Source organism: Zootermopsis nevadensis, unplaced genomic scaffold, assembly GCF_977971745.1.
Source record: "Zootermopsis nevadensis isolate Lab colony 2312 unplaced genomic scaffold, Znev_1.0 Znev_ptg000021l, whole genome shotgun sequence".
NCBI classification, from domain to species: domain Eukaryota; kingdom Metazoa; phylum Arthropoda; class Insecta; order Blattodea; family Termopsidae; genus Zootermopsis; species Zootermopsis nevadensis.
In genome coordinates, this window is record NW_028259153.1 from 3,590,727 (window position 1) to 3,662,815 (window position 72,089).

The 72,089-nt window shown below is 36.0% G+C and overlaps 1 long non-coding RNA gene across 1 annotated transcript; it reads left to right on the forward strand.

The window, feature by feature from the left end:
• The first annotated feature begins 29,546 nt into the window (after window positions 1-29,546).
• Window positions 29,547-38,521, forward strand: LOC110836518 (uncharacterized). The gene is made up of 3 exons (XR_002545329.2): window positions 29,547-29,587; window positions 30,183-30,474; window positions 38,400-38,521. It is a non-coding gene; the product is annotated as an uncharacterized LOC110836518 (long non-coding RNA).
• Window positions 38,522-72,089: the final 33,568 nt, after the last annotated feature.

The following is a 72,089-nucleotide window of genomic DNA, read 5'->3' on the forward strand; positions in this document are numbered from 1 at the left end:
TCGGCTAGTAGCCGGCTGGCCTCACATTATGTTAAAAAAAAATTGATGGAGAAATGGGAAATAAAGATTTCAGATATCAAAATATGCGTGACCTCCTGTAGTTTAACTGCCTGTGGTTAATAATAAAAGTTGGTATTAGAATTTGTTAGTTTTGGGGTATAGCACAGAAGCTTATTTTAGCTAGCATATGGTACGGTCTCACGCAAAACCTCATCATATGAACAACCCCTCGTTCAAAAATAAGGGGTTCTTTGTGCAGCGTATAAAGTTTTATGTTGAAAACAAATGTGTAAGGGTCATACGACAGAGTAGTTCCATAAATATTTCGAAAATATCGTAGCTGAGGACGTTCCAGAAAGTTGGGGGATATTTTTAGAGGTTTTACTTTTTTGATAAATTTAAAATATATTGTTATTTTAAAAGCGTAGAGTCAGCGGAATTAAGATCTGATATATTAAGATCTTAGTAACTGAGAACCATGTTTCATTTTTCTTAGTTTTGAATTTAACACCTTTTACGTTTTTACGAAATGTATTATGTAATTTCATAATGAAACATTTATATTCAAAAATATATATTTTTATTTAGTGGTTGGTTTATTGATATGACGAATCCGTTATAATGACAATGTTTTATTCTGGGTTGTTGCGCTGTGAAGTCTGCTAGAAGTTTACCGACGTTTCAGAGGTTCTTGCTGGCTCAAAAATTAAGAAGACAGTCATCTTCAGGATCACCGTCGTGAATACCTCAAATATTACATGTTTTTCTTTGCAACACTGGTCCAATGCCCATTCAGAATCCTGTCAAATATTTACGGGGAAACTGAATTATCACACTTTAAACTGCTGGCCAAATGAAGAATATGTGGTATTTTGCATCTACACTCCTTCCATGCGATTTCAAGCTAATGTACGTAAACACAGGGACAATTTTAATTGCCGCCGTGTTGAAAATCTATTAGATTTCTAAGTAGTTATTTGCTGTGTTTACTCTATGGAGTGAGTTAACACCTTCAAGCCCGAAAAGGGGGAGAGAGAAAATGTAGTAAAAGGGAAGGTGTAAAGTTTGAATTATGGGAGAAGTGGAAGAAACTTTCGTTCGATGGGAGAAAGAACACTATTTCATTAGAAGTTTCCTAGACTTCCATAGGAGTAGTGGGAAAGCGAAGACTTTAGAGTTGCAAGGAGTAAAAGCTTGAGACATAGACAGAAATATTTTTAGTCTTTGATTAATTTATGGTGACGTAGATACTTTGGGGAGATAAGCAGTTTAGGTGGCATTCGTAGCATCTGGACAACTGCGGTGAATTCAAATCGGGAACTCTGCGTGGAGATAACCAAACTCATCTAAATAATATTGTATAAAGATGTATTTCCTCCAAGTAAACACTCATATAATATAAATAACCTTTAGAAACATATTTTCTCTTTATTCTTGAAGCAAATTAAATAGGTTGATTTGAGTTTCTCACTATGACGAGTGTAAATTTGGCTCTTTTCTGAGTAGCTAGGCCGTATAGTCTACCAGAAGTTTACCGACGTAGCAGACTACACGGCGCTACAACACAGAAGATCTTAAAATCTGAACAAGACACTTGAATATGCCTTCATACCGTGCAGTGTATTGGAATATACATCATGTATACATACTAAACTGTTTACAAGGACAATGCAAGAGTTGGCCACCCTGATTTCAGATTTAATGTGTACTCTACACATTTTTAAAACCGACAGTAACGCCCACGCATCGTTGAAGTTCACAGGCACAAACGACATAACCGCGGCTCGCCGTTGACCAACCATGGTGGACATTAAAGCTAAGTGCCCAATTTCATACACCAACTCCTGTGAAATCAACGTCCAGTGAGATGTTATATATATAAGTGTGGTTTTGTAAAGTACATACCTTTCATACCCTGTTAAATACCATAATCTTTTTGATTTGTATTATATGACTTAACATTTTATCCCACTGATGATGACCTCTTGAGGCCGAAACGCATTTGACATTATTGTTCTTCAAAATGTAAACAGTTTTGTTTGTATGCATGATTTATATTAGAATTTTATAAATAATAATTGTAAAAATCCGACAGTCATGTAACAAGAAGAATTAGCGGCGGTCAAATTAGTTAATTAGTATTAGAAAATCTTTTTTCAAAGACAAAGTAATATTAGCATGAAATAAATACGATATTTCGATATAAGTTACTAGAATCGATTATAAAAAATTTACTTACGGATATTATGATATCTTGTACATTTTGTTTCGGGCCTCACCACTTTAAATTCCTTATTTGTTTTAGGTACTAGTGAAATCATGCATTTCGACATAAAAGCACATATACATCATCGTGTCACCTGTTAGACCATATGGCCGATTACGGGATTTTACCATCTCTTCATCCGCCTTTTTAAACTATGAAATCCCAAAGCGCGATACGTCTGGATTTCGAAAAGAAACAGCCGGTCACAATCAGGTAGACGAATTAAGGTAGCGGTTTTACCAATATGGTGAATTGGTAATGCATGTTTTATCGTAGATTTTCTGCAGAGTGTCGTGAGTTGAAAAAAAACGTATACAATGCAATTTATATAAAACTGGATAGAATTTATATAAATAAAGATTTTAAACTTGAGCATAACGAATTTAATTCGACTACGTAACGCATACAAACGTCTTAAGTGACATTCGAAGTCATGATCCCAGTTTTCAGTTTACTGCAATTATAAATTATCTTTTACTAGGCCTATATATATACAGAAATTTTATATATTAACGATATTTTAGCGAAATGTTTGGGAAAACGTACCCAATAAACGTCAAACTTAGTACCTCTCTTCTACCACGTTTAACGTACTATATCGTTTTTAACTGTCATGCCTGCATAAATAGTAATTTTTAATAAACATTTAATATTTCGGTGAGGTTCTTATGAATTGCTGCTAATGTTCAGTACAAACTGTAATAGCATCCAATTTGCTAATATAAACACTTAAAGCTCAATGCAGAAATGTCAATAACTAATTAGAATATACAAAGCTTGAGTGACCTTGAAATGTGTATTTGTTAAAATAACACATTTTTAAGATATTTTTAACTTTTTAATTTTTGCAGATTTTATTTCTAATGTTTCTAATTGTAATATTTGGACACATTGCAAGACATAGTAAGCCTCGGAAGAGAGGCAGGATACTACAAAGAACAGAGTCACGTATCCGATCACGCATCTAAATTACAGACAATTCTGTAGAAATGCACTGTTCAAGGTTAACAAGCTGTCATTTCGTAATATCACAAGGTACAGTGACGTTACTATAGCTTTCTATTCAAGAAAGGTTATATAATTAAATGATCAACGCCCATTTCCCAAATTCATAATCAACATCCGATATAACTAAAAGAACCAAATTGTCCCCGTTCCTACTCCTAAATGACAGCTTGTATACGCACCGAAACATATGCACATCACGCAGACTTCCGTAGAGGCTAGGAACTACGTTCCATCCATAAGATTGCATCAGTAACCATATAATATAATGGATTTAGCAGGCGATAAGCTCGTAAATAATATCTGAAACTTAATTAAATACAATTTGTATCTTATATGCGTCATGTTTATGTTTGGTTAAATATATTTATTTTGTACAGTCTATACACAAACGTTTGAAGTTTATTGGTGTTGTAAAAATTAAATAATATTAAAACATTTTATTGTGTAAAATATTATATTAGCGCTCTTAATCGTAAATACGATTTTACATTTATATATATATTTTTATATTTTTTATATTTTTTAGCGATAAAAAATATAAATATAAAATCGTATTTACGATTAAGAGCGCTAATATAATATTTTACACAATAAAATGTTTTAATATTATATAATTTTTACAACACCAATAAACTTCAAACGTTTGTGTATGGACTGTACAAAATAAATATATTTAATTAAATACACTGAAACGATGGTAAAATCTCACTGAACGAGTAAGTGGAAAGTTTTGAAGCTTTGTAACTGAACTTCACAGTATTGACTAACCTTATATGACTACCTCTTATTACGAGAAATCAGTTAGATGGCATTACAGTTGAAGGATAGGACGAACTACTTGAACTTGTGGTAAGAACACAAAAGAAGTTTTTTTTTCGTAAAAGAAGCATGTGATACCTGCTATAAATTTCAGATCGACAAGCGAGCTTTCGAAAGTTAAGGAAATCCTAAGTAATAAAGAACCAGTTCTTAGAGAATTGCAGTCACGAAAAAAGAAAATTGGAAAGGACTTAAAACGATTATTTCAAAACTATGGAACTTTTCTTTTCTGAGAGAATCATGTATGTTATAAAAAGAAAATATTTGTACGTGTATCTCTTTGCAGATGCTGAACCGAGCATTATAAATATAAAGAAATAACGCGTTTGAAGCCAATACATTTTACACTAACATCGATGAATATCAAATAACTAAATAATTGGCTGATATACACGAAATTAACACCGGATCAATACAGGCTTTGATATTGTAACATAATCGAGGATTACACAATGAGGTCTTTGTTTAAAACACAATGTGAATTTATTCCACACTTTATCTTATTGGTTTAATATCTGTCGTTTCACAAATTACATTCGTAATTATCTCGAAATAAATGTTACATTCTACTTTGTAATATTGTTACTCTTACCTACTGATGTCAATCGGTACGACACAAGCTTGAAGAATACTTTACTGCCCACTTGCTAGGTCCTTCCGAGTAGGAGGGACCTTGCGACAATATGTAGATCGATCAGAATGCCATGTGTGATTATAAATGCAGCCAGTGGTCAACAGAGGTGAGAGAAATGTTGTGTAAGAATTAATATATTGTTTTAGAAAAGGTCGATTCGTCTTGGGCAAGGCCGTGGTCTAGGCAACACGGAGTTTTCCTCCGGGGGCTTCCCCGGTTTCTCCGTGGCATCCCAACAATTACTTCATTCACACACAGAAGAAGGCAATGGCAAACCACTTCTGGATAATCTGCCAAGAACGTATATGAACAAGTCCCAGTCCGAGAAAAGGATGGAAGGATCCTGTTCATATGGACCTGTCGTCAGACAGAACACTAAATAATAATAAAAAGTATAATAAATAAATAAATAAATGACTACCCAAGTGACCAACAACGATGTAGCAGATTTCTTGATCAGTCGCTAAATAAGTTATTAAAAAATTATCTCTCGTCATTAATGAAACACTAAGGCCCAATATTTGTAAGAGATCGTAAATGGTCACTTCACCTAGGGATTTTTTAAACCACTTTTGCATTGAGAGTAAGATGAAATAATCATTCCTATCTACATCAGACATTAGTTTCCTAATCCAATAACTTGGTGGAGAAAAGGGGTTGTGTCGATGTTTTAGAAAAAGCTTTAAGCAGATGCACGCCTACTGTTGAAACCTGAGCATCCACTGTGGAGAAAAAATTATTTCGAAAGAATAAAATAGAAGAACAGGTCTCATTGCCAGAGGACGGGCTTTAGAACTTCAATATCAAAATACTCTAATTGTTGGTGAGTGTGGTATATATGAGGAAAGATCTGTAGACGGGAAAAATAAATGAAAGGAATTAAGAACATATTGTAACTAAATTGTGTTTACGAAAATATATATTAATATAATATATATTTTATATAAATATAATATATATTTTATATAAATTAATTTCTTGTGCCATTATTAGTGATACAAGCGTTTTCTCTTGTTCGCGTTAACATGGCAAAGGTTGTCTATGATGTTGAGAATACCTCACTAATTCTCTCGTCCTTCACTGTGTAACGGAAAATTGGCACATCTCACATTGTTTACTGGGAAGAATGTTACTGTAGGTAATACCGATTTTTATTAACATTTATCGTAAAACGATTTTTATAAAACATATTCTCTTTTCCTTTCCGGAAGTTTCTAGAACTCTGTGCTGCTTTCGAGGGTTTATACACCCTTCATGTATTTTCATTCATAGTGAAATGCAAAATTTGTTTCAATGAGAATTTCATACTACTTATGTGTAATTATATGGAACCATATATAATTAAAGGTAAAATAATTTGAAATGTTTTTTAAAATATGCATACAAACAAAACTAATTTCTGTGCAACCAACATTCAGTCAAGTGTTACTAAATGCGGTTTTGTAAAGAACTTACGTTTATGCTCTGTTAAAGAAAACCATTACCTTTTGATTTATATTATATGATTTGACTTATTATTTGCCACAAATGATGACCTCATGAGGTCGAAACGCGTTTGGTGTTAATGTCCTTCATAGTGTAAACAATTTTGTTTTTATGCATATTTTATATTCCAATACACTAAACGGTACGCAAGGTTTTAAGTGAAACATTTGCGTGTTTTATAATATATTGTAATATATTACATTATATTATGATACATTATGAACATAATTATGATTGGTAATAAAATTTAGGCGTGGGTTGAAAATAATATTTAAGTGGACTTTAAAGACGGTAACAGGTTGTAGACTGGATTATCTAGTTTAAAACAATGTGCATCGGCGGGCTATTGTGAACACTGTAATGAATTCCCGGCATTTAATCAAGATAGGGAATTACCTGAGCATTCGGAAGACCGAATGCTTTTATGGACTCTGCTCTATGCTCTTAGGGAGTTAGTCCAAAATTATAAAATTAACTATGATATTACCAATCAAATGTTTTACAAGAAAAGGATAAGTGCTTTTATGATGTTTGTTAGACACCGCGCAATGTGTGTTTTATACGTGTTTGTACGAGGATAATATTAAAATGTGTATTAGAGAAATAGAGCATGCTGTGAAACGTTAGTAAATGGATTTAATAGCTCAGGATAATGTAAAATAACGTCATTTTCTGAACCCTGTAGTGAACCTTGCAATACCGGTAATTGGTCGAAGCAAAACCCTTGAAGTTTTGTAGTTACCTATCATTAAAAATTGGAAATTACTTACAATATTAACAAAGTATTATGAATACACATAGGCTTTTTAAAATATATGTAAACACCAAAAAATACTGCGAGCTACGCTATAAAGAGAATTCAACGATATTAGACTGTTGGATTCGGCACAATCTGAATTCGCGATAAGCCCTTTTGGTTCTAATCGTTATACCTTCATAGAACAGAACATGTCCTTACCCACATAAATTAACGATCTGAAATTCCCGTGTAGAACAGATTCTATGTAGCCGATCTATAAACGCGCTGCAACACTCTTACAGAGGTCTTCGTCGGTTACGCTGGTAGTTTTGTTCTGATGTCTTCCACGTAATTAATACTAATTAATCATCCTACAAATTAAATGTCCCCTTGGTCGCACCCTCTTGGAATTCGTAAGGGCTGTTTTCCCTTGTATCAAATGATCGTTCCAATTTCGTGAACCGGTATCTGTATTATGATAGGGGTTCTTTAGGTTATGCGAGGGATGTAGAATTCTAAAGGTGGAAAGGGTGTAATTATTCTCGATAGCATTCAGAACGGAGAACTCCAGGAGCTGAACGCGTAGACGATTTCCAGAAGCTGATAAAACTGAACGTGAGACGAGATACTAAGAAAACGACTGTCTAATGAAATATTTAATATATTTAGAGTAATGTTAATTACATAATAGTATATTGTATTAAATAAAATTATACACATGCTCATAGGAAATTTATTTTTGTATTAAACTATTTTTAATGGAACAAAACTTCATCTGAAATTTGCACTTAACTTTTCATCCACTTTGGATTACTTGAAAATACTAATTATATTGAATAAAAATTTCCTTGGATATTATCCATCGTCTAGTAAATATAAAACGTAAAACGACGTTTCGGAGATGGGACTCTATCTCCGTCTTCAGGTTCCTACACAGTTGGGCCCACTAGATAGAGCTAATCCCTATCTCCGAAACTTCGTTTTACGTTTTATATTTACTAGACGATGGATAATATCCAAGGAAATTTTTATTCAATTGACTCTTCACCATCGTCAAGAAGTTTTAGATTTGTTATACTAATTATATTACTAACATATTGCTATAAAGTATTTTAATAGGCAAACAAAAGTATGATCGATCTAGTCCTCCTAAAGAGAGGTTTTAAATTATAGAATTATAGCTATTTAGAATTAAACACGAAAGAAAAGTGAAAGCTTTAACAACAGTAAGAAGAAGCAATATAACGGAATTCTAGAAAGAATTAATCGGTGAAAAACAGAATTATTTCGTACAGTGAATGAAAATTGTAACAAAATAACATTTTTTGTTAAAGACTCGAAACAAAAATTTTAGAACGTTATGAAGGTGACTGTCTTCTGGGAATGTTCAGCTGTGTAGTCTGTTGAAAGCCAGCCGATGTTTCGGAGGTGTTTACTGCCTCCATTAATATACCTAAAGTGTCGGTTAATTTCTACCAGACTGCACGGCGAAACATCTCAGAAGAGAGCCATCTTTTTACTCATAGTCGTGACAACCCTGAAAACCACCATTTTTGTTATAACATTCTTACACCAATTTGTAACAAAGAATAAAATAGTTAATTTTACTCTTCGAGTTGTTTGAACATGTTAATGAACCACTCGGTTACACAAAATAACCGGATAAATTTTGACAAGCTAGCGAGTATCTGCTTCTTGGAGGTCATCATTTTGAAAGCTTATATTTTCTATGTAATGGCCGGTCATAGTGGCCACGCGGTCTGAGGCATGGACTTCGTGCACTTCGCCACTGGGACCATGGGTTTAAGTCCCACTCAAGGCATGGATGCTTGTCAGCGTCTTTCTGTGTTTGTATAGATAGAGGCCTTGCGTCGGGCTGATCACTCATCCATGGAGTCGTACCATTATCCAAAACAAATCAATTAAACGAATAAATAAAACCTCGACATCTACTGATAAAAGAGGATAAAACAGAAAGAAAGAAAGAAATATTTTCTGTGTAATTAAGATTAATAATAAGTGGACGAATGCCTATTATTTCATATTATATGTTTTAGCTTCAGAAACGTATAATATATTTTAAAATGTCAGTCCGTAACAACTAATCCACTTATTTTCAAGGTTTATGAACAAGATAACACAATTATTGTTGCACAAGAGAATGTGGGAACTACAGACTGCAAATATGTAATAAAATAAATGGGAAAAATGAAAATAAACTTCAGTTAAAGATTGACAAATAAACAAAAATTAAGAATGAACACAGAAGGCAACAGTCCGGAGGAAGATGTGCGTTTTGAATATTGTAATAGAGAGAAGCAAAGGTGCGAAGTCGAAAGTATGACCTTTTTTTTAGACTACGGCTGGAGGTCAGTTAATGTAACTACAAAGAAAATATGAAAGTTGGCGGGTCCCGAAAGAATACCACGTTACACAGTTGTAGACGAGTTGACAATGTGACCTTCGCCCACTCCAGATCGTGAAGGAATATAAAAATTATCGTAAAAAAGAGAAATAATTTACCAATGTGTACTTTAATGTGCTCGCCACGGTGGTCTAGCGGTCAGAACACTAGCCTTGTAAGCCTGGGGTCCCGGGTTCAATTCCCGGTGGTGCCCGAATTTATAACTTGTGTTGGGCAAGGCCGTGGTCTAGGCAACACGGAGTTTTCCTGCGGGGGCTTCCCTGGTTTCTCCGTGGCATCCCAACAATTACTCCACTCACACACAGAAGAAGGCAATGGCAAACCACTTCTGATCATCTCTGCCAAGAATGTATATATGTATGAGCAGGTCCCTGACAACCTGAAGAGGTTGGAAGGATCCTGTTCATGATATATGGACCTGTCGTCAGACAGAACACTACAAATAAAAATAAAATAAACTTTAATGTAAATAATGTAGATAAAAGAAAATGAAATCGTCTTAGAAATAGATGGAAACGCATTCTTAAATGAGAGTTCTTGTAACAGGTTTCATTAGCCGAATTTCCAACTAGTTCAAGAAGAATCAGAAGAAATATAAGTAAAGAAACAATTAATATTGGAAAGAGAATGTCGGGACTCACTTCAACGCACACAGACTAAAGAAATCTAAAAGAACAGGCGTGAGAAAATGAAGTGTTAGTCGGGGCCTTACGAATCCATTTTATTGTCGAAAGAACGGATAATTCAATTACGATTACAATTGAAAAAAGAATTAAATTAAAAAAAGAAGGGGGGACTAAGGGACAAGGTAAATAGATGATTGTGTAGGACAAGAGTAGAAAATTAGACGATAGAATAAGGACGGAAAAAATAAAATAAAAAAGATGGATTTAGAAAAAACAAACAAAGAAGACTGAAGGAACGGCGAATAGAGTGAGATCAGACAGAAATGTATGAATAAGGGACGAAGAATGAAAATGTGAAAAATAAATATAAGAATCGAGATGAAATGACGAGCAGAAATTTCTGTCGGGCAGATTGACTTTGTCAGCCCCGCTGCTGGGCATCGCAAGATTGATCAACAAAATCTTGTCGACTGCGGTCTTCTGGGTTTGCAACGTAGCAGGTAGTGGCGACAGATTCCTACGATATGTTGGTTACTCCCTGCATGACTACACGAAGTCACAACTCAGAAGACCTCAGTCGACACATTCGCAGTGGAAACGTCGAATGTCAGAACAAACTGTTGTTAGAAATTAACTGGCATTCAAAATGTAAACATAAAAATGAATATCTGCGTCCAGAGTTAGAAACTGAGTCAGCTCCTTTTACCGAGATGAAATGTTTTCTGACATGTACTTTGATTCAGAGTTCGCCTTAAGGATGATTAGAGATAATACAAGAATTGTCTTCTATAATTCATACGAATATTTCAGTAAGGTAAGATAAGATATTGTAGGTGCGTCATATTGTGATTTTATTTAAAAATAGTATTAAAATATATTAAAATTGTCCGTCAATCACAATAAAGTAATATAAGATAATTAGATGGTTAAAATATTATCCTTTGTTCCGTATCGAGTACTCGATTTACATATGGAACATTCTCGACATGTTTCGGCTTTCATAGAGCCGTCATCAGGTGTATGTTATAAACTCTTAATTCAATTACTAATTTTTAATTTTCTTATCATTTCTTCATTTTTCACATTGTATCAACATTTGTTGTTGTATTATATATCATTGATACAATCGTATTGTCGGAGTGATGTTAATGCTGCGTATATTGGTCGGAGAAGTAATATCGAAGTTGTAAGAGGAGAGATCAGAAGTACATCGTATCGGAGCGAGGTTGGTTATAGTACTCGATACGGAACAAAGGATAATATTTTAACCATTTAATTATCTTATATTACTTTATTGTGATTGACGGACAATTTTAATATATTTTAAAACTATTTTTAAGGTAAGATAAATTAAATCGGCCATTTACAAAACCACATGAGTCTACAAAATTTCCTTTCGAGAAAACAAATAATAACATGCTAGAAAATAAATTATTTATTCTACGCTGCATTTTTTTCCAATAGTAATTGTCATTTTTCCCCCAAATGTTAATATTTCATTTTATTTTGATTTATAAATGCCTCAATAAAATACTGAACATACATTGCATGACTTAGGACTCATGTGTTTGTGTCTTATGTCACTGGTGGCGTGACCTGTTTAAGTTACTATGGAATTCAGTGGTTTTGTTATGAACTAAACCAAAATCTAATAGTAAAACAACATAAGTATAAGGCTGTTGTAATTTTCGTGGTACACAGTCTCATCATCATATATGCTCCCTGTCATTTCAAAGCATGCTAATAACACGTAATCGATTATGGTCTGTTTTCATCATCAACGTCTATTGGACTAAGAAATAGAAATGCACTGAAAAAGATCTTCCATCTTCACGAAATGGGCTCTTAGATAAATTTTAAACTATGAATCGATACTGTTAATTAAGAAAGTGTTTGGTGGTTAGCGGATATAATTTTGGGGCATAAAATTCCTTTATTAATTCAGTAAATATAATAAACAACGTACAGACTCTTAGCCATATTGTCTGTAAGTAGAAAGTTTGTCTGAAACGGGAACGGTTTGACAGCCTAAATATGAATGATTTAATTCGACGTTTGTGGTAATAGCCGTAGAAATTTTCCTGTCTCGGCTATATCAGTGGCTGTCAACGTGACAGTTCTCATGGTTTCTTATCAAGTCGCCGACCGCCATGGACAATGCAGTGAAATTACATGGCAGTTTAATATAAATATTAGGCAAAGAAATTGACATATTACTCAATTATAGGCGTATTTAAAATTTTAAAATATTTGTTCACTATGCAGTGTAATACAGCTTTACAAAAACTAATTCGTGCATCCCAAAGCCTTTCAGCGAACAGCAGACTCTGAAAACCTAGACTATATGATTTCATTATCAGTTTCATTAATCTTAATGAGATACATCTTTATCAGGCAAATATTAATATTTTATTTTCCTTCGTTTATAAATGTCCGTTCCCAAACAATTTGTAAAACATAACAGTCAGCAGCCATAAATTCGCTGACTATTGAATGAAGATTATTGTCTTCTACAGCTCCGTGATTATGATCATAATTTCCTAATCGATAGCACCTGTTTTCGATGCCTGAATCTGACGTTTATGAAAGATTTCTTTCATTGCTACAACAGACAAACTGTGCTACAATAATTTCAATGTGCATTGCCGATACGTTCATATTAGTAAACAATTAGTAAGATTAATATTGTTAAGCAGGACGACGTGGGCAGGACATTCTGGTAGGACAAGCTAAACGTAGCCACGGTGGTCTAGCGGTTAGAACGCTGGCCTTGTAATCCTGGGGTCTCGGGTTCGATTCCCGGCGGTGCCCGAATTTATAACTTGTGTTGGGCAAGGCCGTGGTCTAGGCAACACGGAGTTTTCCTCCGGGGGCTTCCCCGGGTTCTCCGTGGCATCCCAACAGTTACTCCATTCACACACAGAAGAAGGCACTGGCAAACCACTTCTGGATCATCTACCAAGAACGTATATGAACAGGTCCCAGTCCGAGAAAAGGATGGAAGGATCCTGTTCATATGGACCTGTCGTTAGACAGAACACTAAATAAAAAAAATAAGCTAAACGTAAGAGACCACTTAGAAAGTTCAGGTGCAGATGGGAGGATAATATTAAAATGGGCAAAACTACATCGGAGATTTTGGATTCGTTTCAACAGACAAAAGATAGGGTAATGTGGCGGATATTCTTTTAAACGGCAAAGAGCTTTCTTTTTTTAAAAAAAAGACACGTAATATCTGGGCCAGCTTAGAGCCTATTGGTTTCACAAAGAAGAACTTTGCTCCGCGGACGAAAGTTTCATGTATTTTTGCCTGCATAAGTCTGCTACAAACGTGGCCTCAGCTTAACAGGCCACCAGAAGGGGTAGTCTATCATGACGTAGTGTAATTCGCCAGCTCCATTGGCTGTCTTTGCAGAAGCTGATGCTGCTCTATACCGACGGCGGTCAATACTTTGAGGAAAGCAAGAAAAAGTAAGCAAGCAGAAGAGATATCGGAAATGAACAGAGCCAAACACATAAATTGTTCCATCCCAAGCAATCCTTCTTTCTCTTCTACCCACTAGCGCCACCAAAGTATAAAAGCCAACACTAATCCATTTTCCAATTCCTATGGTATGCTATATAACTTCAACCCAACTTCCGAAAAATACCTGCCTGCAACACTTTCTTCTTAGCTTAGAAGTTGAAAAAAAGAAATAAGCTCCACTGCTGAAGTCAGCAATTCCTGGAAATAAAATTATACCGGGGAATCTTCAACGCGAGAGTGTTTAAGTTTGACCTGGCATTTTTATTTACATTAAACACACGAATATCAGAAATACTAAACTATTACTCCTTTTTATTATATTATTCCTATGCACTGGCATTTTTGCCATCGTCATGGTAAGGCATTGATACCAGCAGAAAGAATTCATGACACCGCAACTCATTTCGTCATCGCAACTCAAGTTATTTGATTCTGGAGTGAAGTAGTGTCACCACGCCTCGTCACAAGTACCATCCGCTTCAGAAACGAGTTACCCTCTAGTTGAGTCCGATTCGGATGGTCTGGAGACACAGATTCACGTTGTGTCTTCTGGTCGAACTCCAGAATCTTTACTACCTACCGAGCACACACTTACTTGAACAATAAATATTCAAGAATAATTGCCTTTATATTCCCAACACTTATGCTCACTGTGGATTCAATAACGCGCACTTTAATACGTCTGTCTTCCAAGGTAACTTTTTCAGCGCGAACAATGTTCACATGTCTGACAGCTCTCGGCTGGACGTGATCTCGTGGTCGGTCAGAGACCTGTTCAGGGTCTTCAGAAATTTTTTTGGAGTAATGATATACACTTGAGCGTGATAAGGTATCTCCCACGTATGTGCACTTAACCAGTGGAGAATTTCAGCTAGGTTATTATTTTTTTTCAACAGAAATTTGAAGATACAGCGCTGTCATGAGATAGGACGCCATTTTGTGATGTGTGTGTGATAATGAGAGAAATGTTATCACGAATGGTATTTTGTCACGCATATATTTTCTAAAAAACAGGTTCAAGCCAACCTTGAATAACCCTCGTACGATGTGTGAATTTTATTTCAGCTTCAAATATTATAACTGCACGGAGCAGAGCCCTTTCTAAGAAACTGACAGTCGCATAGCTACTCAAAAATTTGATTTTTATGGAACTCTAAGAATATTCTCGATTCCAGAACATCTAGTAAATGGATTTTATTATAAAGATGTTGAATTCATTCACACTATCACAACTTTGTAACCAAAGTCCTTTTTAAAATTACTTACCACCTTATATTTACAATTTACGATCAGTAATTTTGCAGAATATCTGACTGAAATTTTGTATGTCTTATCACCTGTTCTGCACGTCCTACTCATTTTGTTTTGTAATAAAATATATTCTAATATATGATATAATATAATATGTATACAATATATTATATGAGACATGATATGATTAAATATGATTTAGGCCTACAATGCGATATAATACAACATATAAAGTGATTTAATAAATACAAAATTAAAATCATAGGCATCAGTGAGTAATAGTATAAAGGCATACTACAAAACATGGTAATGAAATCTTTGAGGATACAAAAATTAGACCATTTTTCACAACTTATACCAATCAACCATTCTTCATCTCCAACTAGTAATATTTGCTGTCTTTCTGATAGTGTGGTAGTGATGAATGAGAAATACGGGGGACTCCGAAATAAGAGAGGAATGTATACGACTAACCTCTCTGATGTATTACGGGTAAACCTGCAGTTAAAGATCATATAAGTTACAGGACCGCCATTTATTTCACTCCCTCCGGCTTCCCCCCCCCCTCAACCCGTTTTAAACCTGAAAGTAGAAAATAAAATCGATAAACGCAGATGCTTCTGTGTAGGAGACAAAGATCACGTCGAATGAGAGCGAAATTCAAGTATCGAAAATTTGCGTACCATTTGCTCCATTTGACTGAGAAATTACTTCGTCAAATCAATGAATTTGATAGCCGGCGCTACTCAGGACAATGTACGATTTCGTGAACTCATTATAAAGCAATGTGATGGAAGTAATATCTCAGATTTCTTATGTTATAATGCTTACTATATAATTCCTACAGATTTCCAAAGACTAATGGTACGGAAGTGGGTTATTGCACCGTATAGTCTGATAGACACTTGATGATGGAGGCAGCACGTACCTCTGAAACGTGTTCAGACTTCACCACGTTGCACGACGTAACATGCAAAAAGACATTCATCATTATACTCGCCGACATGAGAACCAAAAATATCAAGCTACTGATATTATTGGTTTGGGCAAAGAATTACAGTATTCCAGCGCCTGCATCATGAGACGGAGGATTTAACGTAAATGACTGTACGTGTGCAGGGTTTTGGGTAAGTGTCATAATACCAATGAAATGTAAACACAAGCATTCTCTAGTAGCAACATTTACATGATCGTCAAATGAGGCAAATATATTTCTCGGACTATAGGAGGACACTGGCCTTGTAATCCTGGGGGTCTCGGGTTCAATTCCCGGCGGTGCCCGAATTTATAACTTGTGTTGGGCAAGGCCGTGGTCTAGGCAACACGGAGTTTTCCTCCGCGGGCTTCCCCGGTTTCTCCGTGGCATCCCAACAATTACTCCATTCACACACAGAAGAAGGCAATGGCAAACTACATCTGGATCATCTGCCAAGAACGTATATGAACAGGTCCCAGTCCGAGAAAAGGATGGAAGGATCCTGTCCATATGGACCTGTCGTCAGACAGAACACTAAATAAATAAATAGTCTAGCGGTTAGAACGCTGGCCTTGTAATCCTGGGGTCTCGGGTTCGATTCCCGGCGGTGCCCGAATTTATAACTTGTGTTGGGCAAGGCCGTGGTCTAGGCAACACGGAGTTTTCCTCCGCGGGCTTCCCCGGTTTCTCCGTGGCATCCCAACAATTACTCCATTCACACACAGAAGAAGGCAATGGCAAACCACTTCTGGATCATCTGCCAAGAACGTATATGAACAGGTCCCAGTCCGAGAAAAGGATGGAAGGATCTTGTTCATATGGACCTGTCGTCAGACAGAACACTAAATAATAAGAGGAGGATCGATGGATATAGAACGTGACTTATAACACAGGATATACGAAGATACCTGCCTCCAATACCGCGGTCGAGAGTTTGCAACACTCAGCACAAAGTTGTAATCCTGCTATTGTATGAAGTCGTCCCACGACAGCAAGACATCGGCAACAACGGACGAAGTGAATTTACGTCCGATTTCACGAATTCTATGATGTATTTGATTCTTGGTGCTAGTGGTAATCGGGCATACGCCGCACCAAGGCTTTAGGCAGAAAGGTATCCAGCACGCCGCATTCCAGCCGGATCATGGAGAACGTTAAAGTCGTACCAGCACCATTGGGCAAGGGTTTACCACGTATTCTCTGGACATCACCACTCGATGACATGTTTTTGAATATGGTGACACTGAATCCATGTGTGAGTACACGAAAAATTGCTCGAGAATTAGGTCTAATTAATCCTTCAAATTGAAGACCTGTATCCGTACCACTACTCACGAGTTGAAAGTCTTGTGCCTCGCAATACTTGTCGAATACTCGTTTAATAATGTGTACGAATAGTATAAATTACCCTGTTTACAACAGGACAGAAAATATTTCTTCAAGATCCACTTACTACTATGTTCCAATAAATTCCTGGATATTGTTGTTATTATCATCATCAAAATCTCACCTCCTTTTGACCTCTGGTTGCGTCTCTGTGGTTTAGTTTTTAAAGCTCTGTTCGTTATTAGTGTAGTATTTTTATATTGTGCTCATTTTATAATAGACCTTACAGCTGTTGAGCGAAATTTTCGAATAATTTGATTCTGAATGGCAACACTGAAATGGTGTCCCTCTTTCAAATGTCCCTGAACTCACGGTAACCGCCACTCCTTAAGAGTACTATGCACTAGACCCCGTCCTTCTACTGTGGCTGCAGCTGTCCGAGCAATCGAGAACAAAAAATGTCTCAGGTAGTCTTCAACTGCTAATTGTCTTCTGGGTTCAGAGAACTAAGAGGTCCCCTTTGACACGAACTGCCTTTTGCCATCACCTGCTTAGACAAAAAACCCTGTCGGCAACACAAACTATAAGGTGGCCAAGAACATCGCTTCTGCTTAAAAATAATTTTGCCTACGGTAAAATATTTACTTTAATCAAGATCAGAATCTCAAATGTATAGGAAGAGTCAGAAGTATGTTTACAAACTTCGCGTGATGTTCCAGGATCAAAAATAAGAAAAAATGTTCCTATTAACATGGGGTAGCAAACGTTTCATTTTCGAAATAATATCCAAAAATAATTTTAAATGTATGCCTTGCATAAACGACGGACTTCAAGTGACCCCACAGATGAAAGTCCAATAGAGTCAGGTCCGGTGACCTCGGTGGCTGTGCACCTGGGCCACCACGCTATGCTATTATTTCGAAAATGAAACATTTGCGTTCCGATGTTCAGAGGAACATTTTTCTTATTTTTGATTCTGGAACACGCACACGAAGTTTGCAAACATACTTCTGACTCATCCCGTATAATTTACAATTCTGTGTACTACCATGTACAACCGCGTCCAGATAACAATATCATACAGTTCAGTGCATTGAAAAATGCCTTCCAAAGCCGAAAGCTAGTTTTCAGATACTCTTACCTGGGTTTGTTCTTAGCAGTCACCGATTATTTGGAGAATGGTAACCGAAACAGAATTATTTCTTTACATTTTTCAATTTTTTTTAAGTCGTTTAAATAAAATGACAGAATCGCACCTCAAAATGTGCCAGCATTAGTCCTACTCTCAAACTTAGTTAAAAATCGTGCATACATTTTTCAAGTCACATTCGACGTTAAACAACTCTTGTATTTGATACTGGATCGTTATACAACCAACGAATCAACAGAACGTTTGAAAAATATAAAAAAGTCTCCATTAAACTGGCAAGTAAGTAGGCATTGCTATAAGAAAAATTTAGTGGATGTTAAAATAATGTACGCTATTACTCCATGGAGCATCGTCTTTCATAAACTGAAAGTCAATCAGCTTTTTAAGGAATTCTCCGAATTTTATGAAACAACAAAATTCACAGTCTTGTTCATAAGAATCAGCCAATTTTTCCTATCGTAAATCACATTAATTTAGTACACACAGTCTCATCCTCCTTGCTTACAGCCAATTTTAAAATTACTTTAAAGTCTAAGAATAATGTACAAGGTTTCTAAATTAAAATGGTGGGTACCTTAAATTATTTATGCGGACAGGAAATAGTCTTATTATTCTTAGCATTAGTAATCCTACATATGCCACTTTTGCACAACACGGCAGGGGGAGGCGTGGTTGGCTGTCAGTTGTTAGCAGCCGGCAGGTGTCGGGTGTTCAACCTTTGAAACTGTCTCATTCTTATTCCATCAAAACGAAAATACATTTAAGAAATATGTAATGAACATGCATTATGTATCGGTTTAAGTGCAAATGGGCCAGTTTAAATATCAGAAAAATATTCGACCACTTATCATTAAGTTATACCGAGAAATTGAATACAAATTTTCGATGACTTTTAATCTGTTCTCGAAACGAAAACTTTGATGTTTCACTAAAGCGTTACTGATTTTTCGACAGTTAAAATAAAATTCAGGGAATAAACGTCATTTTGTATTCTTCTACGCAAGACAGATTTCAGGCTTTGATCTGAGTATAGACTCGTAGTCTAATGGAAGTTGTCAGCACACGCCTACCGTGATACGTACTTGCATTAATGGAAATAATAGCAGTTATAATGACTGAATAATATGACTTAAACGGGGTATTGATTATGTTTTCCTGCATATTAACATACTTTGCTACACCGCGCAAAAACCCAGAAGACAGTCATCTTTGCGTAATATATACATTGTTTGGAGAAGCCATAAACTATATTAAAATAATATCGATACTATTTTAAAACTGTAATAGAAATTTTTTGTAGAAAACATTCAATATAAGTTTATGCCTTCAATAATTAATGTGAATTATAAGGGGATTATTTCTAACGTTGTTCACACAGACGAAGGAGATGAAGATTATTTCTTTAGGTAGTAAACGAGAAACCATACAGCGATATGATGTCTGTGAGTAACTCAGCTTGTGGTCCATACTTGCCAACTTATTTTATTGAGCAGAAACTTAATACTATAGAAACAGCACAGGAGGTTTGTTACATGCTGAGAGGAAGTTGGAGAACCTAGATAGACGATGGTATAACATTAAAACTGATCTGTGTAAAAGAGAGTGTGTGAAATAGATTCATATGTTTCGAGGTAGAAACAGATGATTGCAAACCTGGAAATGAGCCTTGGAATTCAATAGAAGATGATGAATTTATTGACTATCTGAACGACTATTAGCTTTTCAAAAATAAGTGATTTGTTCCATTTACTTAGTTATGTAATGTAATACTAGAAAATTTTCAGCCTAGTTGACAGAGAAATCTATAGTACTTGAAACTTATTTTTATTTAAGGTGTAAGAAAGCAGCGTTTAAAATTAAAATAAATACTTTTATTAGATTAATTACCAACGTTGTGGAGCGTTAACACATAAATATCTGTATCGGTACGTTTTTTTACAAAGGGCGTATAAGTGCGTAGGCTGTGGTAGGATAGAATGGTATTTTAATTCAGTTCATTATTTACACAAAGCAGCAGGGAAAAGTTAAAATTAAGTAATACTGTGTAACAAACAAAAAATACTCGTTACTTAAATTTGCTCAATTAAAGAATATAATACGATTTAATTTAATATGGTGTAATCTCAAACATGACATTATATCGAGGTTATAATAAGTGTGTTGTGTAAAAGTGCATTTATATATATATATATATATATATATATATATATATATATATATATAAAATGATGAATGCTCACCAATCGTCATTTGCCTATTTACAAAATATACGACGTAAGAAATCTTGGGGGTTGCGCCGAAAATCATCTAGGCTCTACCAAAACCTCTGAGAGGAGATTTGGGATGCTGCGTTGGTGAAGTCTGAAACAAGTGATCTTATTCAGGATTTTTACTACGCTCTCTGTTAAAAATTAGGAAAATGATCGGTTTTTCCCACGATAAAGCCTGGAGATTGCCGACATATGAGCATTTTGAAACGGTCGGTACGAATCTTTTGCGTGCCTACATTACTAAAATTCCCTCTTTTACAACGAGAAATGAATGTTTCATTCACACCGATTGAACATTAAAGACGACCAGCTGAAATGTCGGATGATTAATAGGCTAATATATTTTAACACTTTTTCAGTATTTAGTGATTTTGAGCTTGGGTTTGAACGCTGTAATTACAAGATCTTTAGCGCTGGTAGATTGGCCCTTTCTTTGCATTAATCTAGTGTTTAGGGTGTGGCAGGAACGTGCGATATATTGGCTATCAATGAAAAAGAAACGTTTCTTCTAAGAAAATTTCGAGATTCCATATTCCTTTAGGCGCCGAGCATGTAATACTTTCTGTGCGTCATGTCTTCTCATCATATTTAATGTTCTTACTGTTTAATTAATAACAATATTCTTTTCCCAAATTACTTGGCTATTTTCCGAATATATTGATGTGGGTTATTATGCATTCAGTATCTGAAGAAACTTTAAGCAATATTTCGCCATATCAAATCTAAAACTTCTTGACGATGGTGAAGAGTCAATTGAATAAAAATTTTCTTGGGTATTATCCATCGTCTAGTAAATATAAAATGTAAAACGACATTTCGGAGATGGGACTCTATCTCCGTCTTCAGGCTCCTACACAGTTGGGCCCACTAGATAGAGCTAATCCCTATCTCCGGAGATAGAGTCCCATCTCCGAAACGTCGTTTTACGTTTTATATTTACTAGACGATGGATAATATCCAAGAAAACTTTTATTCAATATTTCGTCAACTTAGGTATCACGTCATCAGGTAATATAGGCAAATATTCATAATATGATATTTTATTTTATTTAAATTCTTCGGAATATCACATTAAACCAACAGGTATTTTACTTACAATTAGTAAATCTAAATAAGCTCAACTGCTTTAAGCCTGCAACCTACAAAATGTAGAATCTCAGATGGACCACACCAGTACTTCCCAAATAAGCATTTTTCTTTCTTATGTTTTGCGTACCTCATTAATAAATAATAAATGCAACATTTTTTAAAATATATGATTAGCTGTTATTCACATTCGGAAGTGGAAAAGTCCTTGTATCCTGTCTACCTTATTCCACCAAGTCCCTCGTCACGTATAACCCAACTTGTATGGAACAAAAAGGTTCATAAGATACCGACACTACACCCTTTCTGTTTGAACAAAATTAACCCAGTCTACAAACTGGCACCATATTTCTTCAGCTGTTACCAAATATTATTCAACCATCTGCGCCTAGGTCTTTAAGTGGTCTTTTCCCTCCGGATGTGAGGACTGATGTTGTAAAGAATTTTTGATATTTCCATGTGCGCTGCATGGCTCGATAGATATTATTTAGCGAAAAAAACTTGTTTATCAATGTCCACTGTTCTCCAGATTCGTGTCACCTCCTCTCTCTTAGAACCAAATAATTCTCCAACCCACCCCGTCAATAAATTCCTCTAGTCTACGCTCTTGAGTCGAGGCTGATTATAATAAACGTAGTCCTCATTGCTAGTTAAGTAAACAGGTTGAAAGACTGTTGTAGTTTAGAAATTTATTTCATTTAGTGCTAATATAAACTAATATTTGTTGCTTTCACGAAGAGGTTTGTAATAACATAACCATGCAATTACATTAGTCCCAATAAAATAAATTTATTGGAGATTGTTCTATTATATTCTTCATCGAAATTATAACAATCATTAGCTTCAATCTTTATTTAACATTATAATTCCCAGTTGTATATATTGCATTCAGGATAGAAAACATGTGTGTTAACTAGTTAACGAAATAAAATTTCGTCAGAATATTGTTCATCCATTTCCGTCTGATTTCTAAGAACCTGCAAATTAAAGTTTACAAAACAATAATTCTGCCTGTTGTTTTGTATGGGTGCGAAACATGTTCACTCACTCAGAGGGTGGAACACAGATTACAGGTGTTTGAGAATCGGGTGTTGAGGAGGATATTTGGGCCTAAGAGAGAAGACGATGGGGCGTGGAGAAAACTGCACAATGACGAGCTTAAAAATTTGTACTCCTCCCCCAGTATTGTCAGGGTGATTAAGTCGAGAAGAATGAGATGTGCTGGGCATGTAGCGCGCATTGATGGGACAAGAGGTGTGCACCGGGTACTGGTTGGGAAACCTGAAGGGAAGAGACCGCTGGGGAGACCTAGACGTAGATGGGAGGATAATCTCAGGCGGGATCTATGGGAGATAGGAGTTGAATGAGACTGGATTTTGTTGGCCCAGGACAGGGTCCGGTGGAGGGCTTTGGTTAATTCGGTGATGAACCTTCGGTTTCGATAAGCCATCTAGTTGGTTGGGTCCACTATTTGGGAAGCCTGAGGGGAAGAGACCACTGGGGAGACCTAGACGTAGATGGGAGGATAATCTCAGGCGGGATCTATGGGAGATAAGAGTTGAAGGAGACTGGATTTTGTTGGCCCAGGACAGGGTCCGGTGGAGGGCTTTGGTTATTTCGGTGATGAACCTTTGTGTTCCGTAAGTCATCTGGTTGGTTGGGTCCACTATTTGGGAAGCCTGAGGGGAAGAGACCACTTGGGAGACCTAGACGTAGATGGGAGGATAATGTCAGGCGGGATCTATGGGAGATAGGAGTTGAAGGAGACTGGAATTTGTTGGCCCAGGACAGAGTCCGGTGGAGGGCTTTGGTTATTTCGGTGATGAACCTTTGTGTTCCGTAAGTCATCTGGTTGGTTGGGTCCACTATTTGGGAAGCCTGAGGGGAAGAGACCTCTGGGGAGACCTAGACGTAGATGGGAGGATAATCTCAGGCGGGATCTATGGGAGATAAGAGTTGAAGGAGACTGGATTTTGTTGGCCCAGGACAGGGTCCGGTGGAGGGCTTTGGTTATTTCGGTGATGAACCTTTGTGTTCCGTAAGTCATCTAGTTAGTTAGTTAGTTAGTTATTGATCACCTGTTAATACTGAGAATAATATATTGTGCATGGGAAAGTAATGTCAGTAATATCTGAACGATGAAATTATTTGCCGACCAACGTCGTATTCGTCATCCCCATTTCAGTCACATTAGCGTCTCACTTCTGTGGCTATAAAGTTCACTAGCAATATAAGACACTTTATCAAATATTCATAACTTGGGTGACTGCTACGAGTATAGAGCCTGGAGCAATCTTGGAACCATTTCAGATACCGGAAGAAAGAAGATGGAACAAAAAGGATTTTTTATATGCTGTGCTCCAATTTGCGATGTTATTGACTCGTCTCTCATCCCACCCAAACTCTATATCCTCAGTAAAAGCACTTTCCACCACCGTTCCAAACCAAACGTATTATGGAAACTTGAGACCATACAAGTGGGCAGTTCCTCAAAGTATTCACGTTGAATTATTCACAGCATTCATGAATTTTAAATTAAATAACATGTAACACTTTACTTAATATGGGCGCTGTCTACGTATTTTACGTTAGTGTCAGTGAAATTACCGCACAAACTTCGCTAGGAATTTGTTGTACTAGCAGTTACAGATGATATATTACAAGCAAGGCGAGGCGTAGAACGGGAACAGTTCGTTCATCGAACGGTTTGCTTTGGTGCCTTACCACCCTATTTATTAACGCTCTCACAGGCTAGATAACCCCTGGTCTTTGACGGAATACACACTGAACGCAGGCTGTAGTCCTATTGATAATTGTACGTCGTATTATACGTTACACAGTTCAGAGAATTTATGGCATTTCGGAATAGATGGGGAATTTCATGAAATATAAACTAGTTAACGTATGCAGGAAAAACTTATAGATGTTTATAACGTTGTTTTTAAGATTTAAAATTATAGGAAATAAGGATAAGAGAACCATTAATTAAAGCCGGAATTTAAAACTGATATCTACAGAAATAAGTCTCAGTACTTTGTATTACAAATACTACAAATACTGTGACTTCATACTTTGCGAATAGTATTGAAACAGTAGTTAAATTGTGGAAATATGGATAGGCGGGACATATATAACAAGAAGGCAGTGACAAATAGTTCAGTATGAAAAGTTAGATGAACTTGGTAGACTTTGGCGTAGAAGTGAAAAAATACCAAGTTCATCTTTAGAGAATCTGTGATATTTTAGACTGACCACGATGGAGTCAAATCACGATTTCATGTGAAAAAGTTTCGAAACCACACACATTCATTTATGGCGGGAGATTATTTTTTTTAAACCTGTGATACACATTTTGGAAGGGGGCTTTGAAAATTGGAGTCATAGAAAAGAAATGATTTCTGTTAGATGACACAGAATTGTTTTCAACATGGAAAACCTAAAGTACAATGTAACAACATATGGAAACATAGGATATTTTTTTAAATGGGAAGGAATTAGGATAATACATAAAGTTCACCCTCCAATGTCTCTGTCCGTGACAGAGTAGGGAGAAATTAAGGAGCTAAGAACTATAAACCACGTTAAGACTGAAATCCATTACCTATTTCTCGAAGTCACTTACAATGAATGACTCATTCTTGGGGTATGTAACAATTATGCTCTAACTGCAGATGTTATTTTATGTCGATAGCAGCTAATATTAGAACCGGATCATGTATCGTAGTGGGTACGAACTAGAAATAAGTCGTTCTTGGCCTATATTGTTTTTTTATTAAGACTGCTAAAGATAATCACGGAAATCTCAGTCAGAATACACAGCGATGTGGCTCATGCTCCGTTACAATATAAATTAATTATACTTTAGTAGCCCAGGAATGCATAAAGAATTTCTATATAATACATTTTACAGCTCTTAAGATATAAAGAGCACAGTCGTAGAATTGAGCATCTTATTAATTCAAAGTAGCCTGTATAAATAATGAAATTTCGCCTTGTATACTATTCTAAATTTCTCAGTTACTTTGTCTTCGTATTGTCTAAATATTTTCCTGTGTAATTTGTTTCAGTGGTAAATTATGTTTTATCGAAATACGAGACCACGTTTTAAACCCATACAAAAAGTTGATTACTAATGCAGAGTTGTTAAAGGATGTATAAAAAATGTACAGTGACAAGAGAATTAATTACTATTTTGTCCCCCAAATGTCATACGAACTGCTCCCCCGATATCTCACGCTCAGTTGAATAAGAAGGTAAATTCTCAATGCAAATTCCCTGAGATAAAAGAGTTGTTTTGTACAGCAACAAGGTAAGACAAACCCTTCTCCACTTTCTTATTCCTTGAAACAAAAGCATGTGCTCACAACCTTGTTCGAAAGCCTCAGTTTTATTAAGTATTGGAAACGTAAGCCGGTGTCTCGTATGACACTGGTGCGCCGAAGAGCTATGGTCTGAGCACTACACCTGAAGGCTTTGCAGTGGTATCAGATGTCAAACGGCTTGTCGACAGATCAAATTCGGTTTCGTGGCCTCTTTAGGTTCTTCACGGCCGGTATCCTAGACCTAATACCCAAGAGCTGTCTCTATAATTAATGATTCCAGCGAACGCCAATGAGTGGTTATGTAAACCAACTTGCTGAAATCTTAAACCTACCCAAAGTGTTTTCTATATCATTAGTTCTATGCACGACCTACGATATCCTTTTTCTTTGAATAATTGAAACTTCTATTGAACCTTCAGGTGAGAGACGCGGATTATTATTGCCTGTTACCTTACGTTGCATTGATTTAAACAACAGAATAGCTTCCGGTAAGAGACAACCAAATTGTCTTTGGATAGGGTCAGTGTGGAGAGAGATAAATTTAAAGCGGAATAAGTAATTTTAAAAACAGATTTTGACTTGAAATAAGGTTAGAAGCGTTAGTGATTTTAAAGCAGAATATCGTCTCAGTAGCCCTTATTGTATGCATTGAAGATTTCTGTCTTCTGGGTTGTTGCGCTGTGTAATCTGGTCGATGTTTACCAACGTTTCAGAGGTCATACTGCCTCCGTCATCAGAGTATGAAGATTTCTGTCTTCTGGGTTGTTGCGCTGTGTAGTCTGGTCGATGTTAACGAAAGTTTCAGTGGTCATACTGCCTCCGTCATCAGAGTATGAAGACTTCTGTCTTCTGGGTTGTTGCGCTGTGTAGTCTGGTCGATGTTTACCAACGTTTCAGAGGTCATACTGCCTCCCTGATGACGGAGGCAGTATGTTCTCCGAAACGTTGATAAACATCTACCATACTACACGTCGCAATTAGTGAACAATGGAATGGACACGAATCTGTGTTGGCCAAATTTAAATTACTATCCTAGTTCTTGAAGGAACTGAAACACTTCAGGCAGAATAACTTCTTTCAAGACCGAGCTTTAAACCCAGGACCTGCCGAATACGAAGCGTTTGTGCTAACCATTCGATTGTGTCGTTGAATGAAACTTAATCGCATTTTATAACGATCATATTGTTAAATATGTGATTTAAGTGGATATGTTTATGCCTGAGAGCAAAGCTTCAGTCACAAGAATAATTACTTTGTTGTATTATATCTGCACTAAGTACTTTTAAACCACAACATTTCCGGAGTTCGTTCTAATTCGGTTTTCATGTGACCATTGGGGAGAAAGAACTTAATTTTCTGAGCCCCCTGGCCGAACTATAATAAACCTAGAACGTATAGCCTTACTCTTTAAATACCAGATTCATAATTTCTACAATATTTTTATTTTCATTTTATCTGTTCATCAGATACTTCAACGAAAGTCATATGTAAATATGCTTTGTTATAATTTTCCTATATTAAAATAAAATTTGATTAGTTAACAGGCTGAGAAGTTAGGGTCAGGTTACAGGTTCCTGTGAGCATAATAATATTATTTTAGGTTACATCACCTGAAAATGGGGGCACAATCAGCTACCGAAACGTAGTAATACCGAATACGAGGCACAGTCGTTATAACCCTTCAGGAATATGTCACGTACTGAAAATAATGTCAGCAACATATAACATGCTTCACATTACAGAACAATACATGGGACTATCACAAGTTAATTAAAATCATCACTGCAACATTAAATCTAATAAAACACATGTACTGACAAAGAACTCACAGATTGATGCAGAAGTTTTCCCTATGTGCAAACTCATTACCATATTAAATGCTCTGTAAATTGCAAAAAAGAAAACCAGACAATGAGTACCAGATATGATGGGGTACACTGATTCATTTCCGTCTACACAAATAACCCCCCACCCCCCCACTTCTCGTCTATCGTTTCCCATTTGCCGGTCTACCAATTTATCAGATTGTACTTACGAATTCCAATATTTCCATTTAAAAATCGAATATCGAATCATTCTGCTAATTTTGCTTCATTTAACCATCCAACCATGCTTTAACAGCAAAGCTGAAATTCTGTTTAAATTATGAACTAATTTTCAGCGGATATTTTAAGATTTATGAAAATGTATTTATGATGGCGGACTGTTTAAACATTCAGATGTTACGGTAATTTAAGAAAAATAAAATATATTAATTCGCAAACAAGAAGATTTGAAGTATTGAAGAAGTAGAATAGAGGCCAACACGAAGGCTTATCAAACATGTAGGGCTTCATTCGAATCACTAATACCTTTAAAAGTTATAATTGTAAGTGCAATAATAGTACAGATTCCTCCTGTAAAGCTGATAGTCATACATCTGGTAAAAAAATTCTGTGTCTGTTAAGGAACGCAAGTAACATATCGTGTGTACAAAAACCCGCCACTGAACCATTTATTGAGCCAAACGCATTTGGTCTACCGTTCACATCTTGTTTTCATAAGATTTGTTTTAATTTTGACTTTTGTTATATGATTAAGACTATAGAGTGCCAATTAAATTGCATCTTACATCGTCTCTACATCCTAAAACAGATGGTAAGAAAAATTTTGAAAATTTTCTCAAGCATTTTCTTAAAAAAAATAAAGTAGGTTTAAATGTCAAAAGTATACTTTATATTTACATTTTAATATCGTTATAAGAAATACGATATATGTTCGCAATATTTGTTCATTTTATACTAATAACAGCTGTCCTTATGCTTAATTTCATAGTACTGAATGGAGCCTAAAATTTTCTTTTGTAGTTTATTTATTTATCCTAATTTCGAACACATAGTTACAGAGTTACAAACTTGCACATATTTTATTTCCTTTGATTTTGTGAGAACTAAAATTAAGTGAAAATTTCCTCAACCTGTATAGTTGCATTATTTTTTTGTATCGGAGTTACCTAGGTACAGATCATGGGCTTCGAAAGTTAAAATATATGATAGTTTCCATTGCTCTAAGTATGTATGGAAGAAACTAGCTTCAAAAACTATCAAACAATATTATAATGATGAAAATCAGATGATCGGGGCACGAGAAACGAAAGGAAAATTGCTCAGGAAACTGACAGGATGAGGTCGTGCAGGAGATATTGCTTTTAATAAGAAAATAATATTGAGATACCTGTTGAAAGTAAGGTAAAAGGTGGTGTACTGGACTCAGCTTACTCCTAATTAGGTCCATCTGCGAATCTTTTAGACAAGGCAATAAACTTTCGAATTCAGTGAAAGTCGAAAATTCTTGGCAAACTGAGTGACAGGCAGTTTGTAAAGAATGGCTCTGCTGCATATAAGTAAATCTGTTAGCTAAAAAACATACTCAGTTACTTTTACTTACGTATAGACAGTGTCGAATCGCATTCATTTCACCAAATAAACGAAAATGTTCATTTGAATCCTGCTTAAACGATAATAATATTTATCTTAATAACCCCATCTTTAATTCCCTTCAAATGCTTAACCCCACCCCCAACAACCACCTTTCACTTACCATCCCTACCAACAACCACGATCAATAGCGAACTCAGTTCAGTTCAAATACGATAATACTTCCAGACACATCGGAACTTATCTACACCTCTCATCTTTGGTATGTTCAAATTTTACTTTCAAATATATTATTTTGTTTATACCTTCTTTATTCATATTCATTAATATTCATTTGTTCTTTAAATTATTCGCATTACAGGCCGATGTAAGAACATCAACAAAAATATTCACCAACAAAAAAGTTTATTTAAACACGACGCACATATGTAAAACAACTTCAAATATATAAAAATGGAATCTGGAAGTGAACATCACTATTAACTGATAAACAATTATAAAAAAGTTGCATATAAGAAATTACGATTAAGTTTTAAGTTTATATAATTTTAATTTTTATACACCTGAAGATGGTTCATTTAAGAACCGAAACATGTAGTGAGAAAGTGATGTTCCAAATGTAAATCGAATGTTGCGATAAGGAACATCAGATGATATTTTAATTATCTTAATTTTAAATTTTAAATTGTGAATAGACGGACAAGAATAATTAATTAAATATATATCTTCACAATATGACGCAACTATACCAACTCTTGCCTGGAAGTTGAAAACATGAACGGAAAACTAGCATAGTAAATGATGGTTTTACCAGTAAATATCAGGACTACCATCTGATTCGTTTGCACAATCCACAGTTCACAGATTACACTCCCAGAGATGGATCGGTTAGGAGAAAGATGATACCCACTCTTTTGGCAGCACTCGGCTGCTGGTTTGCTAAAGAGGGCGGAGAGGATAAAACGAAGTCGATGGCCCAGTTCTGCCTGACGGTCAACAAATTCTATCGCTGCTTCACAATTTCCCTCTTTCATCGTTTATCATTACTTCAAATATCTGGATTTCAGCAGCTGACTATAAACGAGTAAACAGTGAAGTTACAAATTGTGAGTTCCCGTATGGATTGTTCAGCTATGTCTTCGAGAATAAGTGAGTAACATTCATAATAAATATAATTTCTTCGGTTAGAGGAAATAGTAAGAGAAGAACCTAGGAGAAGTAGAGAAATATTAATAATATCATCAAGAATATCATATTAATGTCTTCCAATTCACAAATCACTGCCATGGTTAACCGCGTGTGAATATTCTTTTCTACATTCTTCTGTTCTTTGTTTACTTTGACGCCGGTAACCAATGGAGCTACGCGTGCAGAGCACTTTACAACCCACGACCTCAGCTCCCATTTGACAACTGAACTGCCTCTGGCATAGTATTTATAATACTTAGAGTTTTATCAGAGCCTAACAGATGTCCCCAAATCCTTTTCACCAACCTCTAGAATGTTCAATTATTTTCGGAAACTAGCCCGGAAGTTACTGAAGAATGGTGAAGCCTGGAAGGTCTGCGCGGCGAGCGGGATACAGACGAATAGACATTCGATCTCAGCACATAAGCCCGCGACGACAATAACACAGCTCGACATAACAGGGGGTCAGTTCAACAGCTTAGTAATAATAATTCCATTGAATTCTGTATTTAGTTAAATGGCAAATTACAAATACGAAAAAGACAAGAAAATATTAAATACAGCATAAAATAAATATATTTAACGATAATAGAGTTATTATAAATAAAATTAAACATACACAAAAATTTTTACACAAAAAAAATTGTTATTTTAACACGTGGATATAAAATGTAAGTGTAATATTTACTTAATACGTCATTATCTTTGTAAGTTATGTAACCGGCTTATAGCTCACAACCAGTAACGTGTGAGGTACGAAGGCATGTAGAAAAAGACTGAAAGAACTATTAACATTAAAATAAATTTCATATACTTGAAGCTGAGAAGAAACTGAAAGATATATGAAATCAAAATATAAAATTGAATTTCCAACAACGTTTTTCGACTTTGTAAATGCGTGTTGACAAAAATCCAATCTGAAGTAAAAATAATAAAAAACATGGCCATATATAATAAATTGAAAAACTTTTGAAAGATTAAGAATTAATATAGGTATACAATTGGTAACAGATGTTGCCTCTTTTAAAATCACGAACAACATTGCGTATTTTTAACATTATACAATGAACAAGATTAAAAACCCAAAATTAAAGATTTTATTAAGTAATATACGATGTCGATACGAACAGTAGAGATTTGTTTCCATGGAATAGGAATTGTTGCTTAGGTATGTTTTGATTAAAATAAGTTTCTGTACAAGTAAAAAAAAACCTTTCGACAAGTATTTATAGCTGAAGCGGATACAGAATAAAGTCTAACATATTTAGACCGTCTAGGTGTCTTAAGACTTTACATATAACCGAATTAGAAACAGGTGCTTACGATAAGAAATTATGAGGTTTATAATAAAGAGAGAACATTTTCTAAGTGCGAATACTTTCAAACTGCTTAAAAGTGCTTATCAAAATTCTGAGCAACTTCACGGGATTTGAACAAAAGATTCCCATTATCGTCAAGCTGAATGGAAATAATATTATTTTTTATAAACTTAATCACGTACCTGTAAATAATGTTTAGTTTACTATTTGAGGTTTACTTTCATATATGTAAACTCATGAAAATCCGTCAGACGCAGAATTACCTTACATAAGCTTTCGACAGCAAATGTCAAATTTTACAAGAGCCACGGAGAATATCGTGGTCCATAGCTGTGAACGGTAGCATCGACAGTGGTTACACTATACATACAATTATAATGAATACTAAAAACTTAGTAATCTCCCCTAACAGAAATCATGAGTCATTTGAGTTATCGAAATTCACACCAATGGTATTAATAAAAGAAGGATGACATTCGTCATTCTGTACCATGTTATCATCAGTTAATGTGATACTAATTACCAGGCTATCAAGCAACCAAGTCAAGTTCATTGTCATTACAGAGAGATATATTACACCAATAATTAAATTCATTTATTAAAGTGTTTGCCAACAGCAGGGAGACAATGACAGGCAAACACTAATAAGACATACAAATAATAATAATTTAATTCAATTCAATTATAATAATAAAGTAATAATAAAATAATAAAACATGTTACAAAATACAAAAGCAAAGAAATTAATCTAAATATATAAAAGTACCGTATTATGTATAAGAGCAATTATAAGAAAAACTCAAAAATAAAAATCAATATATGATACAAAAAATAAAAACGAATTTAAAAACATAGTACAGGTAAATGGGCCATATAATATGCATAAGAGAAATACACTCCATATTAAAGATATCGATGCTCTATATTAATAGATTTTTTTGTAATATTTGTGCTAGCATTGGTTAATTGGATTATGCTGGCTCAGAACAGGAGCCAGGAACAGCCGTGTGTGACCTCAGTGTCAAACTTAAGCTGTCGTATAAAACACAGTGCCTTCACTTCCCGTAACTTTGTCATACTTGAGTTGACATTATTAATTATCATCTGTCATGTGGACCTCAGCTGTATAGGAGAGTGTCATTCTTATTGATTATATTATCCTATAAATATCGTAAGAAGGGTACAACTTAAGCTTTGTGTGGTTTATTTAACGACGCTGTCTATAGCTCAGACTATACGGCTTTGAATATTTATAATATTACTTAATAATAAATTACAGAGAATATGGAACAAATTTTCGTGGTATAATTTAATATACCATCCTGGCATCTACCTGGAAGAACTGAGGAAATTTACAAAGTTGTCAGATGTGATAGTTGGTCTCCGAGACATGATTGCAGCTCGGAACCTCTGGAATTCGAAGTAGTAATGATATTACCCTCAGTCAGGATAGTGACTAGCTACGGGCTGGATGACCGGGGTTCGATCTCCGACGGGGGGGCAAAGGATTTTTCCTCTAGCCTCTGCGTCCAGATCGGCTCTGGGGCCCACCCAGCATCGTATCCAATGGGTACCTGGGATTAAGAACGGCCGGGGAGTGAAACTGACCACTCGCCCTATCTAGTGTCGAGGTTAAGAATGAATAGAAGCTATACCTACTCTCCCCCCAAGCGACCTACATGGCGTATAGCGGGACAAACTTTACTTTACTTAATGCTATTACCCGGTCGCGACAAGGAACCTATTTTAAAGTAAAGATAAGTGAATTGATAGCAAATACCGCGTAATACACGTGAATAAAGGGCGTGAATTTGAAACCCTGCACATTTTAAATCACAATATTAGGTTAGGGGAACCACCGATTCCCAACACAAATATAGACCGCAGAGAAATTTTAAGATGGCGAAGAGACAACCTCGTCGATCGGTTGAATTAGTCTAATAAATCGTATGGTTTTTATATACACAAGAAGACGTCATTTATTTTAAACCTATCCGGTTCTTGTCAATGGTTTTCCCAAGCCACGTGAATGCCACAAGTTAGGAGCTAATTTGAGAAGAGGAATGACAACTTTGAAGGGAGGAAGGAACATTTCACGAAAATATCAACGCTTATGACGGCATATATTCAATTTTTGAAAGTTCTGTCAAGACTGAAAAAAAAGATGTGGAAGTTTCCGCTTCATCGGTAGGTCCTGAACACGCCCAACGCCAATAAACTCGACGCGGAAGTGCCATCTGGCTGTCATCGCCGTCGTATTCACTGTTTATCAGACTGGCACAGGGACTTGAGAAGCTGAAGGTAAGAACAACTACTTAATGAAAAATATGTTTCAAACGCACAGCTGTAACATGCAGTGGAAATTCGGTTGTGTCGAAAAACGAAAAACTTCACTATATTTATTATTTCTTCCAATGAATAATGACCATGACTGTGATAATAATGATAATGGTAGCAGTTTTTCCTACTTAATTCTTGAGTAATTTAATTTAAGTTATATATATATATATGTCCACAGGAGAGACCTAATCGAGACGCTATTATTGAATCACTCAAAGAAATTGCCCGCATTTCAAAGAATCTGAAAATTAATTACAGTGTACACGTGCAAATTATTAAGCTTTACATTATCCGCTAGCCTGTGACTTTCTGCCCCAAGATTCAAGCCGTGTTTTCCTCTTCTCAAATACTGTGAACTAACGTTTTTCCTTCAGGGTAATAAATCCGGTTCTACATCCGAACAAAAGCTACTCTTACAGTTCTGCGTATCTTGGAAGTATTTTTTGGTTGTTCAGTGTGCAAGATTACTTACCGATTACATCAGCAACTGGTTTAGTCTACTTAAGAACATGCCCTTAAGGACATGCGCATTCTTTATCCCTCTCTTACCTTGAACTCTTTCCCAGAAAATTCGTGAACAATTTCTTTCTTTGGGATAAAAGCGAAAAATTCTCTTTTGTTCTGTGTTCTAAATTTCGTCTAGGCACCCACAATTTTCACCTGACGAGATGTCCACCAGGTAATTTATTATCTTGTCTTGTTTTCATTGTTTGTTTCTTGCGACAACGGATGCCATAAAGACCCTTCTTGCATTCATTGGACATTTAAAATATATGTATACTTTGTTTCAGTTATTTAAGCTTCGACCTTATTTTGTGTCTCATTTAAAAACGGAGGTGGCATCGTTTGACACACACCTTATTTGTTTTTAATATGGCACAATGTGTTACGACAGAAGATGGTGAGATTGGATTAAACTTTAGAAAACACATCCCAAATTTAATCTAATCTTCAATAACGTAAATTTTTTCTGATTCCGTCGTTCCGAAATGTCTTAATTTTGTTACCATTGTGATTGTGTCCGGCAGTCTAGTGAACTTATTGTATTCTAATTAGTTGTCTCTGCTATTACTTCTAGACTGTCACAAAGTATTCTAAAACAATATTTTCTGTTGAATTAATGTATTTTGTACAGGGAAGATATCAAGGTGACATATATTTATGTGTTTGAACCGGTTAACAACGCGAAACTCTATTTGAAAGGAAAAATGTAGAAAAATATCTCAATCCAAATCTGAGTTCACAATAGACAGTCGTGAATCTTATTTTTTTATACGAATCCGGATTTGGGGAACTACTGCACTGAAATATATTACTTCGACGCTTTTTCTGAATCTTTTATTTTCGGTTAGGTTTTTGAGATACGATGAACGGTGATGACGTATTTCCATTGTACTACGGAAAGCGCACGAAGATTATTAGAAGATACTTAAAGGTTAATCTGTTTTACATTGTTAATGAAGAACATGGTTACGTAGAAATACACCCAATATTTCCCTAATTCTTTATAATAAACACAATATAACCAGAACTTTATCACTAGAAAATAAGTTATTAAAATTTAATATTTTTAGGATAGACAGGTTTTAAGTTTATCAAATCTAAAACTTCTTGACGATGGTGAAGAGTCAATTGAATAAAAATTTTCTTCGATATTATCCATCGTCTAGTAAATATAAAACGTAAAACGACGTTTCGGAGATGAGACTCTATCTCCGTCTTCAGGTTCCTACACAATTGGGCCCACTAGATAGAGCTAATCCCTATCTCCGGAGATAGAGATATAGTCCCATCTCCGAAATGTCGTTTTACGTTTTATATTTACTAGACGATGGATAATATCCAAAAAAAATTTAATTCAATTAGGTTTTCAGTTGTTTACAAGCGAGTCGGTAAACTTAGACTGGAAAGCTAAAATAATAAATATCAACACGTGTTCCATTCATAACGTAATTACGTACACTACGTTTTTGAGTTGTACATTAATCTTAAGGATACGTCAGTATTTTATAGGAAGAAATTTGAAAAAAAAATAATATCCGATCGCTTTGTGACAACAGAATAAAATCTTAAACATTATCAGCTACGGTATTATCACAAAAATAGTGAAGGAGGAGAATATAGGCCAATGTTATCAGAGGAAACTGTACTCCGGCCGAATGTTTATCAAATTTCTACTGTAACTGAGTATCATAGTTGGAAATCGCGTGGTTTGAATCTTAGGCGGGATGAGGTTTTTTCCACAGATTCGCAGAGTATTTACGATATAATTCGAGAACAATAGGTGGAATACGAGTATTTGTATCTCATTTCTGCGTGTGTAATTGTTTACTCGCTTGACTGAACTCTGAAAATTTTGACATTTAATACCGAGATACTAAATAACGTATGAATAATAAATATTACGTATGAATTATAAAATATAAAATAATAAATCTACAGACTAATAGGTTACACTGTTTCTGTGTGTTACAAATAAATACCCAGGTTATCAGAAATTTTGTTTGATGATAGAATGTCATATTTTACAATAGCTGCTCCAATTAAATCACTTTCACATTACACGTGCAAAAGATAAATATACGAATGTCGTGCAGAAAAGGAAGATTGATGACAAGAAAGAATCCATTTCCTGTTTAATTTCAACGGTCCTTTTCCATTATTACAAATATACTACACGCCGAAACTTTGCTATATTTTCGTCGTTATTCGACATATCATTCATTAGCTTCGCGTAAGATAATGATAGATGAATCAACAGAGCATAAGCACATAGATATACGAAAATAAAAAAATGTATTAGTTTAAGAGAAACTCAGTGAAAATGAAACTAATTATATGAAAAGATGGACATAGTCGAAGGAAAACTCAAAATTTTAGAAAATAACATGTGATTAAAAGTTAGCATTAGATGAAATGCAAATCAGAATTTGACTTTAACTGTCGTGAATGACGACAGTGATGTAGTTTGGGACTCCCTAGGTAACCGTGGCATCTCCCCGCCCAAACACTTCGGCGAGCAGAAATACATGAAGATTTTCGTGTATTCTACCGATTATTATTTTCCGACTTTAACCAAAACTGAAATATACAGGCATATTTTAGGAAATCTCCTCGGCATTAAATTTAATTAAAATTTCTTAAGCCCCTCTCACCTATTAAATTCGGACAGACTGGCAGAACGTAGCTGACAGACGCACTTTTATAACATTTAGATGTGACTGGACCTAAAAACATTAGTTAATATTACCATCTCATTTCGGAAAGTCAAACACTGATAAATGAAATATATGTTTGGTCTGCAATGATGTTCGTTTGACGACGGTTCCATGTGCCTCGACTTATTGTTATTTAAAGTTTGTTTTTACTTCCAGTTTGATGAAAAAAACAACAGATTAGATTAAAAGTTTTCATAACGTTGTCTCATATAAAAATATACCTTATTCTTAATGTCACATGTAAATTTTCAGTGCATGTCTGTTGGTCGTCTTTTCATTCCAATCCACTGGAATATGGTCATGATTCTCTTATGTGACGTATGTGAATTGAGTCTATTAAATAGCCATAATTTTAAGGAGAAACATGTAATTTATTATTTATTCTTACGTCAGGTCTTGTATCATGGTACAACTGCGAATATATCACAGTTTAAACTATGCATCTGACGAAAATAGGAATGTTTACTGAAAACTTGACATACCGTGGAAAATGACACAGAAGTTTGAGTCACGAAAGTGATATTTATCTGCACGAAACTGCAGGGTGCTTCATAAATTGGTGCGTCAATACATCCCAGTCTGTAATATTAAAAGCATTTATTTAATTCAGATGAATGTGAACGAAGCTTCAGACATCAAATATAACGTTTAAATTTAAGATGGTTGTTTAATTTTACTGTAATTGGGCATATTCTTAGTTGTAAGAGCACGAAAATTTATTTGGGGATTTTTACGAACAGGATTGCGAGGGAAGTATTTGGAACTAGGTGGGATGTCGTACTGGATTAAAAAACTTATTAATGTGATTTTTCATAATTTATACTAACGCCAGGCAAATACAAATCAGTGAGGGTGAGTTGAACGTGTCATGTAGCATGAATCGGCCACAAATAAAATTCGAACAAATCGTTAGTTGAAACTTGGAAGGAAAGAAACCCTGATGAGAACGAGGGCAGGTGGAAGAAGTAGTCCTCTTCACATTTAAATAATTTATTGTTTTCCTTTTCAGACACAAACCGGAAACAAATATGTCGTCGTTATATCATTTCAAGACAAAGCACTGACTAGATAGCAAAGTAGACAGATGTACAAATGAGATGTTCCCATATAATTATGTTTCAAAGAATGGAGTGCACATGGTACGCATTTAATTATATATGAAAGCTTCATAAATAAGCTGTATCTGTAAAACCTTTGACCTTTTGAAAAGATAAAACTTGACAAAGCTGTTTTAATGTTTCGGTGTTCGCCGTATATATTTCTCCGATAATTACACATACACAGTGCCGACTCATTTCACACAGCGTAAATAATATATGAATTTCTTCTATAAAAATGTAATGGTCTTTCTATTCAAAAAAACATTATGTGACTTGGTTCTGTGTAATGGCAAAATTCACCTTATAATTCTTAGAATTTGATATTTTTCCCGCTCTATTTTTCAAAATTAAATAAAACTATAAACCGACATTTTAATTACAATTCCTTTCTTCATGTGACGGCCAATCTTAAATGTAGTACTTTTATTTAAACTGCATGTTAAAAATAGTCTCTCACTCGGAGGGAGGAACACAGATTGCAGGTGTTTGAGAACAGGGTGTTGAGGAGGATATTTGGGCCTAAGAGGGAAGACGATGGGGGATTGGAGAAAACTGCATAATGATGAGCTTAAAAATCTGTACTGCTCCCCCAATATTGTCAGGGTGATTAAGTCAAGAAGAATGAGATGGACTGGGCATGTAGCACGCATGGATGGGACAAGAGGTGTGCACCGGGTATTGGTTGGGAAACCTGAGGGGAAGAGACCGCTGGGGAGACCTAGACATAGATGGGAGGATAATTTCAGGCGGGATCTATGGGAGATAGGAGTTGAAGGAGATTGGATTTTGTTGGCCCAGAACAGGGTCCGGTGGAGGGCTTTGGTTAATTCGGTGATGAACCTTCGGGTTCGATAAGCCATCTAGTTGGTTGGGTCCACTATTTGAGAAGCCTGTGGGGAAGAGATCTCTTGGGAGACCTAGACGTAGATGGGAGGATAATGTCAGGTGGGATCTATGGGAGATAGGAGTTGAAGGAGACTGGATTTTGTTGTGGTTAGACTTTGGGGTTTATTGGTCATCGCTGAGGGAAGTTAAAATTATGGGCTCATGGCGTATGGCAAAGTGTAGTCATGTATGAGGTGAAATAAAATATTCTCGGGGGATCAGCGTCGTCAATTGGTTAAAAGAAGAAACCGACGTTTCAGGGACCAACTTTGTCCCCATTATAAGCGTTCTAATGATATAAGTTCACGAGGCTGATCGACCGAGATGATTTTATCGAGTTACGTCGTCGCAAATTCTTCAAATCACATACATATGGGGGTTACAAATATGTCGTCTGCATGAACGTCCAAAGAATTTTATAACCATGTAAGAGCCTGTATGATTTTATAAACTGGACGATCATAAACGAAATTTTCACTGCAGTTCAAATCGCAAATAGCATACTAATGACAAATTTACTGTACGCAGTGTACTTTGGAACTTTCACTACAAAACGACACAGCTGTAGCCAATGAACACTCGATAAAGCAAATAACGAAGTACATAACCATCTAAATGCTAGTCAACTAACTGTAATACTAAAGGAATTAGACTCTATCCATTTAAAAAATATATGTTACTAATTACATTACTAAATAACAAAGTACATTAGAAAAGAAATACTCCGCGGAAGGAAGAGAGATTAATGAACTCAAATGCTCATTTCGTTCCCACTTTTTTATTGGATCCCAAATTCAATATCATCGTTAGATGTCCCATCATTAGGCCCTATTTCCTTAATAGCGTTTGTAGATGTAATACTTTTTTACCTCGTTTCATCTGTTTCCAATAGATATTACAACCAACACATTTATATTTTAAATTAACTTATTTTAATTACTTAAATATGTTTTTTTAGGTCGTGTACAGTTTACATGTAGAATGTTTTGAGTAAATTAAAAATAATTTTTATTTTTGGCTTAAGGAAACACTTTTAAACCAAATAGTACTAAATGTATAAAAACTACTCTAAAAGACGAAACTTTCCACATATGTTTTCCCCAATAATTAAATCGGATACAGACAAATATGCAATAAAATAGGGTAAGTAAACAAAATTATTACTAATTATTATAGTTTAACAGATCGTAGTAAATGCACCTAATTATTATTTTTATTATTAGTGTTCTGTCTGACGACAGGTCCATATGAACAGGATCCTTCCATCCTTTTCTCGGACTGGGACCTGTTCATATACGTTCTTGGCAGATGATCCAGAAGTGGTTTGCCATTGCCTTCTTCTGTGTGTGAATGGGATGCCACGGAGAAACCGGGGAAGCCCCCGGAGGAAAACTCCGTGTTGCCTAGACCACGGCCTTGCCCAACACAAGTTGTAAGGTAAGTAAACAAAATTATTACTAATTATTGTAGTTTAACAGATCGTAGTAAATGCACCTAATAATAATAATGAGTGTCAAATTTGTTTGTTTTGGGGACCGAATGGTTCTGCTCCTTTCAATTGTACACACTTTAATCAGTCGATAAAGGCGCTGCTGGTATTACCCCAAATTTCATGGCCTTCAACTACTGAGACCAAAGTGGCGCTCACAATATTTTAATCACGAAAATCGCCCACTGACAGGTACAAAGATAATTAGTCAGTGTGTTGTGTAATAGTTAAGTTCTTCTCATTCAAGTATCTGTCTGTAAGTATGGACTTGGAAAGAGTCTAACTTTTATTTCACATGAGTCAAAGCTCGGTAAATCTTAAACCAAAGTCTTATCTCTGATTATCACAGTCCATCCTTGCATTAACAATCTGAATCTTTGTTATTCTTCCAAAATAAATTCTTCTAAAAGATTTTTACATAATATTTCCGTGGGCCTACGTATATTTTGTCTCTCTCATCCCTTGTCACATATCCTACCCACCATAGAAGCTTTATGTTTTAATTCAGACCTGTATAAATCACGAAGTTTCTCGTAACTTAGTAAACTGGAATTGAGTGCAATGGTTTTTGTTTGTTGTAAAGAGAAGCCGAATTTCTGTAGTCAACTTGTTTTGGTTACTTTTCTCTTTCATAAAACTGAGCTTTAATTACGTTTTCTGCTTCTGTTCTCTTTATAATCCTGTGCTCTAAAATCCGCAGAAAGTAGAATTATCGCAACGTTGCAGGCGTTCAAACAATACGTATTTCTTTTGCCATATTTCGTATTAACTCCAATCAAGCGAATGAGCTGGCAGGTTCAACAACATTTTGAAATGTCTACCGTAGTTAAGAGAGCTATTCTAACAAAGAATGTCTCTCAAAGTTTTTCCTGTTAGAAGTCTCATGTTGTTATATATTTAAATATTGCTTTTTAAAGTGGCTAACTGACAAGTTGTGACTGAGATAAATATAAAAGTATAAAAGGAAATAATTTGAATTATGAAAACAGATACGTTTATAGTCTATAGAATGTAAAAGCTTTTATAACTGTACCGCAGTGGGACACACCGAGAGATTCTCGGTAATAGTTTTGAGTAATGCACGAGATATATGGTTTCCATGGTGAAGACAGTTCTGCATGTCCTTCGAAACTCGCCTTATCACCTGCAAGAGCACACAGTGTCTCAACCAAGGAAACAAAAATCTGAAAGTTATGTTCCATTTTCAGATCAATTACAGAAACATGACATTGGATTTCCTTTCCTTTAAATTTGTCAGCCAGTCTTGAGAGGCTCAAGAAATTTCTGAAAGTATTGACTATAAAAAACAATTGTTAGTTTTGAACAGAGGAAGGTAATTTTATATTCTTTATTCCCTCCTTTCATTTTGTATCTTTATCTCTGCCTGTTTCCTTCCACACTCAGTTTCAATCTCTTTCGAACGTCAAACATTGTCTTCCTTTGCCACATTATCTTCATTTAGACTTCACACGTCACAACACATCACATCGCCAATTTAAATTTTTTTTAAATTACTCCAAGTACAAGTTAAATTCTGGTCTCCACCATACATTTCCAGTTCAATCAAAACTGTTTTACTGGATGTCTTACAGAAGTTCCGTAAAACCAAAGCACCTAATCGCTAATTCATTTTATATGTCTTCGTGGAAAACACATTGTCATCTAACGTCATTACCAAAAAATTCTTATGTAAGATGTAATCAGTCCAGCCCCCTATTCAATGAAAACCCACCAGGTACTGCACACTGTATTCTTTATGAAAACCAGGACATGCCAGAACATTGGTTATGCATTTAAGAATTTAGATGAATCAGCAACTGTCAGTCGAAACCTCTTAATGACTACGCCAATTCCTGACAATTCGATTCCCACGGGACGCAGGGTTCGGAACCGAAATAATCTACAGTGTCCAGAGAGCAGTCGAGGATGAAGGATTTTTCAAGCTAATAGTTTTAAATCATCAGTACCAAGTTTGCAAACTTTATGTTAAAAAAAAAGAAAATTCTAAATTTTAAATGCAAATAATTTCTTGATAAGAAACAATACGTTACGTTAATTCCTGATCCCACACTACAAAACAAAAACAATTTCAAATCAAAAATATGAACCAACCTTATTAATATCACCAGAAATAACGTATAATTCAAAATGAGTTGTAAAGCTATAAAATTAATTATAGAATTCCAAATTAAAAAAATCTGACATGTCCATTCGGCGTATACTAAATAATATCTTCTCTTTCCTGAAAACGTTCTTAAACAATGTAATAATAATTTATAGAAGATATAAAAATGAAGGAATGAATTTGTCATAAATTATCATGACTTACCTAATGATATTAAGAATATAAACATAAATATTAAAACCTAATATTTAACGACGTATCATGTAAAGAAAAGCTTGTACTTCTAAGATATAAAGTAGCTTCAATGAGCACAAGGCGGCTTGTTCCCTTCCTCTAATATTGTGAAGTACTTAGGCTAGCAGACATTTTGCATTCAGACGAAATACAATTAAGGACCTATAATATCACCACAAATACATGCAAAGATTGCAGAAACTTCTTATATAGAATCCTGAACCATAATTCATTTAGGACAGTTTAGGTTAGGTCAGGTTTAATATAATGGTAGTTATTGGAAACCATCCACAGGTTTAGTAATGGGCGCCACAGTACTGGACTTCACAGCGGAAATCATCTTTGCAAAACTACGAGAGAGAATTTTAAAACTGTTAGGCGGCCACAGATCTCTGTATATAGTCTAAACCAAATATATTATATTATATATATAAAAAAAGATGACTAGTACAATTTACTATGCAAGACACGATAACGGTATAATTATTTAAATGAGAGAAAATATATCACCAATGGGAATAAAGAAAATGTATAGAATATGCAAAATTATAAAATATAATACAACGTCTGAATACAAAGACCCAGGTGTATTCCTATATCTAAATGTTAAAGAACGTAACAATATATTTAATTTAGGAATTTTAGTAAAATTACTTACACAGATACGACTATTAATAACCTACTGAAAACAACCTTGCTACTTACACTGAATGCTTCACAGAATAAATACACTACCTCATAACAAAACTGATCAAAGGATCTGGTTATAATTAATATTAAATCAATAATGTGGTTTCTAAGAGAATGGTCCTTCAGGCTGAATTGTAAAATATTTGCCAAAAATACATTAACAATATAACGAATACGAATATAACAACTAATAACAAGAAAAATGAATCATATGTTCTTGTAATGCTGAATACGTCAGAGGAATCACAGTGGTTTATACATACTGACATTGAATTGGAATTCAGAAAAAGTAACATTACGTAAAATTATTACCTTGTAAATTTTAATTCAATAAAATTATGTTACAGGAATATACGAATTAAAATGATAAAATATGCACTGAACCAGCAGACAAAGACTTTGAAGTTAGAAACAAGGAACACATTGGCGACATCAAGACTGACGAATATGATTCATAATATGCAGCCCATTTTCGCTTTAACAAGTCCAGTCACAGGAAAATAGATAAAACCATGATAAAAGACTCACGTTGTTAACAAAGATTGGGCAATGAGTATCGAAGAAGGCTTGCATATTTCTTTAAGCAAAAAAGATTACTTTCAACCTGAATGAGAAGAATGAAGCACATTTATCTGTTACGTGCCTAAAACCTTCACGTAACCAAAAGAGCAACATTCACTACATCCTTAAATATCTTATTTACCAATTTAAAATTCCGAATGATCCTTAGCTCTCATTTAAATGTAATATAAATATATGGAATATATAATTTAAATAAATGTATCTGTATAGTAAATTATGAATTGCATTACATGGGCTGTTGAAATCTGCATCAGAATTGATATATAGGCTGCAAGTAAATTGTTTACTCATGAACAAAAAATTTATGAAAATAATAAACACACCGTTTGAGCATCTATGACTTTTCGTAAATGTTTCATTCACAGGTAAAGTTATAAAAATAATCTGTGTATATAATAAGAAACAGGACTGAGAATTCAATATACATCAGTTAATATTAGTTCTATCGATTTCCATACTGCATTTTAATGTTAACCACCGAGTTGGTACGTGTCGAAAATTTAGCGCAAAATCTGTCTCAAGTTTTAGTGTCTTGAATTCTAGCGAGTTGGCAACACCGCATCGCAACAAGTTGGTACTACATGTAAACAGGAGTCATTCAGTCATGGCGTCGCCGTAGGAAAAGACACAGTGCGTGTTGTGGTACGTTGAATCAAAGTCTGTGTTGACTGTTCAGAGAAAATTTAGGCGGTTGTATCAGAAAGATGCTCCAACTGATAAGTATATTTGTAAGTGGTATCTACAGTTCCAAAATAAACCGGCAGTGTCGTAAAAGGACATTCACCAGGTAGGCTAAGCACACTGAACTCATTGGGGGTTAGCAATTCAGCTCAGCCCGTAAAGTTCTGTTCGTCAACTTAGCCGTCAATTACAGATTCCGAAGAGAATTTGCATGATGTTGTGCACAGGAGACGGAAATTACGTGCGTAAAAACTAAAACTTTTGTAACACATCCTGTCTTTTGACAAGCTTCTAGAGTAAACTTTGTAGCGTAAATGCTAGAACAGTTCATTTCAGATCCAGAAAATTCTTTTCTCCGACGAGGCCACCTTCCACACATATGGTGTTGTAAACAGTCACAATTTCAGGATTTGGGGCAGCGAGAACCCACTTGCACTCTTAAAGCATGTTTACGATAGCCCCAATTTAACTTGAGGTGCGACATCATGTCGGACCGAATTGTTTAACCCCCCCCCCCCCACCCTTCTTCCGTGACATTAACATTACTAGTTGACGGCCTCATTTTGTAATAAGATGGTTCACTAACCAATTTTGGTGCCATATCACGGGTGTGGGGAAAAGTGGAATTTTGTTTCGACGTCTGTGTTGCACTAAATGATACTAAAACTTGGAGAGATTGTCTAGTAAATTTTATTAATTAGAAATTTGTGTGTAAAAGCAGTGCATAAGTATTTATAACTAAAACTCCCCGAGTTCCTCCCGGACACTCTGTATAAAAAATTTTTGTTCATGAAATCTTCTTAAGAGCAGCTTTCTTTACAGAACATTGAGACGACATTAATTTCGGTTATGTAATATTAGGTTAGGTGAGGTTAGGTCATGTCCTTTAAGTTAAGACGTAAGTTTCTTTTGTTTCATTTAAGTAAGTATAGTCTAGGACAAATGTTTAAGTATGAATTTTAAATGTCAGAAGTTTGAATGTGAGAAATATGACATATGTAATTCTTGAATTTGAAATTAAGAAAAAAAATACAACTTTATAATTGTGGGTGTTTACAAGTACAGAAATTATAGAAAATTTAAAAAAAAAAAAAAAATTCTAAATTTATAAATGTATTTCGCGGGAAATGTCGGTTGTAATACTAATGCACATTACAAAAACGCATTAGGATAATAAGTGCATTTCTATACTGATACACCTTGACTTTATTATAATGTCCACTGCTTCATAGGCTGAATACCTCTGAATTTAAGTTTATAGATCTATAACTGGAGGCACTTTGTCTCTTATGTCCTCCAGTTCATATACATTTTGTCATGTCCGACGTCGAGAGCTTCCTCTTATGTTACCGGTAACACTTTTTATGAGAGAACGTGAGTTTAAACTTTCGGTCCCAACAGGAAAATAAACAGTCAAATTAGCTGCATCTGTTACAAAGTTATACGGACGGACAGCTGTTGGAGGACCACGTGGTTGTTGTCGTTGAGATGGGTTGAGACCTATGCGGCTACTAACTCAAAGATAAACTTGTCTCAGATTTGACATAAACTGGGTGGTAACCGAGGCCTCGGTGGTGAATAGCTGGCGACTGATCACGGTCATAGTTCAAATGGCCATTTGAGCTTTGACGTGGTACGATTCGATATGATACTCTTTTATTCTGGCATGGATTTTAAATACACTCGTATCATTTAGTTCAGTAGACCATAGAGCTCGTGAATGTATATTTCCTGATAACAAGTAGGAAGCTTTGTAGTGTATGGTACTGAACCGAGGACCACTTAATATACAGTGTACTAGTACGGTATAAGCTAAACCTGAAACCTGACATCTGACACTTTCTGCGTATTCGGACACGTAAACAGCAGCTACCTGTTACTGTTGAGTTCCTGCAATCGATCAAAATCAGGTTCCAACACACTCCAACGATTATCTCACCATAAAAAGTCCATAAATTTGTCGCTTTATCGAAAATGACTCTTTTAAGAATTTTGTCATAAAACTCTAGTAAGGAAAATGTTTGCATATATCATTAACCCACATAATGTAACGCAACATTATATTGAGTCACGAAACGTGAAATGACATGACGTCACAGCTTGGGGTAGTAACGTAAACTAACGTAACCTAAGATGAAATTACTGATCTAATATAACGTTATAACGTAAATTAACGGGCGAGTTATTAGCGTTCCGTCTTATTTATGAGGTCTGGTGGTTTAAGCTCAGCTCCGTAACTGGTTATTCCAACAGAGGTGTCTCTCCAGTCAAATGTCTTGATAGTAATTACATTAAATAAGAGCACGAACATTCCCTTTCATATTTTTTCTGAATTCATTATGCTCTATTCATTCCTCATTCGATGCTGTATAGACTAGTCCAAACTTTTGAAAGCGCCTTCACATAAACCAAAAATAAAAAAATCTTAAGGTAACCATAGGCCTGTTATTTAACATGTACATCTACATGGCATTTTTTAAACCGGAGGATAACGAAAGAAAAACGTACTTTTTTCTTTATAAATTTTTAAAGTTAAAATCAGCCGAAAATTTGGACGTAACACAACATGAAATGTATACATCTGAAGACTTTACATGAATCTGTAAGTTCTCGATGTTTAAAAATAGGCTTATGCTACATAAGCCTATAATAACTTAAAGAGGGAGTTATTCTAACAAATTATTGAATTTGAAGTTACGGAATTTATTGTTCAGCTGAGATGTCAACACACCGAATAAATTTAATAGTAGTGTAGAAAGTTATAAAGAGAAACTCAGGTTGGATATGAAATTACAGCCTGAATATTGAGCTCCCATAACTATTGTACATAAAATAATCCTGGATAATATAAATTTGCAACAAAAAAATATGTTGTATGTTTACGTATTATTTTTCTGTACAATGTAGGATGTTTTATAAAGTATTTGTCAAGTATTCTAACGCGTTTTAAACTTTCTACAATTTCATAGTAAATATCAAATACAAAAAATAATATTTTTATTTGAGAGACACGAGTAAGTAAGTGTTTCCTTGAGTGTGCTATGAGGTTTCGCAGGGAAATAAAGCAGAGATACGCAGGCATTACGATAGTAGTAGAACAGAATTCTGCACTTCAATAACGGAATTCGAAGAGTGGAAAAAGATATTAACTTAGTACTATTACACTTCAAGAAACAAGGAGATAAAACCATCCTAGTCTTCAGTACACCTTCAATTTATATAAGACGACATCGTACTTTATTTGGTAGGTACTGTTAGATCCATGATGTGAATGAAATTTTACACATTTGTGATTAATGATGTTGTACCACTACACCAGACAACAGTGAATCCATAGAGAGAAGAAAGCGATTTATTTTTGTGCGGGTTTTAGTCAGCAATCCTCTTAGTACTGAAGAATTATGGACAGAAATTAAAGTCATTATCGAAAACAGTGACGAAACGTGTATCAGGTGCGACAGTTCTGTATAATTCTATTGTTTACAGGGAACCATAAAGGATGAAGGTTAAGAGATCGGAAATATTTCACTTCAAATTTCGTGTACTTCTCATGTCAAACACAATGCTATGCTGTTTGTTTGTTTGTTCATCTGTTTGTCATCAGTCTTTCGACTGGTTTGATGCGGACCCCCATTTTCGTCCATCTTGCGCCAATCTCTTCATTTCCACATATTTTTGCAAGCCCACATTCTCAAAAATCTGCTTCACATATTCCAATCTTTGTCTCCCCCCTACAATTCTTCTCCTCAACTGTTCCTTCCATTACCAAATTAACCAATCCTGGGTGCTTCAAAATGTGTCCCACCATCTTATCTCTTATTCTCGTAAGATTTTTCCATAGATTTCTTCCTTCTGCTATCCTGTCTAAGACCAGCAAATTTCATAATTTATAAGTCCACTTAATTTTAAACATCCTTCTATAGCACCACATTTCAAATGCTTCTATACTTCGTTGTGGCTCTCCCACCGACAATGTTTCTCTTCCGTATAACGCTGTGCTTTGAACACATAAATTCAGAAAAAATCTTTCTTAATTCCAAGTCAATATTTGTCACTAGTAGACCATGGACAGGATTATCCATGAAGATTCACGTATATAAAATGGATTGTTTATTTGTAATGACCGCGTACATGCCGGAATAAGAGAGATTCGTTTACCTCATTGCTTCTCCTCGTATATTCAATGCTGTGTGACGTCTAAGTATAATATTCATACTTCGTACACTGTTCGAATTCCAACCAACTAGAAAAAAATATAATATTGACTACCAGATTGTCTGCAGTGTTTTTACGGGAAATCAGATGAATGATTAAATTTCTTATCAATATTTGTTGCCCGAACGTTTATCATAGTCCCGACCAACCGATACATATTACTAAATTTGTATTGGCACATTTCTACCACGTTTGGTTTCCGAGATATAGGACCCGCCTTCATCGGGACTCAAACTCAGGACACATTTCCGGAGTTTTGACTTTCTTAAAACCTCATCCTTCTCTCCAGAGTCTTCATCCTCTAATTCTCTTTTCCTCGTCATGTTTGATGATTTTTACTTTCCTGGATTCCAGTTATAATTAAACATACATACGTACACGGATTATATTTTATTTATAATTTTATATAGAGCGATATATAAAATTGTATCATGTATTTATTAATTGTTACATGCAAGTTTTATATGTTTATGAGGAATGTTACGTATTTAATTATTCACTTAAGTAATATTTTTTGCAGTCATCAGTGCATTCAAATGTTTAGCCCTAATGAACAAATGAATAAGAATGCATATGACTTTGGTAAATCAAAAGTAGTCTAGAGTCTAACTACAGTCTAGTGCGTTGTAAATTGAGCGGACATCATTAAAATGTCGGAATAGTTAGTGTGCTCAAGATATAACAACCTTATTTATTTATTTTAAACTGTCTATCTCTTTATAATGCGTGTTCCAAGTAAACTTTTCAATTATTCAAGAGTCTTTCTTTGTCATGTTTTCTCATTAGCTACAACCGAATCTGCGTTAACAATAAATATTCAAATAACTGTTAAAGAACATCAAACTTTTATCTTAGTCAGGGCAGATTCTAAGTAAAGATATAATAAATATACTTTCAGTATTGGAGAATGTATATGACTTTTAGATTAATCTGATTTCCAACTCCCATCAGAGCTATCATAACGAATTTGATTTCATGTTCGTGTGACATGTCTTAACCTTATTCTACTTCGTTAAGACAAAACAAGGACGCCACGTTCTCGTTTCAATACTGACTTTCTTGTGTCATACTCATTAGCATCGGAATTAACAAGAGGCTTTTCTGAATATATTATTTAATTCAGCACAATGTCAGTAATACGGAACGTCGGGTTCAGTTTTATGTGATAGGTAAGACAACATAAAGATGCATGTCAAACTTTTACTTGAATGACAAACACGTGTCAAACTTCCAGTTGGATGGTGTATTATGCGGTGTTCTATATTTACCACTATAAAGTGTAGAATAAATTAGCAAACTTCGACGGGAGCATAAATGTAACTTTCGCGAGCACAGAAACACTAGCAGCTGAAATGCTGGAAGAAATTAATTTCGAATGGTGGATGAAATAACAGGAAAATATGACAAAGAAAGACACGTAAAGAGACTAAAACAAGGTTAATGAGGATTCTAAAACGGAAGATTATAATACACGAACGACTTACGCGTACCGTGCACACGAAAATTGGCAAAGCATTTTTTTATTTTTTTTTATTTAGTGTTCTGTCTGACGACAGGTCCATATGAACAAGATCCTTCCATCCTTTTCTCGGACTGGGACCTGTTCATATACGTTCTTGGCAGATGATCCAGAAGTGGTTTGCCATTGCCTTCTTCTGTGTGTGAATGGAGTAATTTTTGGGATGCCACGGAGAAACCGGGGAAGCCCCCGGAGGAAAACTCCGTGTTGCCTAGACCACGGCCTTGCCCAACACAAGTTATAAATTCGGGCACCGCCGGGAATCGAACCCGAGACTTCAGGATTACAAGGCCAGCGTTCTAACCGCTAGACCACCGTTGCCCCAACGAAATTGCTGTTTCTTGCACTGCAAATTTGTATTGTCCACTGCTGATGGTTTCTTTGGCAAACGTTTAATGCTCCGAGCGATCACTGCACATAATAGAACTCTGGTAAACGGAAATTTAGTCCAATGTTTATAAGAGTCGACATACAAACAACTGTATTATTTCAATATAATATGATTTATGAAAACTCTGGTGTCCAATGCGTAAATTCTGCTTTTTGTGGTGATCCGCGCCGATGTAAGTTATCCAAACGAAACGTCTTTAGCCACGTCTTTTTCTCACTACATATTACGAAAAATGTTTCCTTCTTCTGCCGTCCTCCTATTGGACAACGGCCAACTTTTCACCTCGATCAGCACCATCAAATCGAAATGCCTTCTCTGTCTACCGCATATAAGAATTTCTAAAAAAGCCCAACCACTACAATTTCATCCTGAGGGTGGCAACTGCACTGCTTGTCGAAACACTGGATAAATCTCAATAATCGACGTAATTATTTATTTTATTCTTGGGACCAAAATATATTTGACGGATATAATATCGAATTTTTGCATCGTAGGAAATGTTTTTAACTATCGATTTAGTACCATTATTTAAACCAGTTCTGTATATATTATATATTGCACTTCTATACCATATTTTACATGTTTAGCTCTAGTGGTTCATTATTTATCGCTATGAAACAGAAAGATAAATAGCTTGTACATTTCATGCATCCACCATTCTGTTGTTTTATGTTCTACAAATATTATCTAAAAGGTTTTAATATTTTGTTCATTTGTTATCATAGATAATTTCAGGACACTGCACTGAATGTCGTTAGTGTAGTTACTGAATCACCATTTTAAGTGTCTGCCATGTTGGTATTACTGATAGTAAGAAATAAAAAAAAGTACGTGGTTGGACTAGTTTTTAACGGAAGAATGCGCGTACAAAATTTTACAAGAATTCCGTCTAGTGGTTTTGGAATTGAAAAAATATACATACTGACGGACAGATAGTAGATTGTGGAAAAGTTATATATAGTTAATATAATTTCTGTCTCCGCTAAGGAATTTGCGTCCTTATGATTTCTGTGACCGATTCCTACGTGTGACAGGCTTTTAATTTGTGAGTATCTCTCGGTGGTTATTGTAGTTTATTAATTGCTTCAGAGATACAAATGGGAACTTACAGCCGGTTCCTGTTATCCGAGAAATGCATATGTTCGCATGTCCCAGTAATTACAGTTAAATATATAAGGCAATTTCCCTTTAAGTTTTAAAGAAGCACATTTGAGAATAAGAAATTCCGTTCAAGCTCAGATCGTCTTTCTTCATGTTTTTGTCGACTTGGAAAAAGTTTATTTCACTAATGGCTGCTAATTAATATACTTCACAATACTAAATACGAGTTTTTCGGTCATGAACTTCCTTCTCTGTAATATTTTAAAATAAAATCTACCTTTCAAATGACGTCAGAAATATTTTTTGTTTTCTTATAAATCACGAAGTTGCACATGTCAGATTCTGTATTTTTTATGGAACACGAAAACACTGTTCTCGTTAAGACGACTGACGTAGTGACGGCAGACGATTTTATTCAATAGGAGGAGGAATCAGATAAACAGAGGAACAGTAAAGGAATATCAGCTTACCCTTAAGTCACGCATGTTATAAGTCAAGTTCTGAATTCAAATGTTGTCTTCAGATTCACTATTGACTGTTTACTTAAAGTTCTTTATAAAAGACAGACGAGAGACGCCAATGCCCCAAAAAATATTTAATGTGCCTCTTTCATTGATGATGTTTCCCGTCATCTTGACGGCCATGCAAGTTGTTTGGTTTATGAAAGTAGTTTCCATGGACCCAGAACCGTTACGACTAGATGTATAAAATTACACTCCAACTGCCACTACAAATTAGAAACAAACACGATCTGTTTCGGATTTTATTTAAGAATTCCTTTGAATTACTCAATAATATTAATATATTATGACATTAAAAAGAAGGGTCAGTGGAGAGAATGTTTAAAGGTGCAGATATTTTTCTTCAAGTGCCATTCCTTAAACCAATGAACTATTTCTAACTCGTCCTCAGTATCGACTTTCAGGCTATAAAATGTTGTATAAAGGTTGTAAATCGTAATATGTAAATCCATAAAGAGTTTATCGTCCATAATATTTATTACTGGACTAGCAGAGTGTCCACAGTTTTACTTCGATACGCGCAGTTCATTTTTACAGAATAAAACTTTCATTCATAAAGACAACGTCTTCACCGAGACTCGAACCCAGGATACTTTTACGGAGTTTTAACATTCTGCGTTCTCTTTCTCGTGTCAAGTAATAAGCATACCAAATTTTGTGTAAATCGATTTATCCGTTCTCTAGCTATAAGCGAACACTCGTACACAAACACACACAATTTGAAGATTTTATACATAAATTAAAAGGGGCAATTTATAAGAGTACTTATAACAGGGCCTAATTACAATCTCAGTAAATTGTTGGGATGCCACGGAGAAACCGGGGAAGCCCCCGGAGGAAAACTCCGTGTTGCCTAGACCACGGCCTTGCCTAATACAAGTTATAAATTCGGGCACCGCCGGGAATCGAACCCGAGACCCCAGGATTACAAGGCCTTCTCGGACTGGGACCTGTTCATATACGTTCTTGGCAGATGATCCAGAAGTGGTTTGCCATTGCCTTCTTCTGTGTGTGAATGGAGTAATTGTTGGGATGCCACGGAGAAACCGGGGAAGTCCTGTAGGAAAACTCCGTGATACCTGGACCTTGCCCAACACAAGTTATAAATCCGGGCACCACCGAGTATAAAGCTTAAAGTTATATTTTTATTGTCACAGATGTTAGAGGAAGGCGGCTAGTGAGGGTGGCGTTGTACCGGGAGATTTCTGTTAAAATTGCAGAGGAATTGGCTGCTCAGTGACCATCGTGGACGCAACGCGAGGGTGGAGGAGGTTTGACTGTCTGTTGGAGGTGGGGAAGATAAAAGTGCGTACAAAACTGTAATTTGTTAACCTCAAAGAAAGAAACTAAACCTAAGACCTAGAAACAAGTATAAGAATAATACTAAAATAGATTAAAGACGTGGTCGTTATTTATGTGGTTCAGGCTACAAACCAGAGGTGGCTCCTGGTTACAAGGCTGTGAAATTTCGTCCCTCATAAAAGGGAGATTATATAAAAAATTCACTGTTGGAATACGGTTGTAATCTGGGATATTTTAGGATGTAGTTTTGATGACACTGACCGCTGTTTCGGAGGAGTTTATTTACTCCATCATCAGGGCGATAATGCAGCCATTAAGCTCCTCTGAAACGTCGGGCAGTATCTATCAGACTACATTGCGCAACTTTCTAGAAAACAACCATCTTAATATTCGACGTTATAACCTAAAATCTCACCAATTTCTTGCTTATATGATAACACGCGCGTACAATAAGAAAGCAAATTTTACGTCTTTATTGATTATAAAGATCGCCTAAATATAGCTTATTCTACACGCAGAGAAGCAAATAGGAAGTTTTGATTTATTACGTCAAATTTTCGTCTGCCTTTATGGGCGAACCTCTCTGGCCTGACAATGAATCAGACGTGGTTATGAGCGAAACTTGACCATATCCTAACCATACAAGCAATTATGCCTGTTGGAATAAAAGTCTAGACAGTTCTAAAGTTGTTCAATTTAGAGAAATCAATTTAGTATGTCTCTCTCTGTCTGTATCTTGAAATGTCAGTGCCAGGGTAATCCCCTGTGTTGCGGGCTGCTTGTGCCCTACACAGGCGTACACGTTTGTTTAACGTTAAACTCCGAAAGAAAGCGGTCTATCCTACATTTAAAACAATCAGTTTTCTCCAATTTCTTGTATACATTTTGGCTTTAATTTCACTTCCAGTAATTTGTTTTATTAAAAATCTAGAAGACCTATATTTAGATGAGAGTATAATGTAAAAAAATCTATCTTACACAAATTCAGCTGTAATGCCTGAAATGGATTTATCTGCCTCATTATATAGATCAGGCACGTGCTCACATGCGGTAATGAAATTTGAGTTCTATAAATAGATGACGGGGATTTTTGAACAGCTGAGGAGCTTCTATATTTTCCTCCCCTCCTTCTTCGTTAACCGTTACTCAGTTACGTGAAATCCCAAACAAACTCAGTAATGTTATTAAACCTGGCAGTCTAGCTGCTTCCCGTCCAAGTTTTGCTTCAGTGAACGTACATATCTAAAATTTTCGTGATTCATGCGCATCACGTAATAATGAGAAGACAGGATTTTACGTTCTCACGTTACTGAGCATTCAGATTGCGAACTTCTGAGTAGCTACAAGAACGTTTTCGATAATCCTACAACATTCATACTTGCCTACATGCGTCCTTCTTGCACGCAGTGTATTGATATTGAACATTTCTCCCCGGGCGCCTTGTCCCATAAGTACTGATATCAGGGGCTCATTTCACGACAATGATTCTGTGTTAGCAGGATAGGACGCCATCACGTACCGTAGTGTGAAATTACAAGGCAGAGATGAGAGAACCAAGTAGCTGTCTCAGAGGGGGATTCTGTTTCTTGGTGAATTGTCCATGGGCTCATTAGCAGAAGACTACGTGCTCGACACAGTACTATCTTCTCACCAGTGTGTTATCAGCTGATTGCTGCTACAGCGAGGCACTGGTTTTTTTTAAAAGAAAAAAGTGTTTTTCTGTTAAGAGTGCTGGAGGAATGACTACAAGGTAAAATAATATTTTGGAATGAGATACCAAGAGCCGGAAGTAGTCTCACGTATCCACACTACATAACGACGCTCGGAACGTATGACGCAGTTTTATATCATGTAAGATTTGAGGTTTTTACAGCGGTGAGTATGAAGATTTCTGTCTTCTGGGTTATTGCGCTGTGTAGTCTGGTCGATGTTTACCAACGTTTCAGAGGTCATACTGCCTCCGTCATCAGAGTATGAAGATTTCTGTCTTCTGGGTTATTGCGCTGTGTAGTCTGGTAGATGTTAACCAACGTTTCAGAGGTCATACTGCCTCCGTCATCAGAGTATGAATATTTCTGTCTTCTGGGTTGTTGCGCTGTGTAGTCTGGTCGATGTTTACCAACGTTTCAGAGGTCATACTGCCTCCATCATCAGGGCGATGACTATGAAGATTTCTGTCTTCTGGGTTGTTGCGCTGTGTAGTCTGGTCGATGTTTACCAACGTTTCAGAGGTCATACTGCCTCCATCATCAGGGCGATGAAGATTTCTGTCTTCTGGGTTGTTGCGCTGTGTAGTCTGGTAGATGTTAACCAACGTTTCAGAGGTCATACTGCCTCCGTCATTAGAGTATGAATATTTCTGTCTTCTGGGTTGTTGCGCTGTGTAGTCTGGTCGATGTTTACCAACGTTTCAGAGGTCATACTGCCTCCATCATCAGGGCGATGACTATGAAGATTTCTGTCTTCTGGGTTGTTGCGCTGTGTAGTCTGGTCGATGTTTACCAACGTTTCAGAGGTCATACTGCCTCCATCATCAGGGCGATGAAGATTTCTGTCTTCTGGGTTGTTGCGCTGTGTAGTCTGGTCGATGTTAACCAACGTTTCAGAGATCATACTGCCTCCGTCATCAGAGTATGAAGATTTCTGTCTTCTAGGTTGTTGCGCTGTGTAGTCTGGTAGCTGTTTAACAACGTTTCAGAGGTCCTTACTGCCTCCATCATCATCGCCTCGCAGCAAGGACCCCTGAAAGGTCGTAAACTTCTGTCAGACTACACGGCGCAAACAATCCAGAAGACAGCCATCCTCAGACTTACTGCCGTGAAAAACTCAAATCCTACGATTCTGAAATTGATAGAAACAATTATTCTCAAAAACATTTTTGCTTATAATTCTTCGTACACAATTTTGATAATCGATCGGTGATGATATATGAACGTGTATTGTGTTTTTGTCTTCCTTTAATTTCTTCCTATAATCAAAAACAGCTTCTGTGTGTTTCCTTATGGTTCTTACGAATAAATTAACACGACCAACACAAAACAGAAACTGATGTGTGTCATTTAATTCCAATACCTCCAAATTTTCTTGGACCTCAGGTCTTCTCGTAATCAGTCTTAAAAAATATCTAAGTTACTTAATTTGGTTCATACATGAAGCTGGGCCACTTGAACTGCTGTGCCCAACGTAAACTTACACAACTACACAAAAATCGATTTACCATTCACGATCATTTTTCCCTTTATCTAAATATACTTCTCTGTATTCCTTCTGGGTTTCTGAATCTCCACATTCTTACTCGTTCTCCGTTTATCGCCTCCATTAGGGATGGCAACTGCCCGATTTTACTGTACATTAGCCGCGTTCCTATCTGACGGAAATTGACTCTGACCGTGTCGGATATTTCTGATGGCCTCCGCGTATTGCAGTGGCAGACACTTCGTTACAAGGCAAAGGACCGGTCTGAGTGCTACGGTTACTTTGGGGCGAGTCTCCTGTAACAATTTCTCTTTCAGACACTTAGATCGGAAGATCTGTCAGATAATGTAACACGTCGGTTATGCCGTTTTCGTACAGAAGAAAATTATTTCGCTATCAGCTACTTCCACCAGTAGATCGTTGGCGTCAATAATCGAATTTAAATAATTTTCAAACTTTTGTGTTTTGAGAATTTTTTTTTTCCTTTCATTAAAATTGTTGGTAAGGATCGGTAACTATTTTGCGTTTGTGTCTCTGTCTTTACAAAGTTATTCAGTACGCGAGGATCTGTCATTTATCACATTTTGTATTGGTCAGGGCATAGAAGATTGTGTAACTTATAAAAATACGTTTTATTCTTTCCAACAAATTTCAATTTCAGTTGAAGATAGTAGCTGTCTCCTGAGATGTTGATACAAATAGACCGACGTTTCACATGTGCTTTGCTGCATTCATTATCAGGACCGGTAAATTTCTACTAGACTACACAGCGCAACATCACAGAACGGAATCATCTTCACACTAACATACAAAGAAATATGAAATATCCTCTTTCATCTCGGTTGCTTTCTAAGTAAGAAGTAATTCAAACATACGAGATAGACTTCAAAATTTACTCGTTATGAATAACAGAACATCATAGTGCGTTATTAAACAACCCTATTTCTATTCATAAGATGTCCAATTCATGAAAGACTCTCGGGCAACAAGCTAATTCAGGTGGCTAAATGGTAATGAATCATTTCGTAAGTCAACGTTTCGAGAGCCATCTCTACTCTCATCCTCAGGGCAGCTACGAAATCAAACTGGTCCTATGTAGCGCGCTCGCCGAGGACCAGTTTCGTTTCGCAGTATACGATGGCCGATTTTCGGGTGAAATTCTGAACGCAAGATCTACTCAGAAGAAAGAAGTGGTCTAACAGTTCGACGGCGATAATAGTGCGAAAGATTATTCCGTTTGCTCAAAAATCTCTTGCGATCTGCAGTATCTTGAGCCACCTTGATGGTACATTGCAACAGTTTACATTCAAACGATTCTGTTATTCCTTTATGGGTTCGTTATGAAAGTTACGAGATTGTTCCTGTTAGATTAGCCACGTATTTATATCCGCCCATCCTCAGGTGGCAACTAGATATTCACTGAATGGATTTTCATCGGATCTGATACTGTACAATTTTACTAAAATATTATGTAACTAAGACTGTATAAGAAAACCCAGATTTGTTTCTGAGAGAGTTTCAAGACTTATTTATTAAACATTTATTGAACAGAAACATTTTTCGGGAATAGATGACAGCCCATAAAATTTAAGAAATTTATTCCAGGTGCATATATTTCCAAGTTATAAGAATTATCTTCCAATCTCACTGGATTCAGCCTTCAGGCCTGTTACAATTCAGAATTACTTATGGAATAATGAATCAGTTCCGATTTTCGACAGGACACCTTGGACAGGTAATCAGCCCGTTTGCCTACACAAAACAGCAGAAAAGAAAAGAAAAACGAAGTCAGACATCTGTGCCTTGAGCGGGGTACGAACTCTTGTTATCAATGTCTCAGTGATGAAGCCCACGTACCATACCGCACACTGAAATAGGACTTTGCAGGCAATTAGGCAAAAGTTACTTTGGAACCCATCCGGGTGCGATAGAATTGTTGTCTTACACTAAGCTTATATTATCTAACTTGATGATTTCTGTCTTCTGGGTTGTTGCGCTGTGTAGTCTGGTCGATGTTAACCAACGTTTCAGAGGTCATACTGCCTCCATCATCAGAGTATGAAGATTTCTGTCTTCTGGGTTGTTGCGCTGTGTAGTCTGCTCGATGTTAACCAACGTTTCAGATGTCATACTGCCTCCGTAATCAGGGCGATGAGTATGAAGATTTCTGTCTTCTGGGTTGTTCCGCTGTGTAGTCTGGTAGATATTTACCAACGTTTCAGAGGTCATACTGCCTCCATCATCAGAGTATGAAGATTTCTGTCTTCTGGGTTGTTGCGCTGTGTAGTCTGGTAGATATTTACCAACGTTTCAGAGGTCATACTGCCTCCGTCATCAGAGTATAAAGATTTCTGTCTTCTGGGTTGTTGCGCTGTGTAGTCTGGTCGATGTTAACGAACGTTTCAGAGGTCATACTGCCTCCGTCATCAGGCCCTGATGACTTGGTAGTGTGACCTCTGAAACGTTGGTGGACATCGGCCAGACTACAGAGCGCAACAACCCAGAAGACAGAAATCTTCATACTAATTCATCGCCCTGATGATGGAGGCAGTATGACCTCTGAAACGTTGGTTAACATCGACCATACTACACAGCGGAACAACCCAGAAGACAGAAATCTTCATACTCACCGCCGTGAAAACCTCAAATCTTGCATTACCTAACTTGTTTTTGTTACTGATGATGATAGTAATAATGGGAGTGATTTTAAATCAATGTCCGACTCCATGGGGATGTTGGCAGGAAAGCTTCAACAGTGCATATCACCGTCCCGGTAATAGATTCTCATAAAACAGATTTTTAACTGTGAGAGCGTTAATGGGTCAACGAATGAAATCATGTGTTAAGTACGCATTTTTTATTCCCCCTTCCCCTTGTTCACTGTCTTTCTCTATGGGTTTAAATTGGGTAGAGCCATTACAGGGGGCGAATGTAATATATTATCCTGGACTGAGAATGGAGAGCAAAAATACAATTGAATTACGTGTTAGCGTACGGAAGAAGTATGCTCTACAGTTCCATAATTATAAAATGAACTATGAACCCAGTATTATATGTACAACTTCCATTCATATATATTTTTACCCTCTCAGTTCCAAATGCGCTATGTTATCAAAGGGATGTGAATATTTCTGATCCCATACGCACTTATTAAACAGACATTGGCTGTTTCAATATTAGTTACCCCATCTGTAATAAAATTTTTGTTCTCTAAAAGCATTTATTTCTGGAGAGGGACAGTTACAATGATGACGATAAATCCGTTCTGACAACCACTACGAATGGGCTAATTGATGTAGATTTTATTTGCCTTCAGCAAAATAATTCGTTTTTTCACATCACAGGTCGATGTGATGTTCAACAAATATAATTTGCATGTATCAAATATATCTGTGTGTAGCATGACATTGAGTTCAAGCGAGTCTCTGAACAAAGCTAAAAAAAGCACGAAATTGTACCATTTTAAATTTCGGTACGAAATTCGTAATTTATTTCCATCTCTCAACTACACAACTGAAAGAGCTGATATTGAATCTTTATCCGCGTAATTAAAATCAAGAAATGATATCTGCACAAATGTGTTACGTCATTGAAATTAAATTTATGTTCAGCACAGATTTGTGTTTCAGATAGAATTTTTCCAATTGGTAATCAAACACAAAATTCCCTGGTAAAAATGACTACGTTTGGAATAATAATACCTAAAGTAGGAGACAACAGTTACATGCATGGTCTTCTGTTGAGATGACACCGTGTATAAAAGTACACACAGTGTAATTTACAATGAGAATGGAAGAAAATTCATCTCACAATATAACTTCGAAAGATGGAGATTATGCCATACTTAACTATATGAAGAAGTTGCTTACTTAATTAGCTATAATTTGAAACACAATTACGCATTTTGTAATTTTTAGCATGAATGATTGGATAACTCTTTTATTAAAGCTAGAGATCCCAGAAAATTAATTAGTGCAAAGGCACGCAAAAAGTTAACAACAATATTATCAGTTGATGCACGAAAAACGACAACGACTTGTGATCTGATTTTCCCACTCACTAAACGACGATAGATCAGTAAGCCGACAACTATATAATCTAAAAAGGTTTTAAAAAGTTTGTAGAGCAGAAGAGTTCTGCAGATGGGCACATCCATGGGGTTGTCGTCTATAATATATTTTTAACCCTTTGAAGTCGAAGATCGTAAAAATATTATTTAATAAATCAGTCCATACCGCGAAGAAAACACTACACCTCACCATTACAAATTAGAACTGGTTGACGCTGTTTAAGGAAACGATCCGAAATCCATAAATACAAAACGCAGAGTTATTAACTGTGTAAAACAGGTGGTATATATAGTTACCACTTGGTCCTAAAGGGTTTAGTTAAATAGCAAAATCAATGGGATTATTCGGAATAACCAGTGAAATATAAATACTCATTTCCGGCTTATCAATATTGATATTTCACTGGTTATCCCGAATAATTCCATTGATTTTGCTATTTTACTTAAACATATATTACCACCATCAGCAGAACTCTTCTGCTCTACAAACTTTTTAAAACCTTTTTAGATTATATAGTTGTCGGCTTACTGATCTATCGTTTTTTTAGTGAGCGGGAAAATCCGTGCATCATGTCAGTGCTGCAACCATCTGTGTCAAATGTATGACAGTATTATCACTACTCGGACGTCGATGCAACCGACTGGGGAAAGGTTCGTAACGTTCGGGCCTGAAGGCCAGGTGCAGTTGTACAGCACATCAGGTAATGAGTTAATACATTTTGAGCGGGCACCTTCATTCTGCTTGTGGTAGAAACGTAATGAGATTGCCACCGCGAAACGTGACGCAAACGCAAATTAGACTTGGGTAGTTGTATAAAATTTCACAACAAATCCCTAATATCAGAAGCTGAACAAGAAATTACATGTAGGATTTTTGAGATATTCACGGTGGGGAAAATAAAGATTTCTATCTTATGGGTTGTAGCGACGTTTAGCTTGATAGAAGCTTCAAAACTTTTCAGAGATTGTTGCTGCCTCTATTACTAAGACCATGATGTTTACTACAAGCACATCTGAAACGTCGATGAACTTCCACTACACTACACGACGCTACACACAGAAAACATAAAATTAGAGCGATTTTCTGATGATCATGTATTAAAATTAAGAAAATAATAAAGGCTTTTTTACAGAGAGAACTCTTCAAAATGCAAAAAACAATTAATTTTTATAAGTTTTAAGACTCTCACTTTTGTAATACATAACAAGACTGCGTTGTGTTACAAACCGGAAGAACAGAATCGATAGTTAACTGTAAATTACATTTAATTCCTTGCTGACGAAATAATAATAGCTGATATATGATAAATTCCCAGTCTTTTATGGAAACAGTGTTAACATGACACTGCATTAGACGTAGAACTTAAGTCAAATTACGTCGCATAACAACTAAGAAACTGATTATAAGGAAACAAATTACAATGCCCTTTCTTGTAGTTCAACTTTTTTGTGTGTATATACACGAGACGAGTGTCCCTCGCCCGCGAAGCCATCAACTTAGGATCGATTGGCGATGTGCGGGTGGTGGGAACCTCCACCTCCCTAGCTTCTGCCGGAATCGTTAAAGGGACAATGATAGACTAGGACGCCCGGCGTCGACAACAGTGATTGATGCAACCGACCGAACCGAGCGGCCGCCTCAACCGCTACGCCATCCAGAAGCCATCGCATCGGAGGCAACGAGTACGAATATATGATCTCTAAATAGAAACAAATACCAGGCGCAAGTAATGACCCCCATGGCTTCTCCTAACATTAATACTTTTCAGTCCGTGTGTCCGTTCCAGTTAACCAGCTACGAAGAGAGCGACGGATTTAATGAAACTTGGTGTGGACAGTATGACATTATGGAGACTTATTCGCACCATGAATAACATCAATATGGAGACTTTACGAACCTGTGAATTGGAAAGGATTCCAATACCCATTGGACAGGGGGCTAGGTGGGCCCCAGATCCGGGCTGGACGCAGAGCCTAGAGAAAAAAATTTCTCTGCCCCCGCCGGGGATCGAACCCCGATTAAAGACAATAAACTAACAAAATTATTTATCTTCCTCAGCACGTTCTTCAACAAGTTCATGTGATAGTTTTGTACGTTTTAATATTTACGTTATTGGGCAGGAGATGACAAAGGGAAAATTTTGACCAAATGGAAGAATCTGCTTATTTCGAAACGTGTTAATTTTCAAGATGACATATACCACGCTGAACCTCTAAGTTACAGGACCACATATTATTGGCTGTCAGCTCTAGATTATTAAATTCATGACTGACTGAGTTCACACATGTTTAAGAAATACTCAGAAGTGACATTAAATTTTTTTAAAAATATTTTACAAGTGTGAACTTTTAGAAGTATTTTTATACGAATTACGAAAACTGCAAGAAAACTTTGTGTATCAAACCCAGAAATTTTTATATTAAAAGTATATAAAGTATAAAGAAAAGAAAGAAATGGGATAAATAATAAAAACATGATAGAAACCTTTTACACTAATTAAATTAGTAGCTGCCCTCAGTATCAGGAGGTTGTCTTCTCCCCTCACATTATTTTGTTTTGAATAGACTATAAATTGAATAACCGGTTATAACTATATCATTCAACAAGAGACAAGTGAATTGTACTGCGAAATAACTTCTGCTAAAGGTGGAGTATCAGGAACACAATGACATAACCATGTGTCAAACTGCTCTCTTCAAGAGTGAACCACAGGGTCCGGTGAAGCCATGAGGAGAGGTGTGACAAGCAACAGAATCAGACCTTCTGGAAGACACTTGAATGTAACGAGAGCCACTTAAAGGTGCAGGGACCCTTGTGCCTGGTAACATGTTCCTGGACATAGCAAGCCGGAACAGAATGTAAGAGGTCTGTTTCTGAAAACGGAACCAGTGAACTATCTGAATAATTTGAATTTACTTGCCGTGAATCTGTAACAAGACTGTTACTTATTGAAATGTAAAGAGTGTAATAACGTAGAATTATGCTACTCATTCAATATTAGGTTATTATTATTATTAATATTATCCCATCTATTCACCACTTTATAGGGTATTTACGTCTATGTACCTGAGGCAAACCTTACCCCTGAGGTATATAATGCAGCAGCTATTTCCGAAATACATTTTGTTTTTAATACGTTCTAAATGTATCATATAGTTTTATTTTGAGGGATGACTACATTTTACGACAGCGTCTTTCAAATGATGTATGAATATCCTAAAATGGCAGTTTTTTTGAAGTTTTCTGATGTCGTGTTCGCCCGGGATGTTGGCCAAATATTTTCTGAGTGACTTGGAGACAGTTCCAGTTTCTCCTATAATTATTGGAATTATTTTTGATTTCACTTTCCACAATCGCTGTATTTCAATGAGAATGTCCTTGCATTTCAAGATCTTCTCTGCTTACTTCTTAATCACATTCCTGTCAGTTGTTGTTGTTGTTGTATTTATTATTATTATAGTTGATACTTTGTGTTGTTGTTTTCATTCTGTTGTTGGGATCTGAGAAAACGATTCCTGCTACTTGTTCTCAAGTTCATGCGCCACTGAAATCATCTCTTAACGACATCCTAGCTTTCCTGCGGTGGAATTTATTCTTAGAAACGAAGCATTGATGTCTGAATTACTACAATGCTACGAGCAAGGTAAGTACGAAAAGGTAATTGCAGTTTGTCTCAAAAGTGGTGTTGACAGCACTGAAAATAATGGCGAGTATAAACAATATGGAATTTCCATAATTTAAACTTAGTTAGATTTCATTCTCTTTCAAGCAGTGATAACACTTCGACACGTTAGAAATTGCTCTCCCATTGATATTAATATAACGCGTAAAAATACAAGTGCATTTAATAATTCGGTGCTTATTCTTTAAAAAAAAGTTTTATGTTAATATTCAGATATTATTTCATCAAAATGTTTGATAACATTTTTTGTTTAATTACCTGTCTTCTTACATCTTCTTATATAACAACAGCTGACGTAATCAGGACGACATAAGTTAGATTTCTGTAGATTTACACGCAGTTTGAAATTCTGCTAATCGCCGAGTATAAAGGAAACGCATAAAAAGGGAAACTTATAGCATTCGCCATTTTGATTATAAACTGGAGCAGAAATTCTTTTATGTTAACTTGATTATCTAATTCGCGAGTGCAGATTATCCACCGTACGTAATAGGCTTTTAAACTTGGCCGCTTCAAATAATACTAAAATAAAACCATGGATATGCGAAAACGTGGATAACAAAAGCGCGTATATCGAGACTCACTTGTGTACCATTTAGGTCTAATGGTGAACATATTTCACTAAAATAAATAAAAATATTATTCCTTGTACTTGCAATTATACGGTTGAAATCTAATGTATAACTTCAGATAAGCCACGTCGATTGTTAATTGTTTTCCAGTGTTTCGGTGAACTTTTTAGGTGCCATCTTCAATCTGAATATCTGCGGGAGTGTGTTAGGAAACCTTTGTGAACGTTAGCTGTCAGTGTTGAGTGGAGGTGTTTGACGTGAATGGGCGAACAGACGAGAGAGGTGTCATCGAATTTGGAGCGACGGCGTATTTCAAGGAAAGAGATTATAAAAATACATTCAATTGGAAGATAACACGTGCAGTGTCGAAAAGGTAGAATTCCTTTAGCATTCGATGCGACTATTCCAGAAAGCTGAATTTATACAGAAAGCTATGTTAGCTTACTTAAAATTATGTCTGTACGATATTTCGAGGAATGAACGTTCACATTTGTGTGAAAACTGGTCGTAAGATTACGTAATTCACAGTTTTATCAATCACCTGATTCAAATCGTATGTCAAAATATTTCTTTGTGCAGTCCAGTGCCCTGAAATCCTGAATATTTTAACGCGCAGTATTTACGGACGTGAGAATTGAAATCCAAACGAAATAGACTCATTTCCAATACCACGGCCAGTGTCTTGAAGTTAAACGTCTTACGTAATGAGCTCTCTATGGTGTTTATTTGTTAATAACTCTGCAGAGCAAAAATCTTTCTTGAGAATATTTCCGATAGTCATCTGGTCAATAACTTTACACATTTTGCAGAACAGCCACTGGACCTTATTCTCAGCCACCTGAATCAACTCCATATCCCACTTGTCGAAGTTTCATTTTAAAACCCACCGTCAACTCCGCCTCGTTGTCTCAAATGCCGTCTTCCTCAAATTCTCATGTACCCCATATGAAAATTTTATACCGACGACTTTCAAGTGCAGATATACCAACAGAATATAAGTTAATTTACAGGGCTGTGGAATTAAATGACGAAGTATTGACTGCGTGCCTTTGGTGTTTTAATTACTATTTAACTTCAATTTAAGTTTTATTTACGTTATATTTTAAACCCCAAACAAAATATATTCAGAATATGACTTACAGGTTTAAATACGTCTAATATTTTTGCTGTCTTTAAGTCACATTAACATTCAAAATTTTCGTGTAGTTATTCCAAACTTGACACTTACAAGGCGATAATAAACCTTCGGCTTTGAACACGGATAGGAATTACTTTAACTACCTGAAGGAATATTAGCTGCTCTTAAAGGACACAGCTTCAGAAATTGAGTATTTCAACTGGTACGTCGAATTAATTAAACGTTCCTAATTTAAGTCAAAGTGACATTTTTAAAGCAATTACTTCTTTATTCTTAGAAGAAGATATGGTTAATCTTTAAGGTAGTCTGGTTATTAATATTATTATTATTTTTCGTCATTTTTAATGTGTAGGTGACTTTATATTAAAAAACTCTGTAACGAATAATTCAGCTTAATATCACATTAATCCTTATATTAACAACTCAGTGTATCAGAATCTTCCTTAAACTTCTAGTTGGTCATTTTATCAATAAATTTCACGCTTGTTATGAACCCAAAATCGCTATACAACACCTGCTACTGAACTTCACCCAGAAACACGTGAGTCCATCCAAAATTCTTAGAATCTGCTCCATTAGAACACATACTCATAGTACTCTCCCATCTACATTTAGGTTTTTAAAGTGGTATATTTCCTTTAGGCCTTCCGACTAAAATTTTGTATGCATTTTTTATCTCTCCAATACCGCTAGATGTTCAGTTTATCTTATCCATATTTATTTGGTGGTACTAATTACGATGTTTTAATTAGTGAATTCAAGAGAACATATAACTTCTAAGAACTTTCGCTCCATCACCCTTACTACTTTACGGCAGAAATATCTGTCTGTTTAAATTCTATCTACGAATTGTTACAATAATATTTACTTTCAAGGCTTTCGATCTGCTGTATATTTAAAAAAAAAAATTAAAATTTATAGTGATTCTTAAGTCAGGTTTCGTTTTGTGAAGCAACATATTTCAGTTCAATTCAGTTCTTCATTCGTTCTTCATTTTGATCAGCTTGAAAATGACTTTCTTTCCCTGTTTCAAATGCAAGCTGATATTTCCTTTTCTCATGATCTCTTTATGTTTTGTGTTTCTTTGAAAGTACTAAAAGTCAATTTGAAGCTGGAGTGAGGAAAAGTTTGAATAACAATGTTATTGACCCTGCGAAAATAAAGTTAAAAAACGTTATCAGAGAAAGCTACCGATGTACTAGTGATTTATTCCAGTTCGTGAGGATTTAAGCCTTCAGATGGCTGTATTCTGGGTTATTGTGATGTGTAGACTGGTGGAAGTTCACCGTCGTTTCAGAGATAATCATCGCCCTGACTATGAAGGCAGCAGGTACCTCTGAATCGTCGGTAAACTTCAACCAGGCTACACGGCACAACAACCTAGAAGGCAGTCATCATCAAACTCACCACCGTGAAAACCATATTAATAGTATAATTGATGGTAATGTGCATTACCTCTTGGTTCCAATTAATCTACTACGAATACCATTCATCTTCTTCTACAGGCGAATCAATTTTCAGAACTTCTGGAATCTTTCCAGGTTTGTTGTTGTTTCAAAAGTTAAAATAAATACAAAATTTTACACTCCTTCTTTAGAAACTCACAGTCACTCAGATAGTTATAAAATTATCAGCAGGTTAATTACAGTGTTAACAAGATCCCGCTACTGAACCCTATCGAGAGCCAGCTGAATCCAGACTACACCCTCAAAATATGTTTTCTTGATGTTCAAACTAATATTATTCTTCCATTTAAGGTTAGACCATTGAAACAGTTTCTTTCCATCGGGTTTTCCGACTAAAATTTTGTGTGAATTTTCGTCTTCCCCCCCCCCCCCCCCCCGTTAAAATGTGTCGCCAGTCTCAGTTTCATTGAACTGATTACCCTAATAGTTGGTGTCACTGTTTAATTTTTCAATTCCCTTCTTAATAATTCATGTCTAACTTCTGATATAAACACACTCCTGAAAGGGAAATTATTTCCGCTTTGTCTGTGTTTCTCTTTGTATTTTTGTTGGCGTGACAGAGACAAATTTTGTTACAGTGAAAAAGAATATTATGAAATTTTTATATCAAAAAGACTACAGAAATGATGCAGCATATTTCAAATGCGCAGGATATTAATGGCAAATCAGCGGTATGTAAAGAATATAACAGGACATTTCAAACGAATACAAAATGCAAACAAGAGTTTGAGGTATTAAATCTTGTAATTTATATCCCTGAATCTGTATAGTTATTCGTGTAGGGAGGGGTCCTAAAGGAAAAATATTAAGTGTAATGGAGACCATATTTGGAATTTCCTTTCATACTTAAGTAATAAAACAATCGAAATATTTAAAAAAAAAATTCACTCCAAACTTATTTCTGTATGATTATTTTCAGTGGAAACTAACCTTTACTGATCCAGTCCCTTGTAACACAATCGTCGATTCTTCTAGGCGAAAATGTTAAAAAAAAATGTCAGGACGCCTGAGCGCAGAAGGTTAACCTACTTGTCTGTCTTATATGAAAAGAGCTTACTCTTGGTTTTATTAACGTGAAATACTCAAACCCGTTCGAAAAAAGTAATACATCACACGGCCTTTTCGAAACATATTAAAAACACTCACACACGATATTAGTCGATAGTATAACGATCACTAGTCGATAGTCACAGTGACATGAACAACGCCGTTGTAACGCTCGAAGGGAGAGTAAGTTTCGCAAAGCGACGACGCTGTGGCGCCTAGCAAGCCCGTCTTCACACGACTGAGAGTACTGTTAACGCCGGACGGACTCAGCTACTCCCAGCATCGACACCCGAGAAGCCCGAAGTTGGAAACATCGAGCCTCGTCGGGTCCCGGTCTCACACAAATTTTCACATCTGCGCTCTGGCGATCACGTTGAGAGCTGAAACCAGGAAGGAGAGAGGGAGACAGAGAGAGAGCTGGGTACAAGAGGAAACGAGAAACAGTGCGAAAAGAAGAGCCGATAATTTGTAGAGGTTGGGAGACAGATAGACAGAGACAGAGGAAACACGGCTCTTTCGCTAGTTTCAGAGTGCGCAGAACACATCGATTTCTGAATTTGCCCCATACCAAACTCCAAAACCGCCCGCCCTCGCTCGAGAACCAAACTACAACCCCATCCCGGCCGAATGCAAGGTTTTACTAGATTTTAGAGAATTCTAGCCCATAATTTCTATACTTTTCCTTATGGTTTAACACATAAATACGCAATCCGATATACGTCGAAGTGCTGTATTGTTACGATCTGGTTAGCAACTGTCAGTCACGTAGTTTAAGGCCATTAATAAAATCTGAAATCACATTCACACATTTTTATAGGGTCGCAAAGTTTTCCTAGCGACTGTGTTGTATGAATTAGAAAATTCTGACAGTTATAATCCAGGGATATGTTGTCCAGGGTGGAACTTATTACTTCTATACACGCCTGTAATTATCTTGCACTATTATGTACGTTGAATTATATTCTTATTCTGCTTTAGGATAAACCAACCCTCTTTAATTTTATATAGTTTAGTCCTCTGTACCGCGACCAGTCTCTTACTTCGAATCCCCGCGGGACCACGGTCTCTTCTGTGCTCCTTTTGAGTAGATCCACGTTCTCCCCAGGCTAAACCTTAAATGAGGCCAAGAGCGTGTCTTCTCGTATCCTTATCTACAGGGTGATTCATAATTCCCTGGCACAATACAAAAAGTCGCCAGACTTGAATGGTGCAAAGGATGGTAACACGCGACATGCCGATAGAACGAGAAACTCTCAAAGTTTATTTTACATATCTCATAAATTCTCTATGACCATGCGCTGCCTCGTTGGCCACCCCGATCACCGGACCTGACGTCATGTGACTTTGTCTTACGGGGGTACGTTAAGGACCAGGTCTTTGTACCGTCTCGGCCAAGGAATCTGCCTGAGCTGCGGAGACAAATCATCGCTGCCATCTCACAAATCGATCGTGACATGTTGCAGCGAGTATGGGCGAAAATGGGTTATCGGCTTGACGTCTGCAGCGTCACAAAGGGAGGACACATAGAACATTTATGAGGAACGTAAAATAAACTTGGAGAGTTTCTCTTTCTATCGGCGTGTCCTATGTTACCATCCATTGAACCATTCAAGTCTAGCGAATTTTTGTAATGTGACAGGGAATTATGAATAACCCTGTACTTAAAACTGTGTCGTTAATTAAGACTCGATAATTTATCTGGTGCGACGCGATGAATAATCGCACATTTATCCCACTATTTTAACTGTGGTAAGTATACAGCCTACGTTTTCTCACTGTGAGCTAGGAATGACAGAAAACCTAAAAGTATTTCGACATGCTACACCTTACTTTTCTCTATTGAGTTACAGAACTCCTAAAAGTGTCTTTCTTCAGGAATGTTGCATCGTGCAGTCTAGTATACACTGGCCGGCTTAGTGACCACTCTCACGATGTAAGCAGTATTGGCCTCTGAAACGTCAGTCAATATATAACAGACTCCAGAGCGCAAAATCTCTGAATACAGCCATCTATATAGTCGTTGCCGTGGCAACCTGAAATCAAACCTTATAGCAGTCTTGTTCTCACGTACCGCACAGAGCAGTCGCCAGCCCCAAGCGCTGGTTATAAAATATATTTTATTCCCTTTACAAATTTGAATTAAATCACAGTATTTTTAAAAAAGAATGTATTATATTAGATAGGCTAGTTGCCACTCTATACTGATATTTTATTTTAATCTGGTATATGAGACACATTATTTTATTTTAAAAAATTACGAATGTGTTTGTTGTATATATATATATATATATATATATATATATATATATATATATATATAAATGGGAGGATAATATTAAGCGAGATCTTTGGGAGATGGAAGTTGAAGGCGATTGGATTTTGCTGGTCAATAACAGGAACCATTTGAGGGTTAATTTGTTGTTGAATCTTCGTGTTCCCTAAGCCATCTAGTTAGTTACTTATAAGCGTAAGTAATTTTCCTTCTTTTCTAACTCTTACTGATTAAACCTCATGGCTTGTTTCACTTCAGAAGTATTTTAAAAATTATGAACCCGTTTAGACACTTTGTGGTATTTATTGAACGTGTGGTCGGTCAGGCCCACCCAGAAGACCACAAGTGAAAGTATTAACAAAGTTCTTAATTCAACTTTGGGTGGGTGGGTTTCACTTGTTTAGTTTTAAAAATACTTTGCT